The following is a 72089-nucleotide window of genomic DNA, read 5'->3' as shown; positions in this document are numbered from 1 at the left end:
CTGAGATATGGGCATAGGCTGCGCATCCAAACACAAGTCAGATTCACCAAGTGTACGATTGAGCCATTCTGCCACACCATTTTTTTCTGGAGAGTAGGCTGAAGTTATTTCGTGACGAATTCCTAGTGTCTTTAAATAGCTACTAAACTCGTTTGACATATACTCGCCCCACCATCAGACCTAAGAGTACCTATCTTTTCCCCTAAAAAGTTTCTAACTAGATCATATTCTCATTGGTCAATTATCTTAACCTGTTCCGATATTTTCGATACTTTTTGATAAAATTTATTAAAACTTTGAGTAAATTAAGTCAAGTTAGTTAAACAACCTGCTTCTTGGATGTTTAACTAACTTGACTTAATTTACTAAAAGTTTTAATAAATTTTATCAAAAAGTATCGAAATTTATCTATCAATTTCAGTTGTTGTTGATGTTTGCGGTGATTTGAGTGTTAAAATGTAACAAGATTAATTAGAGAAAACCCGACCCGGCTAAAATGCTTAGAAGAAAAATATGTGCCAACATGACATCACTAGTTGCTATCGTTACTATAGATCATATCGGCTATTGTGTTCAAGTTGCAGAGTTAAGCGTCTCTATTCTGTTTTGCTACTATTATAGTCACAACAAGTTGAATCAAACAACATACCCAGCAACTCTACTGTGAGGCTCTGTCATGTGGTCCCACGTTGAACTATGAGAAACACCAGAGTTTCTCTCATGCATGGGTGATAAAGTGTCATTAGGTGAAGTCAGCAGTTGTCCTACAGTGAACTCCGCTTGTTCAGGTCGCTGTCTAGCTGATGTAGAAACCTCAGGCAGGTGCTCTTGTGATGGCTGAAAATACAACGAGATTTGCTAGAATGCAGCACAATATGTCTACTAGATGAGATTCTAGAGTTATATACAGTGAAGTAGCCTTAGCTCTTCAATCTCCTAAGAAGATACAAAAGCAGTGAGGTAGCCTTAGCTCCTCCAGCTCTTAATAAAATATTGATGGTTGAATTTGGTTAGAAATAACACGTGTAATTAACTTTACACTCCTAATCTCTGTACATCATGACAAACATCATCAGAAACAGCAGATAAAGATACAAAGGTACAATACAGCACATACAACCTAAACATCTGCTGACACAGACTCACCTCCATGTCGCCAAAGCGTGTGGCTACCTATTCGTCTGATGCAGTCAAATCAACAAGCTCTGCAACACCAGCAGGCGTTTCGATCAAATCTATTTCAACAACTGAAAAAGACCTCCGTCTCCTCCTTCACCCAGAGTTAAGTGTTACAACCAAAATGCAACAGGGGCAATTTAGAACAATGCATTGTATCTAATATGAGATCATAACCGTACCAATACACAATCTGACATCAGCAGGGTAATTTTGTACTTAGCAAAACTCGACTGCAGTCACATTGTAGTCAGAATTAAGAGCTGAGCACAAATTTAGTCTCATAAACTCATGTCATGGACAATTTCTGTATTTACATCGTATAACTACCAAAGTCTAGACCCGGCATGGGCAAACTACGGCCCGGGGGACACATGCGGCTCGTTAAACTTTTTCATCCGGCCCACCGAACTTGAAGAAATTAAATAAACTTTGTTAATGTTTTATTTTCCCTGCAATTCTAATGTGTTCCCACTAGATGGCACACTCTAGATACATTGACTTCGTTGAGGCTCCACATATTACGGTACTCCACGTTTGCTTTTTGACCCCTCAGTCTTTCTGTAAAGATGAGCAGACCTAATAAAAGGAAAGTGGACAGAGAATGTCGAGTGTTCAATAAGGAGTGGACAAAAAATAGAAATTGTTAGTAAAGAAAATAGAAATTGTTAGTAACAAAAAAATTATTTTTTATTCATTTAATTTTCAATGTTTTAAGACTCATTTCAATAAATAGCTAAATACTGGTGGGCTTTAAAGACAGATCTTTTGTTGTAATGCTTTTGTTCATTTTCATTTGAAATTAAAGCCCATGTATTCTCCATATCCCATGATATATATTTTTTTCTCCTGTGAGGTGGGGTTACCAAAACACTCCATCCATCTGCTCCTGGTCCGGTCCCTCTGTCAAAATTTAGAACACATGGTGGCCCACAAATCAAAAAGTTTGCCCACCCCTGGTCTAGACAATAGACAAAGACTGTCGACAATAGGTGCCAATAGACAATAGGAGAGAAATTTACTTGCAAACAACAGAAGGACAAAACTTTAGCTATGTTTTAATCCTGATCAATTCAGAGAAGGGGTCACACTTATGGTATTTAAAATGAGATAATTGAGTTGAGAGCCCAGAAGCACATGTGACTTGTAAAAGTATTTTGGGTGTTTACACTGTTATCTTAATTTTAGCTGAAATGCTGTAAATATTTCATATTCTACCCACAGAATTATCATTCTAAAAATGCGTGTTTCTTGATATTTTTCCCAAATTCTCATCTGGTGTCTCTGCATACCACCTGACTGAGCACACGTGTCTTAAAAAGCAAGCCAAGCAATGCATCAATAACGTGCTTTTTATGAAAAAATATCATCTTTTTTCTTAAAAATGCTTAGGTCGATAATAAAATAATAATATTCTTACCGTCACTCCTACCTGAAAGTGTGGTAAATGTTTAAGACTGTCTTATGATCCTTAGGTCAGTGATTCAAATCACACAAAAACCATTGGTGGTGTTACGAATTGCATTCAGCCCCAAGTGTTTCTGTGCCTCAGCCAAGTCAGGTGAAACTACCTGGTGTGAGTAACATGTAGCCTAGTTCCTACACTCTTTCTAATGTACATAAGTGACTCGTTTACAATGCCCTTGTCCAGCTCTCAGTATGCATAAGCTGATGACACTGTTTTTGTCTAAAGAAACAACGGCATCACCTCGCTTAATTGAGAGGTTGATTCTGAAATCAATATAATTCATTGGTGGTGTACTACCGATCATATGAACATTAATATGCAAAAGTTACACTTTGTTGATCTGCCATTTAACAAATATGGATACTCTACTATATTTTTCAATTTACATGTGGAGGGATAACATTCAGTAACGAAAGAGATCAACTGAACTATTCGGCTTCATCATAAGTGATACATCTTACGCGGTCAAAACATATTGATCATGTTTGCAGATAGCTTTGATCACATACCTTTCTTTTAAAACAAGGCAGATATTTTATAAACAGAAAGACAGTACTGTTGCTTTATTTTGATATCGATTATCTGATCTTATCAGTGGTGTTGATATATGTTTCTCTTTCTCACCATATTGACAGCAAAAAAGATTATTCTTCTTACAAAACCCTACTAAAATTTGTGTACTACTGATCACATATACTTACTACACTCCCACCCATCACATATACTTACTACACTCCCACACATCACATATACTTACTACACTCCCACACATCACATATACTTACTACACTCCCACACATCACATATACTTACTACACTCCCACCCATCACATTGCAAAATCTTTAAACATAATTATTATCTTATACCAAATTTGCTCATTTCTACATTTGTATTACAGATTTCAAAATTCTGTGTAAACTATGCCCAGAATACTTACATTCATCCTTCCACATATGACCCACATCGATTCCTGTTTTGTGACAGTAACATTATACATCCAACATATGTCTCAGCTTATGAATTCGCTGTTCCTACAACCTTCCCGTCACTGATCCGGTGCTTCCGTATTAGTATTGGATAAACTATATTGGATATCAACTTTCAAAATGAGTTAGTTGAACTTATTTAATAACTCCTGACTTTGGTCTTTTCATTTTTGTTGACTTTTTGAATTGTAATTAAAACATGATTTAGTTGAGGATTATTAATGCCAGTAGAAAGTTATACATAATTACATACATGAGCACACCGAGTTATATAAACACGAACATACACTCTTTACATGAAAATACTTGCAAGGCTCATTACACTGATTCATATCATTGATATAAAGCATACATGAGCACACCGAGTTATATAAACACAAACATAACTCTTTGCATAAAAATACTTACAAGGATCATTACACTGATCCATATTATTGATATAAAGCAGTGTAAAATTATTCATCACTGTTATGGTAAGTGTGGCCTCTCTTCTGCTTTTTAACATTTATATTATATACATGTTTTTCTTTGAGAGTTCATATCTCATTTTTGTGTTTCCTCGATTTCATAAAACTCTCACTCAATTAATCTATAATTATAATCAGTAAATTACGTGCAGTATAAATATTTTTCTATTTAGTTTGTTCAAACAATAAATGTTTATTTTAACTGGCATGGTAAAAACATTAACATGTGAAAGTTAACATATCAATATGCTACCCATGTTAACATCTGAGCTGATGATAAAACACACATCAAGACACAAAAGAACAGGTACTGAACCAGCATGAAAGATGACCACAGGTGTGCTAAAGAGCCAGGTAATAAGAGACAAACTAAAACAAGAGTTTTAAATCTGAAAGTTATGGATGCAGAGCAAGATGATTCAGAGCAGAAATGGAAAATGTTAAAAGTTGGAAAGCGGAATAGGAAACATGAAACGTGAGTTAATATGATTGATGGGCACTTGTGGCAGCTATTCAAGTAAACAAACCAAGAGAAACAAGTATTGTTAATGTGCTACACCAACCAACCAACCAACCAAGTGTAAGACATGTACTAGCAGACCTCATAAGTACACTGGAGAGATGAAGAACCAATATTTAGTGATTGCCAATAGTGGTAACAAAGTTAGAACTAACCTCAACTGAAAATGAATGCCGCTTTTCATTGTCACTTCCAAGTTGAACAAAAATCATCACTGCGTACTGTATATTCGCTGATTGCTAATAAGCCTTTATATATTTCATCCTGATTTTTTTCTGTATGTAACAGCCTTTGCAATCTCGTGTTGTATAATCTATAAAATGAATTGAAATTTGGTGATGCAATGGGAAACCACCTTAAGCAAACCATCTTATGTCCATTGTTTACAATATACAAACATGGGTGAAAAATTAACATAACTTTTTACCCTTGAACAAATTCGACATAAAAACCAGCATCTGAGGAAATTTAGCTCATGATAATTTTTTTCAGATTAAATAAAAATCGGAAGGTAAAACTTCATTTCTTCCGCCTGTCATCATTTTTTGCTGTTGGTTCATACTTATAAATATTTCTACTGGTACACATGTATATATAAAACATATATAATTTATATTTTTGGGATATTACATGGCAGCATTTGAATGCTAGAAATTTTTAAAACCATCCTCATAAAAAATGGCTAGTTTTTATTTTGATTACTAGAATTTTTAAAAATGATACCTGCTTTTTAAATGCTGTAGTAGAAGTCGTCTTCACTTAGTTTCTTACCCACTAATACTGAATGAAAAATCCTCATAGGAATCTGGAACAGTCAAATACTTCTACATAATAACACTACTTTCAGAGGACAAACTCAAGCAGGGATACAGTACTTTAGTGGCATGATGAGAGTTTATAGTACTAAAACATATAGCAGGTGAAAGAGGCAGCATGGATGGTTGTGAAATTTTCATAATGATATCGTCTAGATGGCTACTTGAATAAAACTTTCTTCTGAATAATGATTTCCACAAACGGTAAGACGCTGCTTACTATTGGTTGCAGTAATTATGACAAAAATGCAAAAAAAGGCATCTTTTGTTGACGATTTATTATTATTATTATAATTATTATTGAAAAAGTTATATCACAAGTTGTCTGCTAACAATGATAAAATCATCCTTAATGACAAGTCACATAAAACAGCAAATTACACACTTCTGATGTCTTTCAATATACAAAGGTCAGTAAGTTTGATCAAATTTATGTAAGTTATATACAGATGACAGCAGCTTTGGCAAGTTATCAATAGTTTTTTAACGAATTGTTTTATTATATCGGAAAATAGACTACATTGACCAGGGAAATCAGTTCCATGTAATAAACTAGGTTACTTCAGTGAATATTCCTTACTAGTTATAATAAGAGAATCTTCTAGTTGTTCAAGATACTTGAGCTACATAGAGCTTTACTTGATCTCTAAAGTTTGTGTCTCAAGTTAGTCCTTGAGACACAAACTACAAGAATCCTTGCGGTAGAAGTATCTTACAGAATGTTTTCTCTTAGCTATCTTAACAATTTTTGCGTATAACGAAAAACATCATTTCGTTGATGACTACTAATATCAATAGAAAGTTATACATATATGTACATAATTAGTAGATGCACTGCTGGTATGTCAAGTACTTTAAATGTTGACTTGCAACAAGATCCACATTATAGTTAATTGGTATCAAAATATTCCCCATGTCTTACTCTGCTGTGCTGTAGGTGCAAAATATGTGGAAATGTGATAAAAAGCTCCGAAAGCTAAAAGACGAACAGATAATCAAAGCCATCACGAAAACGCCGTAGATTGGAATCTCTTTCCAAACGGCTCAAATGGGATGTAGTTGAACACGATGTGCTTCTGTTTACACTTTCGTGCAACCAATTTCATGCAATACTTCAAAATATTTTCACAAATATACTTGACGCCTTCAATAAAATGCGTAAGTCTATTGTCCTTACGCATCTTTTTCATCCTCATTGTAATGCTGTCACATAAAGCACTGATATCTCAAAACCTACTGTGAAAATTCATTTAATTTTGTAACCTTAGCTCGAAAGAGTGCATATCATTCCCTGATAAACATGACAAGCCAGTTGGTCACCTGTGACAGTCAAAAATTGCTGCAGAAATTGTTCGCGCCATTTGGAAGGAAGTATGGGTCACATGATCAGATTACGACTAGATGATTAGACCAGGCTGAAACGAAACTGTAAGTAGCGAGCATCTATTATAATTGAGACGGGCTTTCCGGTAAAACCCGAAGTATTTGTCATAAACTAGTGCTACGAAGCGTTTTATATTGCATTTTAAAAGGCCTTTTATTGGCCTTTAATTTCACGTGATAGCAACACGTGAAAATTTTCACATGTCAAAACAATAACCATAATGTCTGAGTACGTCATCGAAATGAAGAGATTCCAAACTACGACGTTTTCGTGATGGCTGCAATTCATTGTTGGTTTCCGAGCTTTTAAGAGCTTGTAATCACATTTTCACAAGACACGGTGCACCTACTGATACTAAATAACTGTAATGTAAATCTTGTTGCAAGTCAACCTTTAACATGTATTGACTAAATGACCAGGTTCCTTTCTTGAAAAAGTACTGACTGAGGACTTTTTATATTTTCTTGGCACTAAAAGTTTATTAGGCGTTTTATTCTCACCTTCTTTCATGTTTTGATATAAAATTTTAGTTTCTAATTCAAACCAATCAAGAATTTATAGAGGTGCTTCAGATCAATAAGTGATAATATGTTAGTGGCATGATTGTTAGTTAAGAGAGAAAACCTTTAAACATATAATTTTAAACACAATTTGTCAAAACGTCTCCTTTAGTAAACAAAACTTACAACCAACCTTGTGTGTCTCTGTGAATGGCTGTTTCAATCACTCTAAAACCTTTTGCTTTCAAGTGTCTGAGGGTGGATATACAATGCCCCTATTGACTAGCTTTAAGAACTAAACTACAACCGTGCTCACAGGCTAACATTTGTGTGTAAAAGAAGCGAGCGAAGACAATTGCAAGGAAGGCTGCTAATCATACCGGTGTAGAACTTTTTCATCTTGAAATCGCAAGATGTAGATTTTTTGAAGATTACTTCATAATTTTAAACATTTTCAACTTCTGCATGAACTATCAAAGGATTGTGTGCAGATCTGAATGTGATGCAGAATCTTTTTAGATTTTTAGGAATTCTAGCTATTCCATACTCAACCTGCATTTGATTGTACAAGTGCTATCTATATTTTGCAACACAAACTTCTAAAAATGTGCACATGTATGCAAACATTATAAAATAAAGGCACAGGATATTACTGCAATGCTGTTTTTCTAACACTGTAGCTGTGATAATACTTATTACAAACATTCAAACTCTACAATTTTCTAAAATGAAAAATGAGACAACAAAATGGAATCCTGTAGAAATCCAAATATTATTGTACTTTAAAGTCAAGTGAGCACCTAGTACTGGCTGTGAAAAAAACCAACCACAATAAAACTCACTACGCTTAAAATGTAATTCAATTAAATAATATTATACCAATATATATAAAAACTGAAATACGACATATCAAATTTTGGTATTGAAAAACCGTCATGAACAGTGTCAAAGGTATTAACCAGAGATCCTTGCTCCCTCTGTTGTAGTCACCTCAGTATCAACTCAACGCATCAGAATTGACAAGTGTATTAAGTAGAAATCTCAGCTCCCTCTGGTATAGTCGCCTCAATATCAGCACGACACATCGGACACCTCTTGTTAGAATTAAGCCACCGATCGACACAGTCTCAATGGAAAAGATGAAGACAAGGTAGTCGTCTACAAGAACGTTGGGATAACCTATATATTTGTAGATCAACGTTCATTCTTAAAGATAGCACGGTGTACACTATAATGAATGATTAATTAAAAATTATCAAAAATCTATGTTTCCTTGTACACGGGTGTTTTTTAATGAGCAGTTGCTAATCAGCTACTCATGAATGTCCAATAAGACACAATCATAAATAGGTCTTTTAATGAAATTTGACCATTAAAAATTAATAAATTTGGGGAAAATTATTAACAAAAAAGCCTTTTTTTGTAATCCTCTGTAATATAATCTAATAATTTGGCAGATTGACACTTGAGTAGTGAGATATACCAGTTACATATTCAGAGCTAGCTAAAGAACCTTACGCAGCAGGCAGTGCATTATTACCAGGCCATGTTCTACATGTAGTTCAAAGCCTTAGCAAAACTTTATATAAGTAGTATGTAGAGAGCAGATCTACACACGTTTGCACTTAAAGTGAGATTTTGGGTACATTTTAGCCCGAGAACCTCGGAGAATGGTGTTGTCTGATGGAAAGTTTGGGGGGTAGGTGTGTGAGTGTTGGGAGCTAAGGTTATGAAGTTTGAGAGGAATTGTTGGAAGGATGCGGTGCTGGTCGAGAGGAATTGTGGGAAGGATGACGTGAAGAGGGCGATGGTTTCGGGTTTCGATGCGATGGGTTCGGGGTGCGAGTGTCGACGAGTTGAGCGATCGATCGTCGAATGGTTGGGGTTGGGTTGGCGACCGGTGGGGTGAACGGTGTTATGTCGTTTCGGTTGAATGAACGCTGATGTTGGACGAGTTCGGGCGTGTCTATTCGTGGAATCGGTTAAGTCTCCCTTCGTTATAAAACTCTTTAAAGATGAGTAATAAGAAAGGGGAAAGTCGAATGATTTATTCATTATGAAAAATTTCTTTTGAGAAGACATGAAGAGTCTTTATAGAAAACTAGATTATATAATTCAAATTTCTCCAATACTATTTATTAGTTTTGGATATTTTTCGGTTAACGGTGAATTTTTACGAAATATAATTCAATTAGAACATAACCCCTCGGATTGTACTTATGGTATAGCTAGTTATGAAATTATTCAAAGGTTGGGAATTACTGAACGAGTTGTTCAATGGGCTAATCCATCTTCACGGTTAGCGAGATATTGTGTAGGCAACTCAGCTCGTTCAAGGTTTTGTGGAAGGAGAGCATTGCCTATTAAGTTTGTTTGTCATCATCCACATTTCGAAGAAAATAATGGTAGATTTACAGCACCAATTAATACTTCCACTACTCGATCCACCATCAGAACTACACACACATCCAGAATTCCTACCACCACCACAACTACACTCGCTAGTACAATTCCTACTACCATCACAACTACACTCGCTACCATCATTCTAGCAAGTGGAATCACAACTCTTCCATCATCTGAAAATCTTAAGGAAAATATAACTAATATCCCATTTGTACCAATAACCTCAAGATTATATAATCCGAATAATGAAGAAAGAGAATATGGAAATGAAAGTTTTTCTGTAGAAAGATCCACCATCAGAACTACACACATTTCCACAATTCCTACCAACATTGCAACTACCGACGTTACCACTATTCCAGTGAGCAGAATGACAACTCAGACATCATCTGAAAATCTTAAGGAAAATATAACTGATATCTTATTCATACCAAGAGCCTTAAGATTATATAATCCAAGTAATAAAGAAAGAGAGTATGGAAATGAAAGTTTTTCTGTAGACAAATTACAGGATGTCGAAATTTTTTATCATAATCACATGCTGCTGCTAAAGTTGTAATCTAATTTTCATGCTTTCCTAAATTTTTATTCCGCAATGAAAATGATATGTGAATATTGTATTGATTTTATTTTAATAATAGTATCTTAAAATATACAATAAAATATAAATTCTCTATCTTTGGAGATGAAGATTTTATTTCTAAAGGTTTTATTGATTTGCATATATATTCATTCAAAAAATTCTTTCTTATAAATACTAATTACCAGTTTTCTGTGGAGTTGAAGAGCTTGTCACTTCAGAATATTGTAATTCTTTCTTATCGAGATAGAAGTATGTGTTGCTTGACTCGCTTTTCTCATCAACTTCTTTTTGTTTTGCATCATCACTGTTTAAATATATAAAACATTGAGGAATGAGAAAGGATGAAATAAATGGATAACTATATATCTTTGGATTTAAAATTCTCAAAATCTACTTACCAAAATATACATTGAGCTAAGCCATCGTATACGTCTTGTCCACATGTACAGGAAGGTAATCCATCTATAGGATAATTCAATGGTAAATCCAATTGCAACTCCGTTTCACTATTTTGAGAGTTTGTTTCTTTCGAGTTGTTTTTTTCATCAGTTTCCTTACCATCTTCTTGATACCTGTTTAATTTTTTGAAAAACCATTGAAAATTGAGAAAAGATGATGTATATAAAATGAATAATTATATATTCATATAAAACTTTAGAATTTAAAATTTCAAAATGTACTTACCAATGTACACATTGTGCTAATCCATCATATACATGTCCACATGTACAGGAAAGTAGTCCGTGTGTACAATATTCCCATGGTGTAGCCCAAATTTGAAGACAACTATCTGTACATTTCCATTCTGACATTTTACCCTTCTCAGAATTCTGTTAGCTTATGAAGAGTGTTATGATAATAATGATTCGTTCTCGATTGCTTTATATAGTTGAACGTTTGTAAAACGCTTGAGTGAGTTTAATGAAAATTTATAAATAGATTACAAAACATTCCTCTATGCTTACAATTTCGCGAAAATGAATTTCGCGAAATTACACATATATATTATATAGTCAACTTTCGCGAAATTGAATTTCGCGAAAGTGAATTTCGCGAAATTGGATTTCGCGAAATTTCACATCATATATATTATATAGTCAACTTTCGCGAAATTAAATTTCGCGAAATTGGATTTCGCGAAATTTCACATTATATATATTATATAGTCAATTTTCGCGAAATTGAATTTCGCGAAAGTGAATTTCGCGAAAATGGATTTAGCGAAATTTTACATCATATATGTTATATAGTCAATTTTCGCGAAATTGAATTTCGCGAAAATGAATTTCGCGAAATTGGATTTCGCGAAATTTCACATCATATATATTATATAGTCAACTTTCGCGAAATTGAATTTCGCGAAATTGGATTTCGCGAATTTTCACATTATATATTATATAGTCAACTTTCGCGAAATTCAATTTCGCGAAAATCTGTTTACTATTTTCACCTCATTAATTCCTTTGGACACACCCATCATTCTTCAATTCATTATATAAGCGTTGCATGAACTGATGGAATATTCTGCCTCCTTAACCATCTCTTGATGCCTACTTATATACAGACTTGAGAATTTGGGTCGATCGAGCGTTGATACCATAAGGCTTGTATGCTTCAGCTAGAATTCTGTTAGCCGGCTACTCGCGATTAAGTTCGTTGAGTGTCGCTGTGTTCAGGTTGTTGTGTGGACAAGCGCCTTGGCATTTGACCTGATTGTTTTCCTAGGTTTACCTATGGAATTCTCCTGTTTGGTTTGGCTTAACCATTCCATAACAGTCTCTCGACCAGTAAATAGATGAAGATGATGAACTAGTAAAGGGGCATACATGGATTAATATGTGGATTATTTTGAGGATAGCTCCAACTCAGCGTGAGTATATCAATATATAAAACTTATATCAAAAAAGTAAATAATATTCGGTTGTATTTGTTACCAAGTTTATTTCGATATAGAGTATATATGTATATTCAATTGTAAAATATAGAAAAAAATTTATGTCAGTTCTTCTAGTAATTTAACAATTTGGGAAGTTCCTTGAATATGTACATTGTCAACACCTTCATTTTCTTCGTTATTAAGACTTTTACTAATTTTTCCATTCCAATCATATCTATCTAGTATAGTTTTTCGAACTACATGATCTCGTGTATCTGTTTCAGAAATTTTTAGCATAACTGTTAGAAAATCTTCTATTGAACATCCTCTGCTCCAAAATATTGCAAAGAGAAGACAGTAATCTCCACATGTTGTTGAAAGAAATCCTTGGAGTAGAACATCATTCCATTTAATTAACTTTATTCCAGAAAGTTTTTAGATTTGAGCGACATCTGGATATGTTGAAGGATCTCGTCCTGTTGAATCGAAATAATTAATTTCGGATTTTGTTCGAATAACTCCTATCCAGTGTTCTCCTGGTTGATAAGAATAGTGTGTGTTAAAAATATATATTCCTTCATTCGATAAAAATTGTTCTTTAAATTCATTTCTTGCACAGACAGCAAAAAAATGATTATTAGTCATGTGATCTTGGGAAAGAACATCAAAAATATTTGCTGTATTCATCCTTAGAATATGCTTCCACCACTGAGTCGAACGCTAAAGTCAGAAGCGATTTCCATCATTCCATCTTTTTGTATATATGTATTAAGATAGACATTTTCTGGTGTTGCAGCCCGAAAACCGATATCGATTGTTAGTGAAACATGTCTCATTAAATGAAAACCTTCGGATGAGAGATCTCCTGTCAAATCGAAAGCGTATATTGCAAGTCCAGTTTCATATTCAGTCAGTCCAATTCCACTTCCTTCAGAAGAAAGATCTTTTCCCATTGCATTTAGAAGTTGTACATATGGTCGAGTATACATTCTATTTTCAAAATTTGGAGTATATCGTTTTCCAAAAGGTAGTCCATCAATTTGTAGTTCTACATGACTCACATCGTAATGACCAAATTTGAAAGGATTACGATTGTATGATCCATTTTCTCCATCGTGTGATGAAAGTGAAACAAGTATTAAATTTGGTCTAAGTGTGTTATCAGCAATTTTAATTTGAGTATGGGTTAATCCAGTATTCACATTATAAGATCTGGTGTATACCCGAGAAAGAGGATACTTTGCATTAACACCATTAAGTAGTTTTTCGTTATGTAAAAGCTGAATTGTTTGGTTGATTTTTAATTTTCGAAGATGAAGTACACATTTCGTCAACTTTACTTTTCCCCCTCCTCCAGGAGCAGCTCCTGCTGCCATCAAACAATAACTTGGTTTACTTCGGTCTAGTTCTAATTTACAATTCAATCCTGGAATGAGATATCTTTCCTGTTGAAAAATGCTACGATGGAGTCGTCCAAAAAACTCAAATGTGTTTGATCCTCTAATAAGATTCTTTCTTGCTGTAGTCGCAGTATTATCGAAATCCGCACCATCTTTTGCAAGATTATCATCTTGAAACCATCCTTCTGCTTTTAATTGGTATTGTTTTGCTTCTCTGCTATTATTGAGAAGGGTTTCTATGAACGATCTCATAGGATAATCACTTGAATGTTCAACAACGGATCCATTAATTTTGAATGTTGCTGTTTTGATTAGCGAATGAAAAAACGCATCCCCTGGTACAACATTTACGTTAGCAACAGCATTGTCTAAATTGGAACCATCGTCCTTGACTACTTTTCCTTCGATTTGCAAATATGAATTACTTAAATCGATATAGTGATCTACATCTCCAGGTATTTCAATTTCAATTGGTCCATATTCACTGAGTCGTGACGGACCTAATTCACTATAATATCCGTGCTCCACCGAACTATGTGTGCCCGGATCATCAAATATACCCAAACTTTCGTTTATCGTAAAAGGAGAACCTGATATTTTTAAACCTGTTGAACCAATCTCTCCAGAACTCATCTTTCACTATTGATGTATGTCAATGAAATGAACTAAAAAATATTGAGATAATAATATATAAAACATTTCAAATTTTAAAAAATATTTGGAGTGGCTTTTCTCCGTCGCTTTGCAGGTTTGCTACGGTTATTTAATTTTCTTTTCCCAGGTTTTCTAATTCTTGGAATTACTACTTCATCTGTTTCTTCTTCTTCTTCTTTTGGTCTCTCTACCATGTTATTAAGATAATTGGATGCAGCATCTAACCCTTTTTTCCCTAATGAGATAGCCGTTTTTTTGCTAGAGGCGCAACAGCTTTTGCTAATTTTTTAAATATTCCTGATAGTCGTCCATTTCCCATCACTCTTTTTCCTTTGTATGGTGTCAATCCGCCATTTCCTGTTTGATTAGACGTGTAATATTGAATGTAAAAGTTTTTTGAGTCTTCTGGAGTATATGGAATTAATATGGAATTCATTGTTTCTTTCTGAAATGAACCGTTAGTATAACCTTCCCTCCATCAAATGGTACTTTTTCTCCATCATCACTTGTTATAAGGGTCTCTATCACATCAGTAGAAATTTTATCTACTTCAACGTAATGCGCTTGACTGAATTCTGTATAAACTCGAGAGAACTTCTTTCCACTCACTGGGACAACTCGTAACAATCGTACATTTGCATCTCCAACGAGTCTGTTACTTACAATTGATGAATATACGTATAATTATGTAAATCCATAGTTGATATCCGGAGATGTGATGTTTCCGTGTTTTCCCACATTATAAGTTATCTTCGGATCTAATCCTAAGATATTTGCGAAATCTTGTGAAAACGAAACCTGAACACTCGAATCTCTTACATACAACATAGATTTGTTGGATATTTTGTCGTATTCGAATTCTATAGTTGGATGGAAATTGAAGGATTTTAGAACATCATGAGCTCGTTGAATTACTTCATCTATATCTTCGTATCTTCCATTTCCAATTTTTATGTCGAAACGACGAAATCTCCCATTAAGTTCCGCTTTTGTGATGCTTATTATCCCTTCTACTACATTTGGCCAATTATTTGAAAACGATATATCTTTTAGAGCAACTTCCCATTGTCCTTCTGTAAAATCTACATATCTGGCTAGTCTAACTGTAAAGTTTGAATTAGTATTTTTAGGAAAGTCACTAAAACTAGCATCAGAAGGAAGAGTTACGAACTCCGACATTTTCAATTCTTTCAATGAAGTTCAATTCCTTACCATCCTCTTTTATTTAACAAAATCTCTTTCATTGACCCAGCTATTGAATGAATCAGGATATCACATCCATTTAACGAGTATTTCCTTTGTTCTTCCTCGTTTCCGAGATTTGAGAATTTTCTCGATTCGAAAAAATGCGGGTTTTTTTACTTTCTGTAGTTCATCTTCATAAAAAGTTCCATCAACCGGTTCGTTTGCCAAATCACGTAATTTATAGATAATCGGTCTTTCAAAATCAAGTACTTCTGTAATTTGAAAAACTTCAACCGTCCAATTTATTGTGAAACCTCTTTCGAAAGCTGTTCTAGCTTTACTAATACGAACGTAATCATCAATATTGAATTTGGGAGTACTGTCAGAACTATATTCTCCATTTTCATAAATCCTATTCCAGATTCTTTCTTGATTTTCATAATTTACATCATTCGGTTTTATTCCTAATGTTGTGTGAATAGTATTGTTATATGCTTTTACCATTTGTGGTAAAACATCAATATATCTACGTTCATCCGAATATGTCATGAATCTATACATCTTCATCCGTAATGTTCTGTTGAATCGTTCTATGATGGAAGCTTTAATTGTCTCATTCTCAGATGTAAACCATTTTACTTTATTTTCTTTCAAAACTTTTTTGACATCTCGATTATTAAACTCTTTTCCTTTGTCTGTTTGAAAAACTCTATAATTAGTTTCATCCAATACTTTTTTTAAGGCTTTTGCTACCAATATACCTGATTTGTTAACAAGAGGCTCTACCCATGCTTTTCTTGAAAAAACATCAATCAATGTAAGTAAAAATGTAATTCCATCATTTTCAGCTCGATGAGATCTAACATCCATTAAATCAGCCTGTAATTGTTCACCAACTCCTGCAACAATTGTAGGTCTTCTTCTAAATTTCGTTTTTATTTGTTTGTGTAACGTATAAGCATCTTCACCACTTAACCATTCTCTAACTTCTTGTTCGCTTTCTTTTCTCCGAAGTGCTTCAATCAGTTTTCGTGCTCCACCTAATGAAGATGGTAGATCCGGGGTATAATAGAATTCATTTAGTAAGTCGTCCATTTTCCTCTTGTTCCTACATAAGATTTTCGTGAAGACGATCTATTCGAATTGGATTTTGATTTATTTGATAAATTCGAGTTCGACTCCTTGATAATTTTTTCAAATAGGTTATATTGTTTCTCAAATGAACTTGGAAAAAAGGGAGAAGATACAATTGAACTATCTTTAACACGAATATTTCTTTCAAGAAAATTTCGTAAGTTTTCAGGTTTAATCTCTCCGGTAGATCCTGTTATTTTCCCGGTTAAAGAATCATAATTTCCAGACTTTTCCAATTTTTCCAGAAGTTTTTTCGCTTTAGTTTGATCTTGTTTCGAACCGAAGTCTTCAACTATTGAAGAAATGGAATAAGATCTAGAAGAATTTGACGATGGTTCTTCTTCGTTTAACTTCGGTGGTAATAATGTGTCTTCTTGTTTTGGCGAATCTTTTAAAACTGTAGAGTCTTGAGACGAATTATCTTCGGGTAATTCAGGTGTATCTTTCTTTACAGTTTCTTTTGAATTTTGTGGAGCTGAAGGTGTTTGTGACATCATTGAAATCGATTTTCGAATAGTCGGAGACTGTTGAATTGGATAACTCCGAATTGAATTCATTTCATCTAAAAGTTTTTGAAGTTCAGCTGCATACAAATTAACTTTGTTATAGTCTAAAATAGTGTTATCGTTATTAATTTGACGCATCCTATCTCTGGTCTCCTTAACCTTACTTACTCTTGGATTTTCTAATGGATTAAAACGAAGTGACGAACTATAGCCATCATTGATAATTTTTGAATCCTGTTGACTTTTAAATTGGTTCCTTTTGTACTCATCTTCAGAAACCAAAAAAAATTTTTTTGTGTACTTAGGAAAGCTCATCTTCCTGCTGAATGATTAATACAAGTTGAGGGATGGCTTTATAATCCGTTTCAATAATCCTCTTCCGTTTTGCAAAATCTTTCGTTTATATTTAAGCGGTTTGTTTTCATCGATAATATTCATCAACTCCTTTTTATGTTGACTCAGAGAATGGTATTGATTTTTCGTTAAAGGTACATTCCCATATATAATATTTTTAACAATTTCAAGTAATGTTCTAATTACTTCTTCTTTCATATGAGGTAAAGCAGAACTTGCAAGTTCATCTGTAAGACTGTTCAGTATTTGCAGAATTACTCTGTTTTTTTTTCATTCTCTTAGAAAGTGGAGAATTATCCATGATAACTTAATTATCTTCTTTTTCGTGGTTTAAACAATCCTCCGAGCAATGGTTCAACTAATCCTGGGAGTATAGCACCAGCGATAGGACCTAGTAAAGCCGATAAAAACCCTCCTTTTTGCAAAAGTTGTTTCTTTTCCAAATTCGATGTTCTAGGACTAATCAGTCGAGCGATGTTCGTACTTTGTCGACTCAAAGCTTTATACTGAGCATCAGTTAGTCGTTCTTTTCTTTTAATGAGTAATTTCACACAATCAATAATTGCTAAAATTAAATCCGTTTTAGCATTTTTAATAATTGATTGTTGAGAAGAAATAGAATCTCCAACTAGAGATAATAAAGTTAGTAAATTTCGTTGAATTCTTTTTGTTTCAGCCATATCTATGTGATAATTTTAGTGATGTTATAGTAATCACTCAGAGGAAGATACAGAAGTAGTATGGTGATTATTTAAAGAGAACTTGGAATATATACTTGTTTTATTTAATTATGGAATACCAATCAAAATCGTTTGCTTAATTAGGCTTATAAATAATCATAGGCGTAGAGTCAACAGGAGGGAAATTTCCCATAATTCTCATTGTATCATCGGTTTCTTGTCGGAGGTCCAGTCTCATGAAGGAATATGGTGAAGATGTTGCATCTCGGTAGGATTCCTGAAAATATTTAACTTGTCCAGGAAAAACTTGTTTTCCTAAAAATGTGATTGATGTAGAATCCCTGGGGTTTTTTCCTATAAAAAAATAGTGACTATTCAACGAAATTGTTCTAAGTTTACCAAAGAATAAGTTTTGTGTAATAGTAAAAATACTAATATTTAGATGGTGACTTTCTCGAGTATACAAATTGTTAGCCATCTTGATATTTGATGATAATTCCTCCATTAGATCATCAATGATCATCCATCTATTTTCTCCATATTTGGGAAAAGTACTCGGATCTTTCAATCCTTCATGAAATTCCACTCCTTTCATATCCTCAAAAGCTTACTGCCATATTCCATAGCAATATATAATTTCGATTGGAGAAGGGGTAGATATTAATTGAGATTGTTCAATCAACCGTTTAACGAGTTGAGTTTTTCCTGATACTGTTGGTCCTGTTATCATAGATGTGAAAGGAGAATGTAACCTCACATCAATTGATTGTAGTCCGTCTTTCTCCATGTTTTGATAATTACTAACATTGAAGTTTTCATTTCAACTAATTATAATGATGAGGAGATGTTTCAAAAATCACACTTTCATTATTCATAAGATTTTGAAAAAATACTTCTACATAGTTCACAGTAGCATTCATCTTTTCTCCTGTAATCCGAATAAAAAAATATTCAATCAAAGATGAAGCTATAGTTATTGCAAGTAATATTAAAACCACTCCAAAAAATTGAAGCAAACTTTGTCGAAGCGGTTTTGATGTAGATTTAGTGATGTTATCAAAATGTTTATGTAATAATACAGCTTCTTCAACTAATCCATCTGTATTATCTTTTTCTTCTTCACAAGATTTGTAAACTTTAGAATTATCCTTATGAATAGTTTCCATAATTTTATATATTTTTATATTCCTTCTAGTTGAACGAAATTTTTCATAATGAATAAATCATTCGACTTTCCCCTTTCTTATTACTCATCTTTAAAGAGTTTTATAACGAAGGGAGACTTAACCGATTCCACGAATAGACACGCCCGAACTCGTCCAACATCAGCGTTCATTCAACCGAAACGACATAACACCGTTCACCCCACCGGTCGCCAACCCAACCCCAACCATTCGACGATCGATCGCTCAACTCGTTGACACCCGAACCCCAAACCCATCGCATCGAAACCCGAAACCCGAAACCATCGCCCTCTTCACGTCATCCTTCCCACAATTCCTTTCGACCAGCACCGCATCCTTCCCACAATTCCTCTCAAACTTCATAACCTTAGCTCCCAACACTCACACACCTACCCCCTCCCAAACTTTCCATCAGACAACACCATTCTCCGAGGTTCTCGGGCTAAAATGTACCCAAAATATCACTTTAAGTGCAAACGTGTGTAGATCTGCTCTCTACATACTACTTATATATAATACTCAATATTGAAACTAAGCATAAATACTAGACACAAATAAGTACTCGATACGAAGCATAGAAAATAAAAACAACTGTATTTCAGCTGCAAAATTTGGAGATTATGTAATTTGAATCATATACAATTGTAATGAAATTTAACATGCAAGTTTTAACACTTTGAAGTTGTGGCATAAAATTAGCCAGGGAGTTGTCATTCCATTTCATCTTATGCTCGAGAAAACTTATGCACTCCTGGGTTGCATAAAATTACAAAATTTTAATCTTTTGTGTTTGATCTTTTATTAGTGTAATTCCAAAGTTTTAAATTGAGTGAATTACTAATTTGTGAAATACTGAGGGCATTTCATACAGGTGTAGAAATTAAAAATGTCTGCTGGCAGGAGATTAGTTTCTAATAACATACTGGTTACACCGTCAATGTAACTTGTTAATATGATCTAGTTTCCTGTTTGTATATATTAGACCAGACTTCACTGTGTTAAATAGCGACCACAAATCTGTAAGCTACTGTAGTAGCAGAAGTCTGTCGAACACGGAAAGTAACTTACCGAACATGTTCACCCGTCTTGTATTCACTGATACAGATAGTGCACTTGTCGTCTGAGCTGCCCTCATCACTGTCACTAGCGACCCTCTGGCTGTATCGATGAGCGAACGTCGTACGATCGATCGTCTCCTGTGAGGCACCTATATTGCTGTCATTGGTCGTCTGGTGAGGGTGGGTTGGAGCGTGGTGAAAGGGCTGCTGGTGTTGAAGTTGGTAAACGTACAGAAAGCCCATCAGATGATTGTGAGTCTGACCTTGCTGAACTGGCTGGTAGACCTGAGGCTAAATTGATAAAATAGTGATATAAAAGGTGATTGTAGTTTGTGTTTTTGTGTTTTACATGACAGTTACAGGTTTTCAACTCATCTCATTTTACGTGATACGAAAAAAATACCATTGTTAACGGATTTAACATTCATCTACGTAATAACCATTCTTTTAGCAGAGAAAGGGATTTGAACTGCTATTGTATATATCAAATCATTTACATGATTTAAATGGCCACCTTTTTTGTTTTTATATTTTATGATTCTTGTACGACATAATTTGAAAATACTTTCTTTTTTCAATAAAATTATTGCCAATAAAGTAATATATAAATGGCGACCAGTGAATAAAATTAAATTCATGAGTAAACATACAATTGACACAGAGTAATATGGTCTAGCTAGGTAACTAACAAAAGAGAGAGGGTTGTACCGCTTACAGCATGGTTGATAATAATATGCGGCTGTCCAACATTGTAGTAGCCAATAGGAGGAGTGCTTTCAGCTGTGGAATTGTGGTTTGGATTGTTGATTACTGTCTGCCTCGGAGTGAAGGATGGCCTTGGAACTGAAGTCCTGGTCAAGATACTGGTAATCATAAAATTGTGACAAAGAAAGGGTAAAGTTGAAAAGCCATGTACCAAATAAGATTAAATTATTGAACTCGCTGCATACCAGGGCTCTGAAGTAAGTAAGTCAAAGACTCTGCAGGTGAGATTTCCACGTATCTATGCCGATTTTGCGAGGTCTGCAGAGTCTCTTCTCTGTATATTACACATTAAATTGTTGCAGAAGTAAGGCAAACACAGCTGGCAACATAATAAATACAGTCAAACATGGAAAACTCAAACTTCATGGGACCGAGCGAAAGTGTTTGAGTTATCAGAGTGTCCAAGTTATCAGAGCACTGTCACAAGTGCATCTATTTATCAGTAGATACATGTACATACACAAACTATGTATAAAGCAAAATCATATAGATTGCTCGCTGCAAGTTATAGGGCATCTCATGTAATGTTTCAAAAGTATTTATCAGATGATTAATATTTTTCTATCACTTAAGATTTGTTTGTTGTTTTAGGTGATGTACTGCCATGAGGTTTTCAGATTAAAATTGGCAAAACTGGATCGCCGTTAAAACACTCAGAAAAATAGATCCATCTTTCTTTTGAGCACTTTAACAGAGATAAATTTTGCCAATCTTAATCTTAAAACATCTTGACAGTCCGGTAACATCATAAATAGTATGTGCTGTCAGTACTATGTGAGTGAGCCTCTATAAAGAAAAGATAAAAACCCAATATGGAAACAGTCAGCCATTACAGTACCATGTATCTAGTTTTACTATTCTAACTTAGCACACCCAAACGCATGAAGGAAAACTACTTGGCTGTTAAACTCTAAACTAGATAGTCTGTGTGAAAAGATAAAATTATTTTATTCAAGTTATTCAAAAATAAACTAGAATAGTGAAACTTCAACTCACATCCATGAATAACATTGTGTAAAGGTATTTAGATTAGCCTGGCCCTCACCTTGTAGGTACACCTGCCCGGGTGTAGGAATGCTCAGTTTCACGTGGAGATCGATTATGAGGATGATCAGTATTTTCATGCCTCTGCCTCCTTGTATCAAGGCTATGCCATGATCTCTCGCTACTGTTTCTTGGACTCTCATCAGGTTCATATGTACCCTCGTGCTGGACAGGGTGGCATGGTCTGATGCACTCTCTCGGCGCGGGTAATGGTTCCTAAAAGTACATATTACTCCATTTCAACAAGTACGAAACTGTGAAGAGCAGTCAACTACAGTGACAGGAACTCTTGGAGTTGTGAAAGCTCACTAGTAAATACAGCGCATTAACAAGTAGACACACAGACGACAGTATAACAGATGGAAGTAGGCCTACATACTCTAGGTTGGGCAGCAAGAGAAGAGGGGTAGAGAGTAGTTACACGATAACTCTGATCAGCCAAGGTGTGAGTTTCAGTAGGTCTCCTGGCAGCATGTTGCTGCTACAATTACAGCCATTTTTTATGTCACTCAACCAGCTGAACGCAAAGACTAAAATGATGAAAAGGAGACATTTAAAAGACTTACCCATGTAGAAGAATGAGATATGGGAAATAGTTCAACAAGCCGTCTTTGTGTACTAAGACTGCGTCGTTGATTTTGTTCTCCACTTTCATAATGTGGTTCTGCAATAGACATATTAACGTACGGTGCATCGATATACACATATATGTCAGCATCCAGGCATCCATGGAAGCCATGTTGGTTAAAAGTACATTCTAATGCTAAAAAGCAAGAAAAAGTGTCTTCAAACTCAACAGCATGATAGTCAATGCTGGTATTTCATACAGTCATATAACTTATAGTATATATACACAGCTACTACACTGACTTACCTTCAGTGTTACCATAGTAACCATGGTGCAGAAAAGGAACATTCCTAGTAACTCGTCTAAAAAGGCGGTAGTAGGGAGGATGGAAACAAAATTACATGTACTCAGGAAACATTAGACTTGAGTAACTTCCAGGATGAGAAGCTGCAGACAAGACTGGATCATGATTGGGACTGAAGAACTGCGCTGGTTGAAAAGGGCCCTGACCACTGGCTAAATGGTGGCGAGTTTGTCTCTGCGTATCGTTCTGTTGCTGCCTACAATGACACATGTTTCAGCTTGTCAGATTGAGCAAACTCTCACTTGGTCTGCGAGGTGCCAACAGAAACCTTTAGGCTGACATCTCTAATAAATCAACACATTAGAAAAGAACACGCTATATACATGTTAATGTTGAAAATGGTAGCAGAAATCTTACATTCATGACAAGTTGATTCATGAACCTCATTGGTCAATAGTGGCTGACTCATATTCTCATTGGTGAATTGTTTTGTCAGAGAAACAGGTTGTGTAACTAAGTTGACTTAATTTACTAAAAGTTTTAATAAATTTTATCAAAAAGTATCAAAATTTATCTATCATTTGCCACTATTGTTGATGTTTGCGGGGATTTGATTGGTAAGATGTAACAAAATTAAAATCAACAAAACCTGATCAGGCTAAAACTCTTAAAAGGAAAACATGTGCCAAAAAACATCACTAGCTGCTATCGTTACTTTAGATAATATCAGCTGTTTTTTTCAAGTTGCAGAGTTAAGCATCTCTATTTTGTTTTGCTACTAATAATAGTCACAACAAGTTGAGTCAAACAACATACCCAGCAGCTTTACTCTGAGGCTCTGGCATGTGGTACCATGTTGAACTATTTATGAAACACCAGAGTGTCTCTCATGTGTGGATGACAAAGTGTCATTACTTGAAGTCAGCAGTCGTCCTAGAGTAGGCCCTGCTTGTTCAGGTCGTTGTCTAGCTGATGCAGAGACCTCAGGCAGGTGCTCTTGTGATGACTGAAAATACAATGAAATTTGCTAGAATACAGCACATAATGTCTACTAGATAAAACTCTAGAGCTATATACAGTGAGGTAGCCCTAGCTCTTCAATCTCCTAAGAAGATACAAACAGTGTGGCAGCCTTAGCTTCTATACAGCTCTTAATAAAATATTGATAGTTGAAATTGGTTAGAGCTATCACGTGTAATTAACTTTACACTCCTAATCTCTGTACATCTTGAAAAAACCATCAGAAACAGCAGATAAAGATACAAAGTTCAACACATATAAGCTCAATATCTGCTGACACAGACTCACCTCCATGTCGTCAAAATGTGTGGCCACCTATTCGTTTGATGTAGTCAAATCAACAAGCTAAGCATCACCAGCAGGCGTTCCGGTCAAAGCTATTTCGACAACTGAAGAAGACCTCCGTCTCCTCCTGCACATCACAGTATTTGGTATCAAAATATTCACCATGTCTTACTCTGATGTGTTGTAGGGGCAAAATATGTGGAAATGTAATAAAAAGCTCCAAATAGCTCAAAAACGAACAGTTAATCGCAGCCATCACAAAAACGCCATAGATTGGAATCCCTTTCCAAAACGGCTCAAATGGGATGTAGTTGAATACGATGCGCCTCTGTTTACACTTTCATGCAACCTCATTCATCGAAATGTTTTCACAAATATACTTCAGGCATTCAATAAAACCATGTCCATTGTCCTTAGGAATTTATTTCATCCTTATTGTAATGCTGTCACTTTGAGCACTGATATCTCAAAACCTACCGTACAAATTCTGACTAACTGAGAACTTCTTATATTTTCTTGGAACTTAAAGTTTATTAAGAGTTTTATTCTCACCTTTCCTGTTTTGATATAAGATTTTAGTTTTTAATTTATACCAATCAATAATTTATAGAGGTGCTTCAGATCAATAGGTGATGATATTTTGGTGGCATGATTGTTAGATAAGGGAAAACCTTTAAATGTATCATTTTAAACATAATTTATTAAAACGTTTTTGTCAACAGAAATTACAACCAACTTTGTGTGTTTCCGTGAATGGCTGTTTCAATCACTGTACAACCATTTGCTTTTAAATGTGTGAGGGTGGAAATACAATGTTCCCATTAACTAGTTATAAGAACTAAACTGCAACCGTACTCAATGACTAACTTATTTGTCTGAACGAAGCGGGCGACGACAATGCAAGGAAGGCTGCTAATCATACCGGTGTAGAACCTTTTCATTTTGAAATCGCAAGATGTAGATTTTTTGAAGATTACTTCATAATTTTAAACATTCTCAACCCCTGCATTCATTATCAAAGGAATGTGTTCAGATCTGAATGTGCTTTTTAAATTTCTAGGAATTCTAGCTATTCCATACTCAACCTTCATTTGATTGTACAAGTGCTATCTATATTTTACAACACAAAATTCTAAAAATATACACTATATATGCAAACATTATAAAATAAAGTTACAGGATATTATTGCAATGCTGTTTTTCTAACACTATGGCTGTGATAATACTTATTACAAACATTCAAACTCTACAATTTTCTAAATTGGAAAATGAGACAACAAAATTGGTGGAACCCGTGGAAATCCAATTATTATAGCACCTAATACTGGCTGAAAAACAACCACAATAAAACAGTTCACACAGTTCACTACCAAAAAATTTAATTCAATTAAATAATATTATACCAATATGTGTAAAAACTGAAATAAGACATATCAAGTTTATGTTATTTAAAAAGCGTCATGAACAGTGTCAGGGGTATTAACCAGAGATCCTTGCTCCCTCTGTTGTCGTCGCCTCAGTATCAACTCAACGCATCAGAATTGACAAGTGTACTAAGTAGAAGTCCCAGCTCCCTCTGGTATAGTCGCCTCAATATCAGCACGACACATCGGACACCTCTTGTTAGAATTAAGCCACCGATCGATACAGTCTCGATGGAAAAGATGAAAACAAGGTAGTCGTCTACAAGACCGTTGGGATAATTTATATATTTGTAGATCAATGTTCATTCTTAAAGAGAGACGATGTACATTATAATCAATGATTAATTAAAGATTATCAAAAATCTATGTTTCCTTGTACAAGGGTGTTTTATAATGAGCGGTGGCAAATCAGCAACTCATGGCTGTCCAATAAGACACAATCATCAATAGGCCTTTTAATGAAATTTGACCGTTACAAAGTTAATAAATTTGGGGAAAATTATTAACAAACAATCCTTTTTTTGTAATCCTATGTAATATATTTTAATAATTTGGTAAGTTGACACTTAAGTAGTGAGATATATCAGTTACATATACAGAGCTAGCTGATGAACCTTTTGCAGCAGGCAGTGCATTATTACCAGGCCATATTCTACATGTAGTTCAACGCTTTAGCAAAACTTTATATATAATGACTCAATATTGAAACTAAACATAAATACTAGACACAAATAAGTATTCGTTACTAAGCATGGAAAATAAAAACAACTGCATGTCAGCTGCAAATCTTTAAGATTATGTAATTTAAATAATATAAAATGATAATTAAAATTTTAATCTTTTGTGTTTAATCTTTTATTAGTGTAATTCGAAAGTTTTAAATTGAGTGAATTACTAATTTGTGAAATACTGAGGGCATTTCATACAGGTGTAGAAATTAAAAATGTCTGCTGGCAGGAGATTATTTTCTAATAACATACTGGTTACACCGTCAATGTAACTTGTTAATATGATCTAGTTTCCTGTTTGTATATATTAGACCAGACTTCACTGTGTTAAATAGCGACCACAAATCTGTAAGCTACTGTAGTAGCAGAAGTCTGTCGAACACGGAAAGTAGCTTACCGAACATGTTCACCCGTATTGTATTCACTGATACAGATAGTACACTTGTCGTCTGAGCTGCCCTCATCACTGTCACTAGCGACCCTCTGGCTGTATCGATGAGCGAACGTCGTACGATCGATCATCTCCTGTGAGGCACCTATATTGCTGTCATTGGTCATCTGGGGAGGGTGGGTTGGAGCGTGGTGAAAGGGTTGCTGGTGTTGAAGTTGGTAAACGTACAGAAAGCCCATCAGAGGATTTTGAGTCTGACCTTGCTGAACTGGCTGGTAGACCTGAGGCTAAATTGATAAAATAGTGATATAAAAGGTGATGGTGGTTTGTGTTTTTGTGTTTTACATGACAGTTACAGGTTTTCAACTCATCTCATTTACGTGATATGAACAGACTGTATAATACTTTTAAATATAAGTTTGAAAATACCATTGCTAGCGTCTTTAACAGTCATCTACGTAATAACCGTTCTTTTAGCAGAGAAAGGGATTTGAACTGCTATTGTATATATCAAACCATTTACATGATTTAAATGGCCAACTGTTGGCCTTTTTTCTTATTATATTTTATGATTCTCATACGACATAATTTGAAAATAATTTTTCTTTTCAATAAAAATATTGCCAATAAAGTAATATATAAATGGCGACCACAGAATAAAATTAAATTCATGGTTAAACATACAATTGCAACAGAGTAATATGGTCTAGCTAGGTAACTAACAAAAGAGAGAGGGTTGTACTGCTTACAGCATGGTTGATAATAATATGCGGCTGTCCAACATTGTAGTAGCCAATAGGAGGAGTGCTTTCAGCTGTGGAATTGTGGTTTGGATTGTCGAATACTGTCTGCCTCGGTGTGAAAGATGGTCTTGGAACTGAGGTCCTGTTCGAGATACTGTTAATCATGAAATTGTGACAATGAAAGGGTAAAGTTGGAAGGTCATGTACCAAATAAGATTAAATTATTGAACTCGCTACATACCAGGGCTCTGAATGATCAACATGGTTTTGGCTATAATTCAAAGACTCTGCAGGTAAGCTTTCCACGCATCTATGCTGATGTTGCGAGGTCTGTGGAGTCTCTCCTCTGTATATCACACATAAAAATTGTTGCAGAAGTAAGGCAAACGCAGCTGGTAACATAATAAATACAGTCAAACTCATAACATAATAAACTTCATGGGACCGAGCGAAAGTGTTTGAGTTATCTGTGTCCAAGTTATCAGAGCACTGTCACAAATGTATGTATTTAACAGAAGATACATGTACATATGCAAACTATGTATAAAGCAAACACATATAGATTTCTTGTTGCAAGTTACAGGGCCTCTCATGTGAAGTTTCAAAAGTATTCATCAGAAAGTATAGATATTTTTCTATCACTTGGGATTTGTTTGTTGCTTTAGATGATGTACTGCCATGAGGTTTTCAGATTAAACTTGGCAACACTGAATCGCCGTTGAAACACTCAGAAAAATAGATCCATATTTTTCTTTCGAGCATTTTAACAGAGATCAATTTTGCCTATTTTAATCTTAAAACGTTTTGGCCGTCACATCACTTAAAACTACAAACAAATCTAAGCTGATGGAAAAATATCTAAATTTTCGGATAATTTTTAAAACTTCACACTAGTAAACATTTTCGACCAATCCAAAAGTGCATGCTTTACAGCTGATCAGTTGTTTCATTTAAAAAACCTATCGGATGTAGTCTGTGAAAAAGTGTTTTACCTTTATATATCCGCACATAATCACTCTTACAATATGCATATTGCATGTTGTGTCGATCTTTATTAAATTTTTATCGCTAATACTTTTTAACGTTTTCAGTTTGGCCGTAACTTAGCCGACGTGTTAGCGAACCCTTTAATCAGGCTTTATACGGTTTCCTAATCGGTTCCATTATACGGTACAGGAGAAATATATGTACACTATATACATATAGGGAGCGCCTTACTCGCTAGGAAGGCAGAGTAGTCGTAGCTCCGCGACTAATGTAATATCCTTCAGACTATAACAAACTCTAAATTAGTTTGTTATAGTCTGAAATATATACTCTAAATTGTTCAAAACTCAATTTGGAAACAGTCAGCCATTACAGTACCATGTATCTAGTTTTACTACTCTAACTTAGCACACCCAAATGCATGAAGGAAAACTACTTGGTTGTTAAACTCTAAACTAGAGTCTGGGTGAAAAGATAAAACTATTTTATTCAAGTTATTCAAAAATAAACTCGAATAGTGAGTCTTCAACTCACATCCATGATTCACATCGTCTAAACATTTTTAGATTAGCCTAACCCTCACCTTGTAGGTACATCTACCCGGGTGTAGGAGTGCTCAGTTTCACGTGAAGATCCATTATGAGGATGATGAGGATTTTCATGCCTCTGCCTCCTTGTATCAAGGCTATGCCATGATCTCTCGCTACTGTTTCTTGGACTCTCATCAGGTTCATATGTACCCTCGCGCTGCACAGGGTGGCATGGTCTGATGCACTCTCTCGGCGCAGGTAATGGCTCCTAAAAGTACATATTACTCCATTTCAACATGTACGAAACTGTGAAGAGCAGTCAACTACAGTGACAGGAACTCTTGGAGTTGTGAAAGCTCACTAGTAAATACAGCGCATTAACAAGTAGAAACACAGACAACAGTATAACAGATGGAAGTAGGCCTACATACTCTAGGTAGGGCAGCATGAGAAGAGGAGTGGGGAGTAGTTATACGGTGACTCTGGTCATCCATGGTGTGAGTTTCAGTAGGTCTCCTGGCAGCATGTTGCTGCCACAATTAGAGCCATTTTCTATGTCACTTAACCAGTTGAAAGCAAAGACGAAAATGATGACAAGGAGACATTTAAAAAACTTACCCATGTGGAAGAATGAGACATGAGAAACTGTTCAGCAAGCCGTCTTTGTGTACCAGGACTGCGTCGTTGATTTTGTTCTCCATTCTCATAATGTGGTTCTGCAATAGACATATTAACGTATGGTGCATCGAGATATACCTATATTTCAGCATCCAGGCATTCATGGAAGCCATGTTGGTTAAAAGTACCTTCTAATAATAAATCTAATGCTAAAAAGTAAGTAAAAGTGTCCTTTAACTCAACAGCATGATAGTCAATGCTTGTATTTCATACAGTCATATACCTCATAGTGTATATACACAGTTACTACATTGACTTACCTTCAGTGTTACCATAGTAACCATGGTGCAGAAAAAGATCATTCCTAGTGACTCGTCTAAAAAGGCTGTAGTAGGGAGGATGGAAACTAAAATACATGTACTCAGGAAGCATTAGACTCGAGTAACTTCCAGGATGAGAAGCTGCAGACAAGACTGGATCATGATTGGGACTGAAGAACTGCGCTGGTTGAAAAGGGTCCTGACCACTGGCTAAATCGTGGTGGGTTTGTCCCTGTGTAGAGTCCTGTTGCTGCCTACAATGACACAGGTTTTAGCTTGTCAGATTGAGCAAACTCTCACTTGGTCTGCGAGGTGCCAACAGAAACCTTTAAGCCGACATCTCTAGGCAATCAACAAACTAGAACAGAACACACTTTATACATGTTGTTAAAAATGGTGGCAGAAATCCTACATCCATGACAAGTTGACTCAGGAACCTCATTGGTCAATGGTGGCTGAGGCATATTCTCATTGGTCTATTGTTTTGTCAAAGAAGCAGGTTGTTTAACTAACTTGACTTAATTTACTCAATTTTTTAGTAAATTTTATCAAAAAGTATCGAAATTTATCTATCATTTTCAGCTGTTGTTGCTGTTTGCGGTGATTTGAGTGTTAAAATGTAACAAGATTAAAGTCGAAAAAACCCGACCCGGCTAAAACTCTTAGGAGAAAAAGATGTGCCAAAATGACATCACTACTTGCTATCGTTACTATAGATCATATCGGCTATTGTGTTCAAGTTGCAGAGTTAAGCGTCTCTATTCTGTTTTGCTAGTATAGTCACAACGAGTTGAGTCAAACAACATACCCAGCAACGCTACTGTGAGGCTCTGGCATGTGGTACCACGTTGAACTATGAGAAACATCAGAGTGTCTCTCATGCATGGGTGATAAAGTGTCATTAGGTGAAGTCAGCGGTTGTCCTAGAGTGGACTCCGCTTGTTCAGGTCGCTGTCTAGCTGATGCAGGGACCTCAGGCAGGTGCTCTTGTGATGGCTGAAAATACAACGAGATTTGCTAGAATGCAGCACAATATGTCTACTAGATGAGATTCTAGAGTTATATACAGTAAGGTAGCCTTAGCTCTTCAATTTCTTAATAAAATAAAAGCAGTGAGGTAGCCTTAGCTCCTCCAGCTTTTAAAAAATATTGATAGTTGAAATTGGTTAGAACTATCACGAGTAATTAACTTTACACTCCTAATCTCTGTACATCATGACAAAACCATCAGAAACAGCAGATAAAGATACAAACTTCAGCACATACAACCTCAATATCTGCTCACACAGACTCACCTCCATGTCGTCAAAATGTGTGGCCATCTATTCGTTTGATGCAGTCAAATCAACAAGCTCTGCAACACCAGCGGGCGTTTCGATCAAATCTATTTCGACAACTGAAAAAGACCTCCGTCTCCTCCTGCAACCCAGAGTTAAGTGTTACAACCAAAATGCAACAGGGGCAATTTAGAACAATGCGTTGTATCTAATATGAGATCATAACCATACCAATACACACTCTGACATCAGCAGGGTAATTTTGTACTTAGCAAAACTCGACTGCAGTCACATTGTAGTCAGAATTAAGAGCTGAGCACAAATTTAGTCTCATAAACTCATGTCATGAACAATCTCTGTATTTACATCATATAACTACCAATGTCTAGACAATAGACAAAGTCTATCGACAATAGGTGCCAATAGACAATAGGAGAGAAAATTACTTGCAAACAAAAGAAGGATAAAACTTTAGCTATGTTTTAATCCTAATCAATTTAGAGAAGGGGGTCACACTTATGGTATTTAAAATGAGATAATTGAATTGAGAACGCCCATGAGACTTGTAAAAGTATTTTGGGTGTTTACACTGTTATCTTAATTTTAGCTGAATTGCTGTAAATATTTCATATTCTACCCACAGAATTGTCATTCTAGAAATGCTGTTTCCTGATATTTTTCCCAAATTCTCATCTGGTGTCTCTGCATACCACCTGACTGAGCACATGTGTCTCAAAAAGCAAGCAATGCATCAATAACATGCTTTTTATGAAAAAGTGTCATCTTTTTTCTTAAAAATGCTTAGGTCGATGATAAAATAATAATATTCTTACCGTGACTCCTGCCTGAAGGTGTGGTAAGTGTTTAGGACACTGTTTTATGATCCTTAGGTCAGTGATTCAAATCACACAAGAACCATTGGTTGTGTTACGTATTGCATTCAACCCCAATTGTTTCTGTGCCTCGGCCATGTCAGGTGGAACTACCTGGTGCGAGTAACATGTAGCCTAGTTCCTACACTCTTTCTAATGTACATAAATCACTCGTTTACAATGCCCTTTTTTTTGTCCAGCTCTCAGTATTCATAAGCTGATGACACTGTTTTTGTCTAAAGAAACAACGGCATCACCTCGCTTAAACGAGAGGTTGATTCTGATATCAATATAATTCATTGGTGGTGTACTACCGATCATATGAACATTAATATGCAAAAGTTACACTTTGTTGATCTGCCATTTAACAAATATGGATACTCCACTATATTTTTCAATTTACATGTGGAGGGATAACATTCAGTAACGAAAGAGATCAACTGAACTATTCGGCTTCATCATAAGTGATACATCTTACGCGGTCCAAACACATTGATCATGTTTGCATGTAGCTTTGATCAAATACGTTTCTTTTAAAGCACTGCAGATATTTTTTAAACAAAAAAACAGTACTGTTGCTTTATTTTATTATTGGTCAACCGATCTTATCATTGGTGTTGATATATGTTTCTCTTTCTCACCATAAAGTTCTGTGTAAACTATGCCCAGAATACTTACATTCATCCTTCCACATATGACCAACATCGTTTCCTGTTTTGTTACACTAACATTCTACATCCAACATATGTCTCAGCTTATGATATCGCTGTTCCTACAACCTTCCCGTCACTGATCCGATACTTCTGTATTAGTATTGGATTATCAATGCACTTAATAACTTCTGACTTCTGTCTTTTCATTTTACTGACTTTTTGTATTGTAATGAAAACATCATTTAGTTGATGATTATTAACGCTAATAAAAAGATATACATAATTACATACATGAGCATACCGGGTTATATAAACATGAACATATACTCTTTGAATAAACATACTTGCAAGGTTCACAACACTGATTCATGTTATTGATATACAGCATTGTAAAATTATTCATCACTGTTATGGTAGGTGTGACCTCTCTTCAGCTTTTTAACATTTATATTATTTACGCATAAGTCTCTGAGAGTTCACATCTCGTTTTTGTGTCTCCTCGACATCATAAAACTCTTAATCAATCAATCTATGATTATGATCAGTAAATCACGTGCAGTATCAATTATTTTTCCATATGGTTTGTTCAAACAATTAATGTTTCTCCTAACTGGCATGATAAAAACATAAACATGTGAAAGTTGACATATTAATATGCTAACCATATTAACATCTGAACTAATGATAAAACACACATTAAGACACAGAAGAACAGCTACTGAACCAGCGTGAAGGATGACCACAGGTGTGCTAAAGAGACGGGTTATAAGAGACAAACTAAAATAAGAGATGTAAATCTGAAAGTTATGAATGCAGAGCAAGATGATTCAGAGCAGAAGTGGAAAATGTTGAAAGTTTGAAAGCGGAATAGGAAACACGAAACGTGATATAATATGTATGATGAGCACCTGTGACAACTTTTCAAGTAAACAAACAAAGAGAAACAAGTATTGCTAATGTGCTACACCAACCAACCAAGTGTATGACATGTACTAGCCGACCTCATAAGTACATGTACTGGGGAGATGAAGAACCAATATATAGTGATTGCCAATATAGCGGTAAAAAGTTAGAACTATCCTCAACTAAAAAAGTGCTGCTTTTTATGGTCACTTCCAAGTTGAACAAAAATCATCACTGCCTACTGTATATTCGCTGATTGCTAATAAGCCTTTATATATTTCATCCTGAATTTTTTCTGTATGTAACAACCTTTGCAATATCGTGTTGTGTAATTTATAAAAATGAATTGAAATTTGGTGATGCAATGGAAAACCAGCTTAGGAAACGATTTTATGTCTATTGTTTACAATATACAAACAGGGTTAAAAAATTAACATAACTTTCCAACATTTTCAAATTTGACATAAAAACCAGCATCTGAAGAAATTTAACTCATGATAATTTTTTTCAGATTAAACAAAAATCGGAAGGTAAAACTTCATTGTTTCCGCCTGTCATCATTTTTTGCTGTTGGTTCACACTTAAAAATATTTTTAATGGTATATATATAATAATATAATACATATATAATTTATATTTTTGGGATATTGCATGGCAGCATTTTAATGCTAGAAATTTTTAAAACCAACCTCATAAAAAATGGCTAATTTTTATTTTGATTACTAAAATTTTTAAAAATTATACCGGCTTTTTAAACGCTGTAGGAGAAGTCGTCTTTACTTAGTTTCTTACCCACTAATATTGAATGAAAAATCCTCATAGGCATCTGGAACAGTCAAATACTTCTACATAATAACACTACTTTCAGAGGACAAACTCAAGCAGAGATACAGTACTTTAGTGGCATGATGAGAGTTTAGAGTACTAAAACATATAGCAGGTGAAAGAGGCAGCATGGACGGTTGTGAAGTTTTCATAATGATATCGTCTAGATGGCTACTTGAATAAAACTTTCTCCTGAATAATGATTTCCACAAACGGTAAGACGCTGCTTACTATTGGTTGCAGTAATTATGACAAAAATGCAAAAAAAGGCATCTTTTGTTGACGATTTATTATTATTATTATTGAAAAAGTTATATCACAAGTTGTCTGCTAAAAATGATAAGATAATCCTTAATGACAAGTCACATAAAACAGCAAATTACACACTTCTGATGTCTTTCAATATACAAAGGTCAGTAAGTTTGATCAAATTTATATAAGTTGTATACATATGACAGCAGCTTTGGTAAAATATCAATAATATTTTAACGAATTGTTTCATTATATCAGAAAATATACTACTTTGACCATGAAACTCAGTTCCATGTAATAAACTAGGTTACTTCAGTGAATATTCCTTACTAGTTAAAATAAAAGAACCTTCTAGTTGTTCAAGGTACTTGAGCTACGAAGAGTTCAAGCTTGATCTCTAAAGTTTGTGTCTCAAGTTAGTCCTTGAGACACAAACTACAAGGATCCTTGTGGTAAAAGTATCTTACAGAATGTTTTCTCTTAGCTATCTTAACATTTTTTGTGTATAAGGGAAAACATCATTTTGTTGTTGCTTACTAATATCAATAGAAAGTTATACACACATATACATATCTCATAGTTATACGGTTGACTTGCAACAAGATTCACATTACAGTTATTTAGTATCGAAAATTCCCCATGTCTTACTCTGATGTGTGTAGGTACAAAATATGTGGAAATAAGATTACAAGCTCGAAAAAGCTTAAAAACGAACAGTTTATCATAGCCATCACAAAAACGCCGTAGATTGGAATCCCTTTCCGAAATGGCTCAAACAGGATGTAGTTGAACAAGATGGCTTCTGTTTACACCTTCATGCAACCTCATTCATCAAAATTTTTTCACAAATATGCTTCACGCATTCAATTAAACCATGTCTAATGTCCTTACGCATGTTTTCCATCCTCATTGTAATGCTGTCACTATGAGCACTGATATCTCAAAACCTACCGGGAAAACTCGTTTAATTATGTAACCTTAGCTCAAAAGAGTGCATATCATTCTCTGATAAACATGATGAGCCAGTTGGTCACCTGTGATAGTCAAAAAATGCTGCAGAAACTGTTCGCGCCATTTGGCAGGAAGTATGGGTCACATGATCAGATGACGACTAGATGATTAAACCAGGCTGAAATAAAACTGTAAGTAGCGAGCATCTATTATTGAGACGGGCTTTCCGCTAACACCCAAAGAATTTGTCATAAACTAGTGCTACAAAACATTTTATATTGCATTTTATGAGGCTTTTTATGGGCCTTTAATTTCACGTGATAGCAACACGTGAAAAGTTTCAAGTGTCAAAACAATAACCATAATGTTTGAGTACGTCATCGAACTGAAAAAATTCAAAACTATGGCCTTTCCATGATGGCTGCAATTCACTGTTTGTTTTTGAGCTTTTAAGAGCTTGTAATCACATTTCCACATATTTTGCACCTACAACACAGCAGAGTAAGACACGGTGAACCTTTCGATACTAAATAACTGTAATGGGAATTTTGTTGCAAGTCAACCTTTAATATGTATTGACTAAATGAACAGGGTCCTTTCTTGAAAAAGTACTGACTGAAGACTTTTTAGTCTTTTTTAGACTTTTAAAAGTTTATTAGGCATTTAATTCTCACCTTCTTTCATGTTTTGATATAAAATTTTAGTTTCTATTTCAAACCAATCAAGCCAATCAAACCAATCAAGAATTTATAGAGGTGCTTCAGATCAATAAGTGATAATATGTTAGTAGCATGACTGTTAATTAAAAGAGAAAACCTTTAAACATATAATTTTAAACACAATTTATTAAAACGTTTCCCTTTGTCAACAAAATTTACAACCAACTTTGTGTGCTTCCGTGAATGGCTGTTTCAATCACTGTAAAACTTTTTGCTTTTAAATGTGTGAGGGTGGATATACAATGTTCCCTTTGACTAGTTTTAGGAACTAAACTGCAACCGTGCTCAATGACTAACTTATTTGTCTGAAAGAAGCGGGCGACGACAATGCAAGGAAGGCTGCTAATCATACCGGTGTAGAACTTTTTCATCTTGAAATCGCAAGATGTAAATTTTTTGAAGATTACTTCATAATTTTAATTATCCTCAACCCCTGCATTAATTATCAAAGGATTGTGTTCAGATCTAAATTTGCTTTTTAGATTTTTAGATATTCTAGCTATTCCACACTCAACCTTCATTTGATTGTACAAGCGCTTTCTATATTTTACAACACAAAATTCTAAAATTGTGCACTATGTATGCAAACATTATGAAATAAAGTTACAGGACATTACTGCAATGCTGTTTTTCTAACACTATAGCTGTGATAATACTTATTACAAACATTCAAATTCTACAGTTTTTTAAAATGGAAATGAGACAACAAAATGGATGGAACCTGTAGAATTCCAATTATTATAGCACCTAGTACTGGCTGTAAAACAACCAACCATAAAAAACAGTTCACACAGTTCACTACAAAAAAATGTAACTCAATTAATTAATATTATACCAATATATATATAAACTGAGATAAGACATCAAGTTTTGGTATTGAAAAACCGTCATGAACAGTGTCAAGGGTATTAAGCAGACACTTGTTCCCTCTGTTGTAGTTGCCTCAGAATCAACTCAACGCATCAGAATTGACAGGCGTACTAAGTAGATATCCCAGCTCCCTCTGGTATATTCGCCTCAATATCAGCACGACACATCGGACACCTCTTGTTAGAATTAAGCCACCGATCGACACAGTCTCGATGGAAAAGATGAAGACAAGGTAGTCGTCTACAAGAACATTGGGATAACCTATGTATTTGTAGATCAACGTTCATTCTTAGAGAAAGACGATGTACATTATAATCAATGATTAATTAAAGATTATCAAAAATCTATGTTTCCTTGTACACGGGTGTTTTTAATGAGCGGTTGCTAATCAGCAGCTCATGGCTGTCGAATAAGACACAATCATCAATAGGCCTTTTAGTGAAAGTTGACCGTTACAAAGTTAATAAATTTGGGGAAAATTGTTAACAAAATATATTTTAATAATTTGGTAAGTTGACACTTGAGTAGTGAGATACATCAGTTATATATACAGAGCTAGCTGATGAACCTTTTGCAGCAGCCAGTGCATTATTACCAGGCCATGTTCTACATGTAGTTCAAAGCTTTAGCAAAACTTTATATATAATGACTCAATATTGAAACTAAGCATAAATACTAGACACAAATAAGTACTCGATACTAAGCATAGAAAATAAAAACAACTGTATTTCAGCTCCAAAATTTGGAGATTATGTAATTTGAATCATATATAATGGTAATGAAACTTAACATGCAAGTTTTAACACTTTGAAGTTGTGGCATAAAATTAGCCAGGGAGTTGTCATTCCATTTCATCTTATGCTCGAGAAAACTTATGCACTCCTGGGTTACATAAAATTACAAAATTTTAATCTTTTGTGTTTGATCTTTTATTAGTGTAATTCGAAAGTTTTAAATTGAGTGAATTACTAATTTGTGAAATACTGAGGGCATTTCATACAGGTGTAGAAATTAAAAATGTCTGCTGGCAGGAGATTAGTTTCTAAAAACATACAGGTTACACAGTCAATGTAACTTGCTAATATGATCTAGTTTCCTGTTTGTATATATTAGATTAGACTTCAAGGTGTTAAATAGCGACCACAAATCTGTAAGCTACTGTAGTAGCAGAAGTCTGTCGAACACGGAAAGTAACTTACCGAACATGTTCACCCGTCTTGTATTCACTGATACAGATAGTGCACTTGTCGTCTGAGCTGCCATCATCACTGTCACTAGCGACCCTCTGACTGTATCGATGAGCGAACGTCGTACGATCGATCGTCTCCTGTGAGGCACCTATATTGCTGTCATTGGTCGTCTGGTGAGGGTGGGTTGGAGCGTGGTGAAAGGGCTGCTGGTGTTGAAGTTGGTAAACGTACAGAAAGCCCATCAGATGATTGTGAGTCTGACCTTGCTGAACTGGCTGGTAGACCTGAGGCTAAATTAATAAAAAAGCGATATAAAAGGTGATGGTGGTTTGTGTTTTCGTGTTTAACATGACAGTTACAGGTTTTCAACTCATCTCATTTTACGTGATATGAACAGATTGTATAAAACTTTTTAAAATAAGTTTGAAAATACCATTGCTAGCGGCTTTAACAGTCATCTACGCAATAACCATTCTTTTAGTAGAAAAAGGGATTTGAACTGCTATTGTATATATAAAACCATTTACATGATTTAAATGGCCAACTGTTGGCCTTTTTTTTTACTAAATTTTATGATTCTTGTACGACATAATTTGAAAATAAATTTTCTTTTCAATAAAAATATTGCCAATAAAATAATTTATAAATGGCGACCAGTGAATAAAATTAAATTCATGAGTAAACATACAATTGCAACAGAGTAATATGGTCTAGCTAAGTAACTAACAAAAGAGAGAGGGTTGTACCGCTTACAGCATGGTTGATAATAATATGTTGCTGTCCAACATTGTAGTAGCCAATAGGAGGAGTGCTTTCAGCTGTGGAATTGTGGTTTGGATTGTCGATTACTGTCTGCCTCGGGGTGAAGGATGGCCTTGGAACTGAGGTCCTGTTTGAAATACTGCTAATCATGAAAATATGACAATGAAAGGGTAAAGTTAAAAGGCCATGTACCAAATAAGATTAAATGATTGAACTCGCTACATACCAGGGCCCTGAATGATCAACATGGTTTTGGCTATAATTCAAAGAATCTGCAGGTAAGCTTTCCACGTATCTATGCTGATGTGGCGAGATCTGTGGAGTATCTCCTCTGTATATCAAACACAAAAATTGTTGCAGAAGTAAGGCAAACGCAGCTGGTAGCATAATAAATACAGTCAAACTTGGATAACTCAAACTTCACAGGACCGAGCGAAAGTGTTTGAGTTATCAGAGTGTCCAAGTTATCAGAGCACTGTCACAAGTGCATATATTTAACAGAAGATACATGTACATATACAAACTATGTATAAAGCAAACTCATATAGATTGCTTGTTGCAAGTTATAGGGCCTCTCACGTAAAGTTTCAAAAGTATTTATCAGACAGTATAGATATTTTTTCTATCACTTGAGATTTGTTTGTTGTTTTAGGTGATGTACTGCCATGAGGTTTTCAGATTAAACTCGGCAAAACTGGATTGCCGTTGAAACACTCAGAAAAATAACTCCATCTTTTTCTTTTGAGCATTTTAACAGAAATCAATTTTGCCTATTTTAATCTTAAAACATCTGACAGTCAGTCACATTCCCTAAAACTACAAACAAATCTTAGCTGATAGAAAAAATATCTAAATTTTCAAAGATAAAATTATTTTATTCAAGTTATTGAAAAATAAACTAAAATAGTGAGTCTTCAACTCACATCCATGAATCACATTGTCTAAGCATTTTTAGATTAGCCTGGCCCTCACCTTGTAGGTACATCTGCCCGGGTGTAGGAATGCTCAGTTTCACGTGGAGATCGATTATGAGGATGATGAGGATTTTCATGCCTCTGCCTCCTTGTATCAAGGCTATGCCATGATCTCTCGCTACTGTTTCTTGGACTCTCATAAGGTTCATATGTACCCTCGCGCTGCACAGGGTGGCATGGTCTGATGCACTCTCTCGGCGCAGGTAATGGTTCCTAAAAGTACATATTACTCCATTTCAACAAGTGCGAAACTGTGGAGAGCCGTCAACTACAGTGACAAGAATTCTTGGAGTTGTGAAAGCTCACTAGTAAATACAGCGCATTGACAAGTAGAAACACAGACAACAGTGTAACAGATGGAAGTAGGCCTACATACTCTAGGTTGGGCAGAATGAGAAGAGGAGTGGGGAGTAGTTATACAGTGACTCTGGTCATCCATGGTGTGAGTTTCAGTAGGTTTCCTGGCAGCATGTTGCTGCCACAATTAGAGCCATTTCCTATGTCACTTACCCAGTTGAAAGCAAAGACGAAAGTGATGACAAGGAGACATTTAAAAAACTTACCCATGTGGAAGAATGAGACATGAGAAATTGTTCAGCAAGAAGTCTTTGTGTACCAGGACTGCGTTGTTGATTTTGTTCTCCATTTTCATAATGTGGTTCTGCAATAGACATATTAACGTATGGTGCATCGAGATATACATATATTTTAGCATCCAGGCATTCATGGAAGCCATGTTGGTTAAAAGTACCTTCTAATAATAAATCTAATGCTAAAAAGTAAGTAAAAGTGTCCTTTAACTCAACAGCATGATAGTCAATGCTGGTATTTCATACAGTCATATACCTCATAGTGTATATACACAGTTACTACATTGACTTACCTTCAGTGTTACCATAGTAACCATGGTGCAGAAAAAGATCATTCCTAGTGACTCGTCTAAAAAGGCTGTAGTAGGGAGGATGGAAACTAAAATACATGTACTCAGGAAGCATTAGACTCGAGTAACTTCCAGGATGAGAAGCTGCAGACAAGACTGGATCATGATTGGGACTGAAGAACTGCGCTGGTTGAAAAGGGTCCTGACCACTGGCTAAATCGTGGTGGGTTTGTCCCTGCGTAGAGTCCTGTTGCTGCCTACAATGACACAGGTTTTAGCTTGTCAGATTGAGCAAACTCTCACTTGGTCTGCGAGGTGCCAACAGAAACCTTTAAGCCGACATCTCTAGGCAATCAACAAACTAGAACAGAACACACTTTATACATGTTGTTAAAAATGGTGGCAGAAATCCTACATTTATGACAAGTTGACTCAGGAACCTCATTGGTCAATGGTGGCTGAGGCATATTCTTATTGGTCTATTGTTTTGTCAAAGAAGCAGGTTGTTTAACTAACTTGACTTAATTTACTCAATGTTTTAGTAAATTTTATCAAAAAGTATCGAAATTTATCTATCAATTTCAGTTGTTGTTGTTTGCAGTGATTTGAGTGTTAAAATGTAACAAGATTAAAGTCGAAAAAACTCGACCCGGCTAAAACTATTAGAAGAAAAATATGTGCCAAAATGACATCACTAGTTGCTATCGTTACTATAGATCATATCGGCTATTGTGTTCAAGTTGCAGAGTTAAGCGTCTCTATTCTGTTTTGCTACTATTATAGTCCCAACAAGTTGAATCAAACAACATACCCAGCAACTCTACTGTGAGGCTCTGTCATGTGGTCCCACGTTGAACTATGAGAAACACCAGAGTTTCTCTCATGCATGGGTGATAAAGTGTCATTAGGTGAAGTCAGCAGTTGTCCTAGAGTGGACTCTGCTTGTTCAGATTGCTGTCTAGCTGATGTAGAGACCTCAGGCAGGTGCTCTTGTGATGGCTGAAAATACGAAATTTGCTAGAATGCAACACAATATGTCTACTAGATGAGATTCTAGAGTTATATACAGTGAGGTAGCCTTAGCTCTTCAATTTCTTAATAAAATAAAAGCAGTGAGTTAGCCTTAGCTCCTCCAGCTCTTAATAAAATATTGATAGTTGTAATTGGTTAGAACTATCACTTGTAATTAACTTTACACTCCTAATCTTTCTACATTATGACAAAAATCATCCGAAACAGTAGATAAAGATACAAAGTTCAGCACATATAACCTCAATATCTGCTGACACAGACTCACCTCCATGTCGTCAAAATGTGTGGCCATCTATTCGTTTGATGCAGTCAAATCAACAAGCTCAGCAACACCAGCGGGCGTTTCGTTCAAATCTATTTCGACAACTGAAAAAGACTTCCGTCTCCTCCTGCACCCCAGAGTTGAGTGTTATAGTCAAAATGCAACAGGGGCAATTTAGAACAGTGCATTGTATCTAATATGAGATCATAACCATACCAATACACAATCTGACATCAGCAGGGTAATTTTGTACTTAGCAAAACTCGACTGCAGTCACATTGTAGTCAGAATTAAGAGCTGAGCACAAATTTAGTCTCATAAACTCATGTCATGGACAATCTCTGTACTTACATCGTATAACTACCAATGTCTAGACAATAGACAAAGACTATCGACAATAGGTGCCAATAGACAATAGGAGAGAAAATTACTTGCAAACAATAGAATGATAAATCTTTAGCTATGTTTTAATCCTAATAAATTCAGATAAGGGGTCACACTTACGGGTATTTAAAATGAGATAATTGAGAACACAAAAATACACGTGACGTGTAAAAGTATTTTGGTTGTTCTCTTAATTTTAGGTAAAATGCTGTAAATATTTCATATTCTACCCACAGAATTGTCATTCTAGACATTGGCGATTTCTGAAAGTTTTCTTAAATTCTCATCTGATGTCTCCGCATACCACCTGACTGAGCACACATGACTCAAAAAGCAAGCAATGCATCAATAACATGCTTTTTGTGAAAAAATATCATCTTTTATCATAAAAATGCTTAAGTTGATAAAAAAATAATATTCTTACCGTGACACCTACTTATAAGTGTGATAAGTGTTTAGGACACTGTCTTATGATCCTTAGGTCAGTGATTTGAATCACACTAAAACCATTGATGGTGTAACGAATTGTATTCAGCCCCAATTGCTTCTGTGCCTCAGCCAAGTCAGGTCAGGTGGAACTACCTGGTGCGAGTAACATGTAGCCTTGTTCCTACACTCTTGCTAATGTACATAAATGACTCGCTTACAATGCCCTCGTCCAGTTCTTAGTACGCATAAGCTGATGACACTGTTTTCGTCTAAAGAAACAACGGCATCACCTCGCTTAAACGAGAGGTTGATTCTGATATCAATAAAATCCTTTAGTGGTGAACTACCAATCATATGAAGATCATCATGGGAAAGTTACACTTTGTTCATCTGCCATTTTACAAGTATGGATACCGTACTGTATTTTTCATTTTACATGTGGAAGGATAACGCTCAGTCACGAAGGAGATCAACTGAACTACTCGGCTTCATCATAAGTGATACATCTTACGCGGTCCAAACACAGTGATCATGTTTGCATGTAGCTTTGATCGAATACGTTTCTTTTAAAGCACTGCAGATATTTTTTAAACAAAAAAACAGTACTACTGTTTTATTTTAATATTGAGAACGGTTATCTGATCTTATCATTGGTATTGATATATGTTTCTTCTTCTCACCATATTGACAGCAGAAAAGGATAATCCTCTTACACAACTTATACTAAAACTTGTGTGCTATCGATCACATATACTTACCACACTTCCACCCATCACATTGCAAAATCTTTAAACATTCTGTTTTATACAAAATTTGCTCATTTCTGCCGTTTTATTACAGGTTTCAAAATTCTGTGTAAACTATGCCCAGAATACTTATATTTATCCTTCCACATATGACCAACATCGTTTCCTGTTTTGTGACACTAACATTCCACATCCAACATATGTTTTAGTTTATGAATTCGCTGTTACTACAACCTTCACTTCGTTATTCTCACGCCTCCGTAATAGTATTGGATTATCAACGCACTTGATAACTTCTGACTTCTGTCTTTTCATTTTTGCCGACTTTTTGTATTGTAATGAAAACATTATTTAGTAGATGATTATTAACGCTAATAAAAAGTTATATATAATTGCATACATGAGCACACCGAGTTATATAAACATGAACATATACTCTTTGGATGAAAATACTTGCAAGGTTCGCTATACTGATTCATGATGTTGATATACAGCAGTGTAAAATTACTTATCACTGTTATGGTAAGTGTGGCCCCCCCTTCTGCTTTTTCACATTTATATGAATGTATGTCTCTGAGAGTTCATATCTCGTTTTTGTGTTTTTTCGACTTCATAAAACTCTCACTCGATTAATTTATGATTATGATCAGTAAATTATGTGCAGTATCAAATATTTTTTTATATAGTTTGATCAAACAATTAATGTTTCTCCCAACTAGCATGGTAAAAACATAAACATATAAAAGTTAAAATATTAATATGATAACCACGTTAACATCTGAGCTGATGATAAAACACACATCAAGACACAGAAGAACAGGTACTGAACCAGCATGAAAGATGACCACAGGTGTGCTAAAGAATCAGGTAATAAGAAACAAACTACAATAAGAGATGTAAATCTGAAAGTTATGGACGTGGAGCAAGATGGTTCAGAGCAGAAGTGGAAAATGTTAAAAGTTGGAAAGAAGAATAAACAACACGAAACATGGTTTAATATAATTGATGGGCACCTGTGGCAGCTTTTCAAGTAAACAAACAAAGAGAAACAAGTATTGTTAATGTGCTACACCAACCAACCAAGTGTAAGACATGTACTAGCAGACCTCATAAGTACACTGGAGAGATTAAGAAGCAATATTTAGTGATTACCAATAGTGGTAACAAAGTTAGAACTAACCTCAACTGAAAATGAATGCCGCTTTTCACGGTCCTTCCCAAGTTGAACCAAAGTCATCCCTGCGTACTGCATTTTGGCTGATTGCGAAAAAGCCTTTATATATTTCATCGTGAATTTGTTCTGTATGTAACAACCTTTGCAATATCGTGTCGTATAATCTATAAAAATGAATTGAAATTTGGTGCTGCCATGGAAAACCAGTTTAAGCAAACCATCTTATGTCCATTGTTTACAATATACAAACATGGCTGAAAAATTAACATAACTTTTCAACATTGAACAAATTCGACATAAAAACCAGCATCTGAGGAAATTTAGCTCATGATAATTTTTTTCAGGTTAAATAACAATCGGAAGGTAAAACTTTATTTCTTCTGCCTGTCATCATCTTTTGCTGTTGGTTCATACTTATAAATATTTCTACCGGTATATATATATTAATATAATACATATATAATTTATACTTTTGGGATAATGCATGGCAGCATTTTAATCCTAAAAACCTTTAAAACCATCCTCATAAAAATGGCTAATTTTCATTTTGATTACTAGAATTTTTAAAAATTATACCGGCTTTTTAAACGGTGTAATAGAAGTCGTCTTTACTTAGTTTCTTACCCACTAATATTGAATGAAAAATCCTCATAGGATTCTGAAACAGTCAAATACTTCTACATAATAACACTACTTTCAGAGGACAAACTCAAACAGGGATACAGTACTTTAGTGTCATGCTGAGAGTTTAGAGTACTAAAACATATAGCTGGTGAAAGAAGCAGCATGGACGGCTGTGAGATATCGATTAACGAAAAACATCATTTTGTTGCTGATTATTAATATCAATAGAAAGTTATACATACATGTACATAATTAGTAAATGCAATGCTGGTATGTCAAGTACTTTAAAGGTTGACTTGCAAAAAGATTCACATTACATTTATTTAGTATCAAAAGGTTCACCATGTCTTACTCTGATGTGTTATAGGTGTAAACTATGTGAAAATGTGATAGCAAGCTCCGAAAAGCTCAAAAATGAACAGTTAAGCGCAGCCATCACGAAAACTCCGTAGATTGGCATCCCTTTCCAAAGTGGCTCAAATGGGATGCAGTTGAACACGATGTGCTTCCGTTTACACTTTCATGCAACCATGTCTTTGAAATATTTTCACAAATATACTTCACGCATTAATTAAAACTATGTCTATTGACCTTACACATTTTTTGCATCCTCATTGTAATGCTGTCACTTTGAGCATTGATATCTCAAAACCTACTGTACAAATCCTGACTGGCTGAGAACTTTTTATATTTTATATTTTCTTGGTACTGAAAGTTTATTAGGCCTTTTAGTTTCACCTTTCCTGTTTTGATATAAGATTTCAGTTTTTAATTGAAACCAATCAAGAATTTATAGAGGTGTTTCAGATCAATAAGTGATATGTTGGTGGCATGATTGTTTGATAAGAGCAATCCTTCGAAGAGATGTCTTCTTTAGTAAACAAAACATACAACAAACTTTGTGCGTCTCTGTGAATGGCTGTTTCAATCGCGGCAAAAACCTTTTGCATTTAAGCGTCTGAGGGTGGATATACAATGTTCCCATTGACTAGTTTTAGGAACTAAACTGCAACAGTGCTGAATGACTAACTTATTTGTCTGAAAGAAGCGGGCGACGACAATGCAAGGAAGGCTGCTAATCATATCGGTGTAAAACTGTTTCATCTTGAAATCGCAAGATGTGGACTTTTTGAAAAATACTTCATAATTTTAAACATTCTCAACCACTGCATTAATTATCAAAGGATTGTGTTCAGATCTGAATGGGCTTTTTAGATTTCTAGGAATTCTAGCTATTCCACACTCAACCTTCATTTGATTGTACAAGCGCTATCTATATTTTACAACACAAAATACTAAAAATGTACACTACTGTATATATGCAAAGATTATAAAATAAAGTTACAGGATATTATTTCAATGCTGTTTTTCTAACACTATAGCTGTGATAATACTTATTACAAAAATTCAAACTCTACAATTTTCTAAAATAGAAAATGAGACAACAAAATGGATGGAACCTGTAGAAATCCAATTATAATAGCACCTAGTACTGGCTGAAAAACAACCAATCGCAATAAAACAGTTCACACAGTTCACTACAAAAAAATTTAATTTAGTTAAATAATATTATACCAATATATATAAAAACTGAAATACGACATATCAAATTTGGGTATTGAAAAACCCTCATGAACAGTGGCAAAGGTATTAACCAGAGATCCTTGCTCCCTCTGTTGTCGTCGCCTCAGTATCAACTCAACGCATCAGAATTGACAAGTGTACTAAGTAGAAATCCCAGCTCCCTCTGGTATAGCCGCCTCAATATCAGCACGACACATCGGACACCTCTTGTTAGAATTAAGCCACTGATCGATACAGTCTCGATGGAAAAGATGAAGACAAGGTAGTCGTCTACAAGAACGTTGGAATAACCTATACATTTGTAGACCAACGTTCATTCTTAAAGATAGCACGATGTACATTATAATCAACGATTAATTGAAGATTATAAAGGAGTTATGTTTCCTTGTACAGGAGTGTTTTTTAATGAGCGGTCACTAATCAGCAACTCATGGCTGTCCAATAAGACACAATCATCAATAGGCTTTTTAGTGAAAGTTGACCGTTACAAAGTTAATAAATTTGGGAAAATTATTAACAAAAAAGCCTTTTTTGTAATCCCGCGTAATATATTTTAATAATTTGGTAAATTGACACTTGAGTAGTAAGATATATCAGTTACAAATGCAAAGATAGCTGAAGGACTTTATGCAAATGACAGTGAAATATGACCAGGCCGTGTTCTGCATGTGTCAAAGCCTTAGCAAAACTTTATATATAATGACTCAATATTGAAACTAAGCATAAATACTAGACACAAATAAGTATTCGATACTAAGCATAGAAAATAAAAACAACTGTATTTCAGCTGCAAAATTTGGAGATTATGTAATTTGAATCATATATAATAGTAATTAAATTTAACATGCAAGTTTTAACACTTTGAAGTTATGGCATAAAATTAGTCAGGGAGTTGTCATTCCATTTCATCTTATGCTCGAGAAAACTTATGCACTCCTGGGTTACATATAATTACAAAATTTTAATCTTTTGTGTTTGATCTTTTATTATTGTAATTCGAAAGTTTTAAATTGAGTGAATTACTAATTTGTGAAATACTGAGGGCATTTCATACAGGTGTAGAAATTAAAAATGTCTGCTGGCAGGAGATAAGTTTCTAATAACATACAGGTTACACAGTCAATGCAACTTGTTAATATGATCTAGAATCCTGTTTGTAGATATTAGACTAGACTTCAAGGTGTTAAATAGTGACCACAAATCTGTAAGCTACGGTAGTGGCAAAAGACTGTCAAACACGGAAAGTAACTTACCGAACATGTTCACCCGTCTTGTATTCACTGATACAGATAGTGCACTTGTCGTCTGAGCTGCCATCATCACTGTCACTAGCGACCCTCTGGCTGTATCGATGAGCGAACGTCGTACGATCGATCGTCTCCTGTGAGGCACCTATATTGCTGTCATTGGTCGTCTGGTGAGGGTGGGTTGGAGCGTGGTGAAAGGGCTGCTGGTGTTGAAGTTGGTAAATGTACAGAAAGCCCATCAGATGATTGTGAGTCTGACCTTGCTGAACTGGCTGGTAGACCTGAGGCGAAATTGATAAAAAAGTGATATAAAAGGTGATGGTGGTTTGTGTTTTTGTGTTTTACAAGACAGTTACAGGTTTTCAACTCATCTCATTTTACGTGATATGAACCGATTGTATAAAACTTTTAAAAATAAGTTTGAAAATACCATTGCTAGCGGCTTTAACAGTCATCTACGTAATAATCGTTCTTTTAGTAAAAAAGGGATTTGAACTGCTATTGTATATATCAAACCATTTACATGATTGAAATGGCCAACTGTTGGCCTTTTTTTTTACTAAATTTTATGATTCTTGTACGACATAATTTGAAAATAATTTTTCTTTTCAATAAAAATATTGCCAATAAAATAATATATAAACGGCGACCAGTGAATAAAATTAAATTCATGAGTAAACACACAATTGCAACAGATTAATATGTTCTAGCTAGGTAACTAACAAAAGAGAGAGGGTTGTACCGCTTACAGCATGGTTGATAATAATATGCGGCTGTCCAACATTGTAGTGGCCAATAGGAGGAGTGCTTTCAGCTGTGGAATTGTGGTTTGGATTGTCGATTACTGTCTGCCTCGGGGTGAAGGATGGCCTTGGAACTGAAATCCTGTTCGAGATACTGTTAATTATGAAATTGTGACAATGAAAGGGTAAAGTTGAAAGGTCATGTACTAAATAAGATTAAATTATTGAACTCGCTACATACCAGGGCTCTGAATGATCAACATGGTTTTGGCTATAATTCAAAGACTCTGCAGGTAAGCTTTCCACGTATCTATGCTGATGTTGCGAGGTCTGTGGAGTCTCTCCTCTGTATATCACACATAAAAATTGTTGCAGAAGTAAGGCAAACGCAGCTGGTAACATAATAAATACAGTCAAACTCATAACATAATAAACTACATGAGACCGAGCGAAGGTGTTTGAGTTATCTGTGTCCAAGTTATCAGAGCACTGTCACAAATGCATGTATTTAACAGAAGATACATGTACATATGCAAACTATGTATAAAGCAAAATCATATAGATTGCTTGTTGCAAGTTACAGGGCCTCTCGTGTGAAGTTTCAAAAGTATTCATCAGAAAGTATAGATATTGTTCTATCATTTGGGATTTGTCTGTTGTTTTAGGTGATGTACTGCCATGAAGTTTTCAGATTAAACTTGGCAACACTGAATCGCCGTTGAAACACTCAGAAAAATAGATTCATATTTTTCTTATGAGCGTTTTAACAGAGATAAATTCTGCCTATTTTAATCCTAAAAAGTTTTGGCAGTGTCCCATCACTTAAAACTACAAACAAATCTAAGCTGATAGAAAAATATCTAAATTTTTGGATAATTTTTAAAACTTCACACGAGTAAACATTTACAACCAATCCAAAAGTGCATGCTTTACATCTGATCAGTTGTTTCATTTAAAAAACCTATCGAGTGTAGTCTGTGAAAACGTGTTTTACCTTTATATATCCGCACATAATCACTCTTACAATATGCATTTTGCATGTTGTGTCGATCTTTATTAAATTTTTATCACTAATACTTTTTAACGTTTTCAGTTTGGCTGTAACTTAGCCGACATGTTAGCGAACCCATTAATCAGGCTTTATACAGTTTCCTAATCGGTTCCATTATACGGTACAGGAGAAATATATGTACACTATATACATATAGGGAGCGCCTTACTCGCTAGGAAGGCAGAGTAGCCGTAGCTACCCGACTAATGTAATATCCTTCAGACTATAACAAACCAAAGTTTATTTTAAGTTTGTTCCTTCGGCAAAAAACTGTTTGAGTTAACCATGTTAAGTTCGAGTTATCTCAAGCGATTTATCATTGTGTACGAGAAGAAATCCGTTCGAGTTAACAATGTGTTTGAAATATCCGTGGCCGAGTTATAAATGTTTGACTATAGTAGGTGCTGTCAGTACTAAGTGAGTGAGCCTCAATAAAATAAAAGATAAAAAACTCAATATGGAAACAGTCAGCCATTACAATACCATGTATCTAGTTTTACTATTCTAAATTAGCACACCCAAACACATGAAAGATAACTACTTGGCTGTTAAACTCTAAATTAGAGTCTGGGTGAAAAAATAAAACTATTTTATTCAAGTTATTCAAAAATAAACTCGAATAGTGAGTCTTCAACTCACATCCATGATTCACATTGTCTAAGGGTTTTTAGATTAGCCTGGCCCTCACCTTGTAGGTACATCTGCCCGGGTGTAAGAATGCTCAGTTTCACGTGGAGATCGATTATGAGGATGATGAGGATTTTCATGCCTCTGCCTCCTTGTATCAAGGCTATGCCATGATCTCTCGCTACTGTTTCTTGGACTTTCATCAGGTTCATATGTACCCTCGTGCTGCACGGGGTGGCATGGTCTGATGCACTCTCTCGGCGCGGGTAATGGTTCCTAAAAGTACATATTACACCATTTCAACAAGTACGAAACTGTGAAGAGCAGTCAATTACAGTGACAGGAACTCTTGGAGTTGTGAAAGCTCACTAGTAAATACAGCGCATTGACAAGTAGAAACACAGACAACAGTATAACAGATGGAAGTAGGCCTACATACTCTAGGTTGGGCAGCATGAGAAGAGGAGTGGGGAGTAGTTATACGGTGACTCTGGTCATCCATGGTGTGAGTTTCAGTAGGTTTCCTGGCAGCATGTTGCTGCCACAATTAGAGCCATTTTCTATGTCACTTATAACCAGTTGAAAGCAAAGATGAAAATGATGACAAGGAGACATTTAAATAACTTACCCATGTGGAAGAATGAGACATGAGAAATTGTTCAGCAAGCCGTCTTTGTGTACCAGGACTGCGTCGTTGATTTTGTTCTCCATTTTCATAATGTGGTTCTGCAATAGACATATTAACGTATGGTGCATCGAGATACACATATATTTCAGCATCCAGGCTATCATGGAAGTTATGTTGGTTAAAAGTACTTTCTAATGCACATGTGTCAAACTCATGGCCCGCGGCCACATCCGCCGCCTTGCAATCTTATCTGGCCCATCAAATCATTTTACATTCATGGCCCATTGATATGAAGCGCTGATGACATAATACTGCACAGAACTGCATATCCAACTGTAAATAATGCAACGCTTCACCCTCCTTGTCACTTACTTCTAGCATCAATTAAGTCTAGATATTACAAGATATTATGAAGATAGCAGTTAGCCTGTTGAGCAACTGCTGTCCATCCTGAGAGTCTCCACAACACAGGAAATTACACTAAACGTAAATGAGTTTGTTGCTTCTAAAAAAGGAGATATTTTTAAGGAGAGCAAAATCTTTTTGGGATAATCAAGTTTATTTTTTATATACATTGACATAGGAGCAAAGAAATTTGAATTTTATTTTTAACAAAATATTTTCATGAAAAGCAAAAACTTAAATAGGAGTAGTTTAAAGGTTGACTTGCAACAAAATTCACATTACAGTTATTTGGTATCAAAAGGTTCACCGTGTCTTAGTCTGCTGTGCTGTAGGTGCCAAATATGTGGAAATGTGATTACAAGCTCTTAAAAGCTCATAAACGAACAGCTGATCGCAGCCATCACGAAAACAGCCATAGGTTAGAATCCCTCTCAAAACGGCTAAAATGTGATGTAAATGAACACAATGTGCTTCTGTTTACACTTTAATGCAACCTCATTTGTCGAGATATTTTCACAAATATACTTCACGCATTCAAAGAAACCATGTCTATTGTTTTTACACATCTATTTCATCAACATTTTAATGCTGCCACTTTTGAGCACTGATATCTCAAAACCTAGCCCAAAAATCAGTTTAATTTTATAAACTTAGCTCGAGGGAGTGCATATCATTCTCATATAAACATGGGGAGCCTGCTGGTCACCCGTGATATTTAACAAATGCTGCAAAAATTGTTCGCACCATATAGTGGGAAATATGGGTCACATGATCGGATGGCTAGATGATTAGACGGAGCTGAAACGAAACTGTAAAGTGGCGAGCATCTATATTTGATAAGGGGCTTTCCAGTAGAACCCTAAGTGTTTGTCATAATCTAGGGCTACGAGACGTTTTATATGGAGCTTTTTATTGGCATTTGATTTCACGCGATAACAACGTATGTCAAAACAATCACCTCGTCAAGTTGAATACGTCATCAAAATATGGGATTACAACCTACGACTACTTTTTTTTAACTGTTTTGCTTTGAGCTTTTAACTCCTTCGCAACCAGCCGCGAGTTAACTCATGAAATATATACATACCGTAGTTAGGTTACCAACACGAGTTATCTCCCCTTGGAAATTTACCCATTTCATGTACAGTTAGGTCTAAGTTATAAAAGAAAATTTTTAATTAGTTCGAACGAGAATTTTTTGGCCAATCAGAAAAACTTACAAATATGCCTCAATGATATCTCTTGCAAAAGTTATAGCCAAAATACTAAACCGATGTCGACGTTCACCTAAACCGAAAATCATCACTGTGACTTTAAATTTTTTCGCTCGCGATCAATATTTTTCAACTCCATAAGTAAATATGCAGATTCATTATGAAGTATCTATCTGAATTTTGTATTATTTGATAAAGGAAACTTGGCTGGTTATTTTAAAAATTGAATGGGTAACTTATTTCAATCCAGCTTCTTGTAGTAGTAAGTTAAATTATTGCATTTTTTAGAGAAATGACTGGTATTTGAGACAGATCGCATGAAAATTAATCGGTTGCAAATGAGTTAAAAGCTCATTATCGCATTTCCACATATTTTGCACATACAACACAGCAGAGTAAGACATGACGAACCTTAAGAAGCCAAATAACTGTAATGTAAATTTTGTTGCAAGTAAACCTTTACGGTTTAAGTTTGTTTCAGAATAATATTCCTGTCTGTTTTTATCCATATTTATATTAAAAAAACATTCAGTTTTAGTGTGTTAAATAAATGTTTATCAAATGCGTTTTGAATTTTGGCTCCTTGTACAATTGTGTTTGACATCCCTGTTCAATCTAATGCTAAAAAGCAAGTAAAAGTGTCCTGTAACTCAACAGCATATGATAGTCAATGCTGGTATTTCATACAGTCATATACCTCATAGTGCATATACACAGTTACTACACTCACTTACCTTCACCATTACCATAGTAACCATGGTGCAGAAAAGGATCATTCCTAGTGACTCGTCTAAAAAGGCTGTAGTAGGGAGGAAGGAAACTAAAATACATGTACTCAGGAAACATTAGACTTGAGTAACTTCCAGGATGAGAAGCTGCAGACAAGACTGGATCATGATTGGGACTGAAGAACTGCGCTGGTTGAAAAGGGTCCTGACCACTGGCTAAATCGTGGTTGGTTTGTCCCTGTGTAGAGTCCTGTTGCTGCCTACAATGACACACGTTTCAGCTTGTCAGATTGAGCAAATTCTCACTTGGTCTGCGAGGTGCCAACAGAAACAGAAAAGCCGACATCTCCAATGAATCAACAAATTAGAACACAACACACTTTATACATGTTAATGTTAAAAATGGTGGCAGAAATCCTACATTCATGACAAGTTGATTCAGCAACCTCATTGGTCAATAGTGGCTGACTCATATGTTGTTTGTTTATGTTTTATAGCTGAAACATAAATTACTATAGCGAACGTTGAGACAGTATATTTCTCATATCAGTTCAATATGACAGCTACAACAAGAGTGTCCAACATTTATAATCACACCATAACAAGTATTATCAACAGCTGGCAAGCCAAGCTAGAAAAGCAATAAAAAGCCACATAAACCAGTAAGCTATAACTACATTACACTAGAAACAAGCTATGAAAAGCTTGACAATAAAGACAATAATATTTCAACACTCCCACTAGGTTACTGGTTTTTTAATATCAAGTAAGTCCCATAAGATTTAGTAATTTTGTGAATCTCTCACTTGGTATCGGTTTAGTCAGGATGTCAGCTACCATACTATCAGTAGGGCAACACTCTAAATTAATCTGTTTGTTTACTACAGCTTCTCTCGTGAAGTGAATTTTGATGTCTATACGTTTTATGCGGCCATGTCCAATAGAATTTTGTGCGATTTTTTTATGGCGGCTTGATTGTCAACCATCATCTTGGTCGGTTCAGCAGACGCTCTTCAACTTGCTCCTCAACGATTTTATGTATAGTGTCTTTGTTAGCTTCTTGAAGTGCAGGCACAACAACGTCTACAGTGGCTACTGGTACACTACTTGATGATATCTTTATCTTGACTCCCGAAGTCTGACTCATTAAATACAACATCACATCTACCGATAACCTTTCTAGTTTGCTCGTTGAGCAATTTATAAGCTTTCGACGTGATACTGTATCCAATAAAACGTAATTTCTTCGCTTTGATATATTACTTTTGCCTTTTTAGATCTGAGATATGGGCATAGGCTGCGCATCAAAACACCAGTCAGATTCACCAAGTGTACGATTGAGCCAATCTGCCACACCATTTTGTTCTGGAGTGTAGGCTGAAGTTACTTCGTGACGAATTCCTAGTGTCTTTAAATAGCTATTAAACCCGTTTGAAATATACTCTCCCCACCATCAGACCTAAGAGTACCTATCTTTTCCCCTAAAATGTTTCTAACTAGATCATATTCTCATTGGTCAATTATCTTATCCAAGAAACAGGCTGTTTAACTAACTTGACTTAATTTACTCAAAGTTTTAATAAATTTTATCAAAAAGTATTGAAATTTATTTATCAATTTCAGCTGTTGTTGATGTTTGCGGTGATTTGAGCGTTAAAATGTAACAAGATTAATTAGAAAAAACCTGACCCGGCTAAAACGCTTGGAAGAAAAATATGTGCCAAAATGACATCACCAGTTGCTATCGTTACTATAGATCATATCGTTACTATAGATCATATTGGCTATTGTGTTCAAGCTGCAGAGTTAAGCGTCTCTATTCTGTTTTGCTAGTATAGTCACAACAAGTTGAATCAAACAACATACCCAGCAACTCTACTGTGAGGCTCTGTCATGTGGTCCCACGTTGAACTATGAGAAACACCAGAGTTTCTTTCATGCATGGGTGATAAAGTGTCATTAGGTGAAGTCAGCAGTTGTCCTAGAGTGGACTCCGCTTGTTCAGGTCGCTGTCTAGCTGATGTAGAAACCTCAGGCAGGTGCTCTTGTGTTGGCTGAAAATACAACGAGATTTGCTAGAATGCAGCACAATATGTCTACTAGATGAGATTCTGGAGTTATATACAGTGAAGTAGCCTTAGCTCTTCAATTTCTTAATAAAATAAAAGCAGTGAGGTAGCTTAGCTCCTCCAGCTCTTAAGAAAATATTGATAGTTGAATTTGGTTAGAGCTAACATGTGTAATTAACTTTACACTCCTAATCTCTGTACATCATGACAAAAATCATCAGAAACAGCAGATAAATATACAAAGGTACAATACGGCACATACAACCTAAACATCTGCTGACACAGACTCACCTTCATGTCGCCAAAGCGTGTGGCTACCTATTCGTCTGATGCAGTCAAATCAACAAGCTCAGCAACACCAGCAGGCGTTTCGATCAAATCTATTTCGACAACTGAAAAAGACCTCCGTCTCCTCCTGCACCCAGAGTTAAGTGTTACAGCCAAAATGCAATAGGGGCATTTTAGAACAATGCATTGTATCTAATATGAGATCATAACCATACCAATACACAATCTGACATCAGCAGGGTAATTTTGTACTTAGCAAAACTCAACTCCAGTCACATTGTAGTCAGAATTAAGAACTGAGCACAAAGTTAGTCTCATAAACTCATGTCATGAACAATCTCTGTATTTACATCGTATAACTACCAATGTCTAGACAATAGACAAAGACAATCAACAATAGGTGCCAATAGACAATAGGAGAGAAAATTACTAGCAAACAACAGAAGGACAAAAATTTAGCTATGTTTTAATCCTAATCAATTTAGAGAAGGGGGTCACACTTATGGTATTTAAAATGAGATAATTGAGTTGAGAGCCCAGAAGCACATGAGACTTGTCAAATTATTTTGGGTATTTACACTGTTCTCTTAATTTTAGCTGAAATGCTGCAAATATTTCATATTCTGCCCACAGAACTGTCAGTCTAGAAATGCACTATTTCTGAAAACTTTTCCAAATTTTTATCTGGTGTCTCTGCATACCACCTGACTGAGCACACGTGTTTCAAAAAGTAAGCAATGCATCAATAACATGCTTTTTATGGAAAAGTGTCATCTTTTTTCTTAAAAATGCTTATGTCGAAGATAAAATAATAATATTCTTACCGTGATTGCTACTTGAAAGTGTGATAAGTGTTTAGGACACTGTCTTATGATCCTTAGGTCAGTGGTTCAAATCACACAAGAACCATTGGTGGTGTTACGAATTGCATTCAACCCCTATTGCTTCTGTGCCTCAGCCATGTCAGGTGAAACTACCTGGTGCGAGTAACATGTAGCCTCGTTCCTACACTCATTCTAATGTACATAAACGACTCGCTTACAATGCCCTTGTCCAGTTCTCAGTATGCATAAGCTGATGACACTGTTTTTGTCTAAAGAAACAACGGCATCACCTCGCTTAAACGAGAGGTCGATTCTGATATCAATATAATTCATTTGTGGTGTACTACCGATCATATGAACATTAATATGCAAAAGTTACACTTTGTTGATCTGCCATTTAACAAATATGGATACTCTACTATATTTTTCAATTTACATTTGGAGGGATAACATTCAGTAACGAAAGAAATCAAATGAACTACTCGGCTTCATCATATGTGATACATCTTACGCGGTCCATACATATTGATCATGTTTGCAGATAGCTTTGATCAAATACGTTTCTTTTAAGCAATGCAGATATTTTATAAACAAAAAAACAGTACTGTTGCTTTGTTTTATTATTGGTCAACTGATTTTATCATTGATGTTGATATATGTTTCTCCTTCTCACCATATTGACAACAGAAAAGGATATTCCTCTTACACAACTTATACTAAAACTTGTGTGCTACCGATCACATATACTTACCACACTTTCACCCATCACATATACTTACTACATTCCCACCCATCACATATACTTACTACACTCCCACACATCACATTGCAAAATCTTTAAACATATTATCTTATACCAAATTTGCTCATTTCTGCATTCGTATTACAGATTTCAAAGTTCTGTGTAAACTATGCCCAGAATACTTACATTCATTCTTCCACATATGACCCACATCGTTTCCTGTTTTGTGACACTAACATTCTACATCCAACATATGTCTCAGCTTATGAATTCGCTGTTCCTACAACCTTCCCGTCGCTGATCCGATGCTTCCGTATTAGTATTGGATAAACTATATTGGATTATCAACTTTCAAAATGCGTTAGTTGAACTCGCTTAATAACTCCTCACTTCTGTCTTTTCATTTTTGCTGACTTTTGAATTGTAATTAAAACATCATTTATTTGATGATTATTAACGCTAATTAAAAGTTATACATAATTACATACATGAGCACACCGAGTTATATAAACATGAACATACACTCTTTGCATAAAAATACTTGCAATGTTCACTACACTGATTCATGATGTTGATGTAAAGCTTTGTAAAATTATTCACCACTGTTATGGTAAGTTTGGCCTCCCTTCTGCTTTTTAACATTTATATTATTTACACGTAAGTCTCTGAGAGTTCATATCTCGTTTTTGTGTCTCCTCACCTTCATAAAACTCTCACTCAATTAATCTATGATTATGATCAGTAAATTACGTGCAGTATCAAATATTTTTTTTTTTAGTTTGATCAAACAATAAATGTTTCTCCTAACTGGCATGGTATAAACAAAAGCATGTGAAAGTTAACATATTAGTATGCTAACCATGATAACATCTGAGCTGATGATAAAACACACATCAAGACACAAAAGAACAGGTACTGTACCAGCATGAAAGATGACCACAGGTGTGTTAAAGAGACAGGTAATAAGAGACAAACTAAAAGAAGAGATGTAAATCTGAAAGTGATGGATGTGGAGCAAGATGATTCAGAGCAGAAGTGGAAAATGTTAAAAGTTTGAAAGCGGAATAAGAAACACGAAACATGATTTAATATGTTTGATGAGCACCTGTAACAGCTTTTCAAGTAAAAATTATTATAAAATTATAAAATTTTTGCCATATCTTACTCTGATGTGTTGTAGGTGCAAACTATGTGAAAATGTGATAACAAGCTCCGAAAAGCTCAAAAACAAACAGTTAATCGCAGCCATCACGAAAACTCCGTAGATTGGAATCCCTTTTCAAAACGGCTCAGATGTGACGTAGTTGAACACGATGTGCTTCTGTTTACACTTTCATGCAACCTCATTCGTCGAAATGTTTTCACAAATATACTTCACGCATTCAATAAAACCATGTCTATTGTCCTTAGGCATCTATTTCATCTTTATTGTAATGCTGTCACTTTGAGCAATGATATCTCAAAACCTACTGTAAAAATTCTGACTGACTGAGAACTTCTTATATTTTCTTGGAACTTAAAGTTTATTAGGAGTTTTATTTTCACCTTTCCTGTTTTGATATAAGATTTTAGTTTTTAATTTATACCAATCAAGAATTTATAGAGGTGCTTCAGATCAATAAGTGATAATATTTTGGTGGCATGATTGTTAGATAAGAGAAAACCTTTAAATGTACCATTTTAAACATAATTTATTAAAACGTTTCCTTTTGTCAACAATATTTACAACCAACTTTGTGTGTTTCCGTGAATGGCTGTTTCAATTACTGTAAAACCTTTTGCTTTTATGTGTGTGAGGGTGGATATACAATGTTCCCATTGACTAGTTTTATAGGAACTAAACTGCAACTGTGCTCAATGACTAACTTATTTGTCTGAAAGAAGCGGGTGACGACAATGCAAGGAAGGCTGCTAATCATACTGGTGTAGAACTTTTTCATCTTGAAATCGCAAGTTGTAGAATTTTTGAAGATTACTTCATAATTATTATTATTATTAATTATTATTCTCAACCCCTGCATTAATTATCAAAAGATTGTGCTCAGATATAAATGTGCTTGTTAGATTTTTATGAATTCTAGCTATTCCATACTCAACCTTCATTTGATTGTACAACTGCTATGTATATTTTACAACACAAAATTCTAAAAATGTACACTATGTCTGCAAACATTATAAAATAAAGTTACAGGATACTACTGCAATGCTGTTTTTCTAACACTATAGATGTGATAATACTTATTACAAACATTCAAATTCTACAAATTTCTAAAATGGAAAATGAGACAACAAAATGGATGGAGCCCGTAGCAATCCAATTATTATAGCACCTAGTACTGGCTGAAAAACAACCAACCACAATAAAACAGTTCACACAGTTATAACTACAAAAAGTTGTAATTCAATTAAATAATATTATACCAATTTATATAAAAACTGAGATAAGACATATCATGTTTTGGTATTGAAAAAGCGTCATGAACAGTGTCAAAGGTATTAACCAGAGATCCTTGCTCCCTCTGTTGTAGTCGTCTCAGTATCAACTCAACGCATCAGAGTTGACTAGTGTACTAAGTAGAAATCTCAGCTCCCAATGGTATAGTCGCCTCAATATCAGCACGACACATCGGACACCTCTTGTTAGAATTAAGCCACCGATCGACACAGTCTCGATGGAAAAGATGAAGACAAGGTAGTCGTCTACAAGAACATTGGGATAACCTATGTATTTGTAGATCAACGTTCATTCTTAGAGAGAGACGATGTACATTATAATCAATGATTAATTAAAGATTATCAAAAATCTATGTTTCCTTGTACACGGGTGTTTTTAATGAGCGGTTGCTAATCAGCAGCTCATGGCTGTCGAATAAGACACAATCATCAATAGGCCTTTTAGTGAAAGTTGACCGTTACAAAGTTAATAAATTTGGGGAAAATTATTAACAAAAAAGCCTTTTTTGTAATCCTGTGTAATATATTCTAATAATTTGGTAAATTGACACTTGAGTAGTGAGATATATCAGTTACAAATGCAAAGCTAGCTGAAGGACTTTATGCAAATGAGAGCGAAATATGACCAGGCCGTGCTCTGCATGTGGTTCAAAGCTTTAGCAAAACTTTATATATAATGACTCAATATTGAAACTAAGCATAAATACTAGACACAAATAAGTACTCGATACTAAGCATAGAAGATAAAAACAACTGTATTTCAGCTGCAAAATTTGGAGATTATGTAATTTGAATCATATATAATGGTAATTATTTAACGAGCAAGTTTTAACACTTTGAAGTTTAGGCTTAAAATTAGTCAAGGAGTGGTTTTCACATTTTATCCTATGTTCAAGAAAACTTATGCACTCCTGGGTTACATAAAATTGCAAAATTTTAATCTTTTGTGTTTAATCTTTTATTAGTGTAATTCCAAAGTTTTAAATTGAGTGAATTACTAATTTGTGAAATACTGAGGGCATTTCATACAGGTGTAGAAATTAAAAATGTCTGCTGGCAGGAGATTAGTTTCTAATAACATACAGGTTACACAGTCAATGTAACTTGTTAATATGATCTAGTTTCCTGTTTGTATATATTAGATTAGACTTCAAGGTGTTAAATAGCGACCACAAATCTGTAAGCTATTGTAGTGGCAGAAGTCTGTCCAGCGTGGAAAGTAACTTACCGAACATGTTCACCCGTCTTGTATTCACTGATACAGATAGTGCACTTGTCGTCGGAGCTGCCCTCATCACTGTCACTAGCGACCCTCTGATTGTATCGATGCGCGAACGTCGTACGATCGATCGTCTCCTGTGAGGCACCTATATTGCTGTCATTGGTCATCTGGTGAGGGTGGGTTGGAGCGTGGTGAAAGGGCTGCTGGTGTTGAAGTTGGTAAACGTACAGAAAGCCCATCAGAGGATTGTGAGTCTGACCTTGCTGAACTGGCTGGTAGACCTGAGGCGAAATTGATAAAAAAGTGATATAAAAGGTGATGGTGGTTTGTGTTTTTGTGTTTAACATGACAGTTACAGGTTTTCAACTCATCTCATTTACGTGATATGAACAGATTGTATAATACTTTTAAATATAAGTTTGAAAATACCATTGCTAGAAGCTTTAACAGTCATCTACGTAATAACCATTCTTTTAGCAGAAAAAGGGATTTGAACTGCTATTGTATATATCAAACCATTTACATGATTTAAATGGCCAACTGTTGGCCTTTTTTTTTTACTAAATTTTATGATTCTTGTACGACATAATTTGAAAATAATTTTTCTTTTCAATAAAAATATTGCCAATAAAATAATTTATAAATGGCGACCAGTGAATAAAATTAAATTCATGAGTAAACATACAATTGCAACAGAGTAATATGGTCTAGCTAGGTAACTAACAAAAGAGAGAGGGTTGTACCGCTTACAGCATGGTTGATAATAATATGTGGCTGTCCAACATTGTAGTAGCCAATAGGAGGAGTGCTTTCAGCTGTGGAATTGTGGTTTGGATTGTCGAATACTGTCTGCCTCGGGGTGAAGGATGGCCTTGGAACTGAGGTCCTGTTCGAGATACTGTTAATCATGAAATTGTGACAATGAAAGGGTAAAGTTGAAAGGTCATGTACCAAATAAGATTAAATTATTGAACTCGCTACATACCAGGGCTCTGAATGATCAACATGGTTTTGGCTATAATTCAAAGACTCTGTAGGTAAGCTTTCCACGTGTCTATGCTGATGTTGCGAGGTCTGCGGAGTCTCTCCTCTGTATATCACACATAAAAATTGTTGCAGAAGTAAAGCAAACGCAGTTGGTAACATGATAAATACAGTCAAACTCATAACATAATAAACTTCATGAGACCGAGCGAAAGTGTTTGAGTTATCTGTGTCCAAGTTATCAGAGCACTGTCACAAATGCATGTATTTAACAGAAGATACATGTACATATGCAAACTATGTATAAAGCAAAATCATATAGATTGCTTGATGCAAGTTACAGGGCCTCTCATGTGAAGTTTCAAAAGTATTCATCAGAAAGTATAGATATTTTTTTATCACTTGAGATTTGTTTGTTGCTTTAGGTGATGTACTGCCATGAGGTTTTCAGATTAAACTTGGCAACACTGAATCGCCGTTGTAACACTCAGAAAAATAGATCCATATTTTTCTTTTGAGCGTTTTAACAGAGATCAATTTTGCCTATTTTAATCTTAAAACGTTTTGGCAGTCACATCACCTACAACTACAAACAAATCTTAGCTGATAGAAAAAATATCTAATATTTTGGATAATTTTTAAAACTTCACACGAGTAAACATTTACGACCAATCCAAAAGTGCATGCTTTACATCTGATCAGTTGTTTCATTTAAAAAACCTATCGGATGTAGTCTGTGAAAACGTGTTTTACCTTTATATACCCGCACATAATCACTCTTACAATATGCATTTTGCATGTTGTGTCGATCTTTATTAAATTTTTATCGCTAATACTTTTTAACGTTTTTAGTTTGGCCGTAACTTAGCCGACATGTTAGCGAACCCATTAATCAGGCTTTATACGGTTTCCTAATCGGTTCCATTATATGGCACAGAAGAATTATATGTACACTATATATACATATAAGGAGCGCCTTACTCGCTAGGAAGGCAGAGTAGCCGTAGCTACCCGACTAATCTAATATCCTTCAGACTATAACAAACCAAAGTTTATTTTAAGTTTGTTCCTTCGGCAAAAAACTGTTTGAGTTAACCATGTTAAGTTTGAGTTATCTCAAGCAATTTATCATTGTGTACGAGAAGAAATCCGTTCGAGTTAACAATGTGTTTGAAATATCTGTGGTCGAGTTATCCACGTTTGACTATAGTAGGTGCTGTCAGTACTATGTGAGTAAACAAGTGAGCCTCAATAAAATAAAAGATAAAAAACTCAATATGGAAACAGTCAGCCATGTATCTAGTTTTACTACTCTAACTTAGCACACTCAACTGCATGAAAGATAACTACTTGGCTGTTAAACTCTAAATTAGAGTCTGGGTGAAAAGATAAAACTATTTTATTCAAGTTATTCAAAAATAAACTCCAATAGTGAGTCTTCAACTCACATCCATGATTCACATTGTCTAAGGGTCTTTAGATTAGCCTGGCCCTCACCTTGCAGGTACATCTGCCCGGGTGTAAGAATGCTCAGTTTCACGTGGAGATCGATTATGAGGATGATGAGGATTTTCATGCCTCTGCCTCCTTGTATCAAGGCTATGCCATGATCTCTCGCTACTGTTTCTTGGACTCTCATCAGGTTCATATGTACCCTCATGCTGCACGGGGTGGCATGGTCTGATGCACTCTCTCGGCGCAGGTAATGGTTCCTAAAAGTACATATTACTCCATTTCAACAAGTACGAAACTGTGAAAAGCAGTCAACTACAGTGACAGGAACTCTTGGAGTTGTGAAAGCTCACTAGTAAGTACATTTCATCAACAAGTAGAAACACAGACACAGTGTAACAGATGGACGTAGGCCTACATACTCTAGGTAGGGCAGCATGAGAAGAGGAGTAGGAAGTAGTTATACGGTGACTCTGGTCATCCATGGTGTGAGTTTCAGTAGGTCTCCTGGCAGCATGTTGCTGCCACAATTAGAGCCATTTTTTATGTCACTTAACCAGTTGAAAGCAAAGACGAAAATGATGACAAGGAAACATTTAAAAAACTTACCCATGTGGAAGAATGAGACATGAGAAATTGTTCATCAAGAAGTCTTTGTGTACCAGGACTGCGTCGTTGATTTTGTTCTCCATTCTCATAATGTGGTTCTGCAATAGACATATTAACATATGGTGCATCGAGATATACATATATTTCAGCATCCAGGCATTCATGGAAGCCATGTTGGTTAAAAGTACCTTCTAATAATAAATCTAATGCTAAACAGTAAGTAAAAGTGTCCTTTAACTCAACAGCATGATAGTCAATGCTGGTATTTCATACAGTCATATACCTCATAGTGTATATACACAGTTACTACATTGACTTACCTTCAGTGTTACCATAGTAACCATGGTGCAGAAAAAGATCATTCCTAGTGACTCGTCTAAAAAGGCTGTAGTAGGGAGGATGGAAACTAAAATACATGTACTCAGGAAGCATTAGACTCGAGTAACTTCCAGGATGAGAAGCTGCAGACAAGACTGGATCATGATTGGGACTGAAGAACTGCGCTGGTTGAAAAGGGTCCTGACCACTGGCTAAATCGTGGTGGGTTTGTCCCTGTGTAGAGTCCTGTTGCTGCCTACAATGACACAGGTTTTAGCTTGTCAGATTGAGCAAACTCTCACTTGGTCTGCGAGGTGCCAACAGAAACCTTTAAGCCGACATCTCTAGGCAATCAACAAACTAGAACAGAACACACTTTATACATGTTGTTAAAAATGGTGGCAGAAATCCTACATTCATGACAAGTTGACTCAGGAACTTCATTGGTCAATGGTGGCTGAGGCATATTCTCATTGGTCTATTGTTTTGTCAAAGAAGCAGGTTGTTTAACTAACTTGACTTAATTTACTCAAGTTTTTAGTAAATTTTATCAAAAAGTATCGAAATTTATCTATCTTTTTCAGCTGTTGTTGCTGTTTGCGGTGATTAGAGTGTTAAAATGTAACAAGATTAAAGTCGAAAAAACCGACCCGGCTAAAACTCTTAGAAGAAAAATATGTGCCAAAATGACATCACTAGTTGCTATCGTTACTATAGATCATATCGGCTATTGTGTTCAAGTTGCAGAGTTAAGCGTCTCTATTCTGTTTTGCTAGTATAGTCACAACGAGTTGAGTCAAACAGCATACCCAGCAACTCTACTGTGAGGCTCTGTCATGTGGTCCCACGTTGAACTATGAGAAACATCAGAGTGTCTCTCGTGCATGGGTGATAAAGTGTCATTAGGTGATGTCAGCGGTTGTCCTAGAGTGGACTCCGCTTGTTCAGGTCGCTGTCTAGCTGATGCAGGGACCTCAGGCAGGTGCTCTTGTGATGGCTGAAAATACAACGAGATTTGCTAGAATGCAGCACAATATGTCTACTAGATGAGATTCTGGAGTTATATACAGTGAAGTAGCTATAGGTCTTCAATTTTTTAATAAAATAAAAGCAGTGAGGTAGCCTTAGCTTCTCCAGCTCCTAAAAAATATTGATAGTTGAATTTGGTTAGAACTATCACGTGTAATTAACTTTACACTCTTAATATTTCTACATTATGACAAAAATCATAAGAAACATTAGATAAAGATACAAAGTTGAGCACATATAACCTCAATATCTGCTGACACAGACTCACCTCCATGTCGTCAAAATGTGTGGCCATCTATTCGTTTGATGCAGTCAAATCAACAAGCTCAGCAACACCAGCGGGCGTTTCGTTCAAATCTATTTCGACAACTGAAAAAGACCTCCGTCTCCTCCTGCACCCCAGAGTTAAGTGTTACAACCAAAATGCAACAGGGGCAATTTAGAACAGTGCATTGTATCTAATATGAGATCATAACCATACCAATACACAATCTGACATCAGCAGGGTAATTTTGTACTTAGCAAAACTCGACTGCAGTCACATTGTAGTCAGAATTAGGAGCTGAGCACAAATTTAGTCTCATAAACTCATGCCATGGACAATCTCCGTATTTATATCATATAACTACCAGTGTCTAGACAATAGACAAAGACTATCGACAATAGGTGCCAATAGACAATAGGAGAGAAAATTACTTGCAAACAATAGAATGATAAATCTTTAGCTATGTTTTAATCCTAATAAATTCAGATAAGGGGTCACACTTACGGGTATTTAAAATGAGATAATTGAGAACACAAAAATACACGTGACGTGTAAAAGTATTTTGGTTGTTTACGCTGTTCTCTTAATCTTAGCTAAAATGCTGTAAATATTTCATATTCTACCCACAGAATTGTCATTCTAGACATTGGCGATTTCTGAAAGTTTTTTTAAATTCTCATCTGATGTCTCTGCATACCACCTGACTGAGCACACATGACTCAAAAAGCAAGCAATGCATCAATAACATGCTTTTTGTGAAAAAATATCATCTTTTATCATAAAATGCTTAAGTTGATGATAAAAAAATAATATTCTTACCGTGACACCTACTTATAAGTGTGATAAGTGTTTAGGACACTGTCTTATGATCCTTAGGTCAGTGATTTGAATCACACTAAAACCATTGATGGTGTAACGAATTGTATTCAGCCCCAATTGCTTCTGTGCCTCAGCCAAGTCATGTCAGGTGGAACTACCTGGTGCGAGTAACATGTAGCCTTGTTCCTACACTCTTGCTAATGTACATAAATGACTCGCTTACAATGCCCTCGTCTAGTTCTTAGTATGCATAAGCTGATGACACTGTTTTCGTCTAAAGAAACAACGGCATCACCTCGCTTAAACGAGAGGTTGATTCTGATATCAATAAAATTCTTTAGCTGTGAACTACCAATCATATGAAGCTCATCATGGGAAAGTTACACTTTGTTCATCTGCCATTTTACAAATATGGATACCGTACTGTATTTTTCATTTTACATGTGGGAGGGATAACGCTCAGTCACGAAGGAGATCAACTGAACTACTCGGCTTCATCATAAGTGATACATTTTACGCGGTCCAAACACATTGATCATGTTTGCATGTAGCTTTGATCAAATACGTTTCTTTTAAAGCACTGCAGATATTTTTTAAACAAAAAAACAGTACTATTGTTTTATTTTAATATTGAGAACGGTTATCTGATCTTATCAGTGGTGTTGATATATGTTTCTCCTTCTCACCATATTGACAGCAGAAAAGGATATTCCTCTTACACAAGTTATACTAAAACTTGTGTGCTACCGATCACATATACTTACCACACTTTCACCCATCACATTGCAAAATCTTTAAACATTCTGTTTTACACAAAATTTGCTCATTTCTGCCGTTTTATTACAAGTTTCAAAATTCTGTGTAAATTATGCCCAGAATACTTATATTTATCCTTCCACATATGACCAACATCGTTTCCTGTTTTGTGACACTAACATTCCACATCCAACATATGTTTTAGTTTATGAATTTGCTGTTACTACAACCTTCACTTCGTTATTCTCACGCCTCCGTAATAGTATTGGATTATCAACGCACTTGATAACTTCTGACTTCTGTCTTTTCATTTTTGCCGACTTTTTGTATTGTAATGAAAACATTATTTAGTAGATGATTATTAACGCTAATAAAAAATTATATATAATTGCATACATGAGCACACCGAGTTATATAAACATGAACATATACTCTTTGGATGAAAATACTTGCAAGGTTCGCTACACTGATTCAGGATGTTGATATACAGCAGTGTAAAACTACTTATCACTGTTATGGTAAGTGTGGCCCCCTTTCTGCTTTTTAACATTTATATGAATGTATGTCTCTGAGAGTTCATATCTCGTTTTTGTGTCTTCTCGACTTCATAAAACTCTCACTCGATTAATCTACGATTATGATCAGTAAATTACGTGCAGTATCAAATATTTTTCTATATAGTTTGTTCAAACAATTAATGTTTCTCCCAACTAGCATGGTAAAAACATTAACATGTGAAAGTTAACATATTAATATGCTAACAATGTTAATATCTGGACTAATGATAAAACACACATCAAGACACAGAAGAACAGGTACTGAACCAGCATGAAAGGTGACCACAGGTGTGCTAAAGAGCCAGGTAATAAAAGACAAACTAAAACAAGAGTTTTAAATCTGAAAGTTATGGATGCAGAGCAAGATGATTCAGAGCAGAAATGGAAAATGTTAAAAGTTGGAAAGCGGAATAGGAAACACGAAACGTGAGTTAATATGATTGATGGGCACCTGTGGCAGCTTTTCAAGTAAACAAACAAAGAGAAACAAATATTGTTAATGCGCTACACCAACCAACCAAGTGTAAGACATGCACTAGCAGACCTCATAAGTACACTAGAGAGATGAAGAACCAATATTTAGTGATTGCCAATAGTGGTAACAAAGTTAGAACTAACCTCAACTGAAAATGAATGCCGCTTTTCATGGTCACTCCCAAGTTGAACAAAAATCATCCCTGCGTACTATATAATTTTATATAATTTTTCTGTATTTTATGTAATTTTTATATATTTCATCCTGAATTTTTTCTGTATGTAACAACCTTTGCAATATTGTGTTGTATAATTTATAAAAATGAATTAAAATAGGTATTTATAATTGGTATATATATATATAATAATATAATACATATAGAATTTATATTTTTGGGATATTACATGGCAGCATTTGAATGCTAGAATTTTTAAAACCATCATCATAAAAAATGGCTAATTTTCATTTTGATTACTAGAATTTTTAAAAATTATACCTGCTTTTTAAACGCTGTAGTAGAAGTCGTCTTCACTTAGTTTCTTACCCACTAATATTGAATGAAAAATCCTCATAGGAATCTAGAACAGTCAAATACTTCCACACAATAACACTACTTTCAGAGAATAAACTCAAGCATGGATACAGTACTTTAGTGGCATGATGATAGTTTAGACAAATCATATTGCTGGTGAAAGAGGCAGCATGGACGGTTGTGAGACATTTATAATGATATCGTCTGGATGGCTACTTTTATTAAGATTAAATAAAAATCAGAAGGTAAAACTTCATTTCTTCCGCCTGTCATCATCTTTTGCTTTTGGTTCATACTTATAGATATTTCTACCCGTATGTATACGTATATAATAATATAATATATATATTAATACCCATAATAATCCCATATATATATCCCAAAAATTTAAATTATATTATAATTTAAATTTTTTGGGATATTACATGGCAGCATCTTAATGATAGAATTTTTTAAAACCATCCTCATAAATACATACATACATACATACATACATACATACATACATACATACATACATACATACATACATACATACATACATACATACATACATACATACATACATACATACATACATACATACATACATACATACATACATACATACATACATACATACATACATACATACATACATACATACATACATACATACATACATACATACATACATACATACATACATACATACATACATACATACATACATACATACATACATACATACATACATACATACATACATACATACATACATACATACATACATACATACATACATACATACATACATACATACATACATACATACATACATACATACATACATACATACATACATACATACATACATACATACATACATACATACATACATACATACATACATACATACATACATACATACATACATACATACATACATACATACATACATACATACATACATTCATGCATACATACATACATGCATACATACATACATGCATACATGCATGCATGCATGCATGCATGCATGCGTACATGCATACATGCATACATGCATACATGCATACATGCATACATACGTACATACGTACATACGTACATACGTACATACGTACATACGTACATACGTACATACGTACATACGTACATACGTACATACGTACATACGTACATACGTACATACGTACATACGTACATACGTACATACGTACATACGTACATACGTACATACGTACATACGTACATACGTACATACGTACATACGTACATACGTACATACGTACATACGTACATACGTACATACGTACATACGTACATACGTACATACGTACATACGTACATACGTACATACGTACATACGTACATACGTACATACGTACATACGTACATACGTACATACGTACATACGTACATACGTACATACGTACATACGTACATACGTACATACGTACATACGTACATACGTACATACGTACATACGTACATACGTACATACGTACATACGTACATACGTACATACGTACATACGTACATACGTACATACGTACATACGTACATACGTACATACGTACGTACGTACGTACGTACGTACGTACATACGTACGTACGTACATACGTACGTACGTACATACGTACGTACGTACGTACGTACGTACGTACGTACGTACATACGTACGTACGTACATACGTACGTACGTACGTACGTACATACGTACGTACGTACATACGTACATACGTACGTACGTACATACGTACATACGTACATACGTACATACGTACATACGTACGTACGTACATACGTACGTACGTACATACGTACATACGTACGTACGTACGTACGTACATACGTACGTACGTACATACGTACGTACGTACGTACGTACGTACGTACGTACATACGTACGTACGTACATACGTACATACGTACGTACGTACATACGTACATACATACGTACATACATACGTACGTACATACGTACGTACATACGTACGTACATACGTACGTACATACGTACGTACATACGTACGTACATACGTACGTACATACGTACGTACATACGTACGTACATACGTACGTACATACGTACGTACATACGTACGTACATACGTACGTACATACGTACGTACATACGTACGTACATACGTACGTACATACGTACGTACATACGTACGTACATACGTACGTACATACGTACGTACATACGTACGTACATACGTACGTACATACGTACGTACATACGTACGTACATACGTACGTACATACGTACGTACATACGTACGTACATACGTACGTACATACGTACGTACATACGTACGTACATACGTACGTACATACGTACGTACATACGTACGTACATACGTACGTACATACGTACGTACATACGTACGTACATACGTACGTACATACGTACGTACATACGTACGTACATACGTACGTACATACGTACGTACATACGTACGTACATACGTACGTACATACGTACGTACATACGTACGTACATACGTACGTACATACGTACGTACATACGTACGTACATACGTACGTACATACGTACGTACATACGTACGTACATACGTACGTACATACGTACGTACATACGTACGTACATACGTACGTACATACGTACGTACAT

General features: G+C 35.2%; 4 protein-coding genes across 4 annotated transcripts in view; all 4 read right to left on the bottom strand.

The window, feature by feature from the left end:
* Positions 1 to 1152, bottom strand: part of LOC137390858 (E3 ubiquitin-protein ligase Arkadia-like) — a 9005-nt gene extending 7853 nt beyond the window's left edge. Inside the window, exons 1-2 of the mRNA XM_068077175.1 lie at positions 1147 to 1152; positions 650 to 837 (exon numbers count right to left, since the gene is read on the bottom strand). Of these exons, the coding sequence (XP_067933276.1) occupies positions 650 to 837; positions 1147 to 1152 (194 nt within the window). The remainder of the gene's footprint in view (positions 1 to 649; positions 838 to 1146) is intronic.
* Positions 1153 to 24383: 23231 nt separating this feature from the next.
* On the bottom strand, positions 24384 to 31365 carry LOC137390857 (E3 ubiquitin-protein ligase Arkadia-like). The gene is made up of 9 exons (XM_068077174.1): positions 31360 to 31365; positions 30873 to 31060; positions 30065 to 30318; positions 29745 to 29842; positions 29558 to 29656; positions 29180 to 29394; positions 27616 to 27751; positions 26873 to 27153; positions 24384 to 24450 (listed from the first exon to the last, which is right to left on the bottom strand). The coding sequence occupies exons 1-9, from the start codon at positions 31363 to 31365 to the stop codon at positions 24384 to 24386; spliced, it is 1344 nt and encodes a 447-aa protein (XP_067933275.1).
* Positions 31366 to 47567: 16202 nt separating this feature from the next.
* On the bottom strand, positions 47568 to 56436 carry LOC137390855 (E3 ubiquitin-protein ligase ARK2C-like). Its single transcript, XM_068077172.1, has 9 exons — positions 56431 to 56436; positions 55937 to 56124; positions 54077 to 54330; positions 51724 to 51821; positions 51535 to 51633; positions 51157 to 51371; positions 49424 to 49559; positions 48681 to 48955; positions 47568 to 47697 (listed from the first exon to the last, which is right to left on the bottom strand). Exons 1-9 carry the CDS (start codon positions 56434 to 56436, stop codon positions 47568 to 47570), a joined length of 1401 nt encoding a protein of 466 aa, XP_067933273.1.
* A 4127-nt stretch (positions 56437 to 60563) lies between these two features.
* On the bottom strand, positions 60564 to 66335 carry LOC137390854 (E3 ubiquitin-protein ligase Arkadia-like). The gene is made up of 10 exons (XM_068077171.1): positions 66330 to 66335; positions 65842 to 66029; positions 65035 to 65288; positions 64715 to 64812; positions 64528 to 64626; positions 64151 to 64365; positions 62655 to 62759; positions 62420 to 62555; positions 61676 to 61950; positions 60564 to 60693 (listed from the first exon to the last, which is right to left on the bottom strand). Exons 1-10 carry the CDS (start codon positions 66333 to 66335, stop codon positions 60564 to 60566), a joined length of 1506 nt encoding a protein of 501 aa, XP_067933272.1.
* Between the last annotated feature and the right edge of the window lie 5754 nt (positions 66336 to 72089).

This window comes from Watersipora subatra, chromosome 3, assembly GCF_963576615.1.
Source record: "Watersipora subatra chromosome 3, tzWatSuba1.1, whole genome shotgun sequence".
Taxonomy (NCBI): domain Eukaryota; kingdom Metazoa; phylum Bryozoa; class Gymnolaemata; order Cheilostomatida; family Watersiporidae; genus Watersipora; species Watersipora subatra.
Note: the sequence above shows the minus strand (reverse complement) of the source record. Positions and strands in the feature narration are given on the sequence as shown.

Coding starts and splice junctions, on each gene's coding strand:
- LOC137390857 (XM_068077174.1), bottom strand. Junction 29,657..29,744: donor TGTCTCATTCTTCCACATGG/GTAAGTTTTTTA, acceptor TAATTGTGGCAG/CAACATGCTGCCAGGAGACC. Junction 29,395..29,557: donor CTCATGCTGCCCTACCTAGA/GTATGTAGGCCT, acceptor ATGTACTTTTAG/GAGCCATTACCTGCGCCGAG.
- LOC137390855 (XM_068077172.1), bottom strand. Junction 54,331..55,936: donor CCTCACAGTAGAGTTGCTGG/GTATGTTGTTTG, acceptor GTGTCATTGTAG/GCAGCAACAGGACTCTACAC. Junction 51,634..51,723: donor TGTCTCATTCTTCCACATGG/GTAAGTTATTTA, acceptor TAATTGTGGCAG/CAACATGCTGCCAGGAAACC.
- LOC137390854 (XM_068077171.1), bottom strand. Junction 62,760..64,150: donor CGGGCAGATGTACCTGCAAG/GTGAGGGCCAGG, acceptor TGTGATATACAG/AGGAGAGACTCCGCAGACCT. Junction 62,556..62,654: donor GTTGATCATTCAGAGCCCTG/GTATGTAGCGAG, acceptor TATCTCGAACAG/GACCTCAGTTCCAAGGCCAT.